At 40.6% G+C, this 71,753-nt stretch overlaps 3 protein-coding genes across 8 annotated transcripts; 1 reads left to right on the forward strand and 2 right to left on the reverse strand.

The window, feature by feature from the left end:
• Positions 1–2,373: 2,373 nt before the first annotated feature.
• Positions 2,374–18,635, reverse strand: acsl3b (acyl-CoA synthetase long chain family member 3b). 4 transcript variants are annotated; one of them, XM_036138121.1, is made up of 15 exons: positions 18,391–18,635; positions 14,844–15,315; positions 13,278–13,455; positions 13,076–13,185; positions 12,818–12,956; positions 9,517–9,661; positions 8,601–8,724; positions 8,352–8,423; positions 8,120–8,259; positions 6,588–6,760; positions 6,409–6,483; positions 6,135–6,326; positions 5,934–6,048; positions 5,688–5,845; positions 2,374–4,917 (listed from the first exon to the last, which is right to left on the reverse strand). In XM_036138121.1, exons 2-15 carry the CDS (start codon positions 15,192–15,194, stop codon positions 4,760–4,762), a joined length of 2,130 nt encoding a protein of 709 aa, XP_035994014.1. In that variant the 5' UTR covers positions 15,195–15,315; positions 18,391–18,635; the 3' UTR covers positions 2,374–4,759. The 4 variants fall into 4 exon arrangements, with proteins under 4 accessions (XP_035994014.1, XP_035994015.1, XP_021179253.2 ...); XM_036138122.1 differs by having other exon boundaries at positions 18,577–18,600; XM_021323578.2 differs by lacking the exon at positions 18,391–18,635 and adding an exon at positions 18,291–18,384.
• A 9,877-nt stretch (positions 18,636–28,512) lies between these two features.
• LOC110369384 (E3 ubiquitin-protein ligase RNF186) lies at positions 28,513–29,526 on the reverse strand. Its single transcript, XM_021323579.2, has one exon. The coding sequence runs from the start codon at positions 29,301–29,303 to the stop codon at positions 28,680–28,682; it is 624 nt and encodes a 207-aa protein (XP_021179254.2). The 5' UTR covers positions 29,304–29,526; the 3' UTR covers positions 28,513–28,679.
• Positions 29,527–41,338: 11,812 nt separating this feature from the next.
• pax3a (paired box 3a) lies at positions 41,339–64,538 on the forward strand. 3 transcript variants are annotated; one of them, XM_012876506.3, is made up of 9 exons: positions 41,341–41,738; positions 42,248–42,483; positions 43,292–43,421; positions 43,548–43,691; positions 54,003–54,202; positions 56,003–56,168; positions 56,281–56,501; positions 61,663–61,926; positions 62,877–64,538. In XM_012876506.3, exons 1-9 carry the CDS (start codon positions 41,654–41,656, stop codon positions 62,892–62,894), a joined length of 1,464 nt encoding a protein of 487 aa, XP_012731960.1. In that variant the 5' UTR covers positions 41,341–41,653; the 3' UTR covers positions 62,895–64,538. The 3 variants fall into 3 exon arrangements, with proteins under 3 accessions (XP_035994017.1, XP_012731960.1, XP_012731961.1); XM_012876507.3 differs by having other exon boundaries at positions 41,342–41,738; positions 56,284–56,501; XM_036138124.1 differs by lacking the exon at positions 62,877–64,538 and having other exon boundaries at positions 41,339–41,738; positions 61,736–61,909.
• Positions 64,539–71,753: the final 7,215 nt, after the last annotated feature.

The raw sequence follows: 71,753 nt of genomic DNA on the forward strand, positions 1-71,753 counted from the left end.
CACCTCTCTGGAGTTATGAAGCAGGCCAGCGTCAGCCCTGCTCATCCTTGGGTAAATGCCAATATGTCTCTGGCTAACCCAGGAGTGTGTGCGCGCAGAACATAGAGATAAAAGTTTTCTTTTTTTTTTTTGTTCCGCACTTCTGAGTCATAAGCAGACAGGAAGAGGGAGCCAAGCGAAGCAGCAGGAGGAGGGAGAAAAAAAAGATGGAGGAGCATGCCAGTGAGAAAAAAAAAAGGAAGACAGAAACAAAACATAAATAGAAAGCCCATTCTGCATTCATACAATATGGAAGACAACCTTCCTGCTTCTCTGTGTTGTTGTTGTTGTTGTTGTGGCAGAGCCATTCCTTCTCTGTGTATGTGTGCATCAGCATCAGTGGACTAATGAAGGGAGCATTATGCCTATGACTCACTCACTCATCCCAGAGGAATGGGGGGTGGGGGGGGTGAAACGGCAGAAAAGGGTTGGCAGGATCGCTTCACTGTGTGGTCTTGTGGACAGCCTTTTATTTTCCAATAACAGAGCCAAAAGATATCAGATGATTTCAAAAATAAAAAACAAAACTAGGAGTTGGCTGACAAGGGGATTTCAATAAAATAGAACGTCATAAAGAATGCATTTTATGATCATTAGCAGTAAATTCAATATAAAAAGGGGAACTCTTACATCTTTATCCTCGGAGAGACGTATTAGTGTTTATTTCTGTTAGTTTTGATGATTTGGCTTACAACTAATAAAACAAAAATAAAAATTACTTTCTCAGATGACAGTGTAATGATTAAAAAAAAATAAATAAAAAAACTTGTTTTATGGCCATGTTATGGCCTACCCAATTATGGCTTCAGTAGCTGGCTGTTCACAGAGTGCTCTATCACGGCAATGAAAAGTTGAGTGGAAGGAAAACATTTGGTGGAAAATGGTACACAACGGCGACTATCAAAGCTTCTTAATGAATTGTAAATAAAAAGCGGTTTCATGAGTTTTGGGGGAGATCCAAAAATGATCACTGGTGTTTCAAGAGCCACATCATGCAGACGCATCAAAGAAACGGCCAACAACTCGTATTCCCACTCGTATTGACCCGGAGGCATCACCAGAGGACTCTTACCTGGGCTAAGGAGAAAAGGGACTAGACTGTGGCTCAGCTGTTCAGTGTCCTGCATTTTATTTGCTAATGAGTGTGTCCTGATGTCTGAGGAAGAGTGGGGAGGCACAGGACCCAAGCTGCTTGCAGTCCGGAGTGAAGTTTCCACAGTGAGTGATGATTTGGGAGCCATGCTACCTGCTGTTGGTCCACTCTTTGTTTATCAAAGTCAGTAAAAGTCTTCCATTAGGACGAGAGGTGGGTAGTAACTGGTGGCATTTACTCAAGTTACATTTACATTTCTTGAACAAAATATACTTTTAGGAGTACCTTATATTTTTGTCTGTCCAATTACATAATTGTACAGACAATTTTAAATATTAAATCATCAGCTGTTATGATTAGTCACTCAGTACTTGAGTAGCACTCTTACTGAATACTTTTTTACCCTCAAGTAATTTTTTTTGGCTGACTACTTTTACTTGAGTAAAAATATGTTGACGTAGTGCTACTCTTACTGGAGTACAGATTTTCGCTACTCTACCCGCCTTGGATTAGCCCTCCATGCTTCCTTCAGCTAACAAGCTTGATGGAGAACCTGTTAGCGTTTCCCATCAGAACCTGGTACCTGCCCGCACCGCCCCGTGAAGAATCAGTGGAGTACAGCGAAGAGGAAGAAGGGAAACATCAGATCATCATAATGCCATAATCATTATAAAATGTATTTAGAAAAAAAAAAAACTCGATAGAACTTTATGTGTAATGCATCTTTAGAACATGTTTTGCCAAGTGAAAAGAATTACTGAAGTCAACGTTTGTTTATTGCATTTATAGTTTATTTTTAGTCAAATAAACCAGCAGTAATTAGTTAAATATGTGATCAGGTCCCGATAAACTGAAGTTCCTTGGCTAATCAATAGTTTAAAAAACTATGGGATAAATAAGTGAGAGGCAAGTCTGCTGTCTCACATAGCAACATTCTAGTCGGCATGTGTGCTGCTTCTTTTAACAAACGAGGTGGAAGCACCAACAGGTTCGTCATCGAACGTAAAAAACAAAAGAAGACATTTGAACGTGTGGAACTAAGAAATCTTTTGATTACTAGCTCTTCATGCAGGTTTCATGCAGCCTTTCACCAAAACCACGTCCGCTCAGACGGGCACACTGGCCTTCGTTGCCATAGAAACTATAGTTTCAGGGCGATTCCAGTCAAGCTGCTTATCCGTCAGACGTTCAACTAACCCTCAACAACGACGACAGAAAACAACACAGAAAAAACAAGGATCTACAATAAAAACTTGTTTATTTCCATTACATAATTGCCCAGGCCACATCACAAATAAATTAGAAAGGATACACTTGCAGTAGCTCAGCTTCATCACACAAAAACAAACAAGAGGAAAAATAAAAATAAAAATCAAAGAGACCCTCAAAACTGGTCAGTAACAAAGATCATTAAATACGTTTAGAGGAGCCTTTACAGTGGTGCAGTTATTGGTATTGTTTAATGCAGTTTTTATATCAGAGTCCCGCCTTACCAACCTTTTTTTACACAGCAAGTGAAAAACAAACGCCACCTGCTGCCTCGCCGGAGGGGGGGCGGTACTCTGTAGCACGTATACAGAGTGAGTGCTACAACAAAAAGCAGGGAGCGCTTCACATTCTCCTAAACCCCTGAATAAACCTCATGTTTTCTTTGTCAGAAGGCAACAAGCCGCTTCTAGCCGGCCAAAGAGGGAGAGAGAGAGAAAAGCAGCAAAGAGCAGAGTAAAGCGACTGACTTTTCACTGAAATGTCAGGGGGGAGAAAAAAAAAAAAAGCATTTTGCTCTGTTAGAATAATACGATGAAACCTTTATAAGCTAAAAGGGGTGGGGTTAAGACTTCCTGGCTGTACCTGTATCGATGCAGTATGCAACGAGACCCAGAAAGCAGAGTTTGCATTCAGAAAAAAAAAAATAATAAAATATCTTCCTGACAGCACAGCGCTGACAGAACCTTCTCATCTTCCGTGTATAAACAAATAAATACTGAAGGGAGAACGGCTCCTGCGGGATGGGACTAATCAAACGTCATCTATCTGAAAACCTACTGTATTCAAGCTGTATCTTACAGGAATTCAAAATGGCAGCTTACAGAGTCCATGTTTTATGTACATTACACATACAGTTATTATACACACAAACCAGTCTAAATATACAGAAATTTCAGTTCGAGTTTATCCTATGTACTCTAACCTGGAGCGTGTTCGTAAAGCATTTCTTCTTCAGTGGCTGGAATGGAGTGCGATTATTTTTTTATACCCCCCCCCCCTTTACTCGGGTGCTTTGGTACAGCCGTGCACCTTCCATCATGCAGTTTTTACTAACATTTTCAGCACAGGGTATATCTAAACTGCTCTATCAGTGTGTCTCTACCCTCCTCTTAAAGTCTACGACGAGACTAAAAGCCTTCACCCTAAACGAGGTTTAGTGACAAATATACCACCATAAAAAAAAAGAAAAAAAAAAAGCTGTCTGCTGTGCATTTTCTTCCTTCTCACACACTTGAGTATAAATATTGCACATTCAGTTTTGTATTTCATATTTATATTTAAAAACTGAGAAAAGTAACCTAAGAAAGTTGACCTATGGTTAATAAGATTAACATAGAACTTTTGCCAAAGAGTAACTCTAACGCTACTTTTAACCGTTCTACAGCAAGCTAAGTTCCCTTGGAGATATCCGTTCGCAGGATTAGTCAAGATTGGAGGAATCCGGGGGCAGATGTGGCAGATCGTTGAGGAGCAGATCCCAAACGCATGCAAAGTCTCAAAGGACAGCTTTTCGCCATCGATGCTGCGTTTGCTGGGAGCAGGGATAGAGGAGTCAAGTAAGTAAACATGCACTCAAATCAGCAAACTTTGGGATGCCAGATGAAAAAGAAAAATAAATACATAAAAAAAAAATGGGAGAAAACCTTAAAAAATACAAGGAGCACAAACAGATAGAAAATGCGACTTAATGCATACAAAAATGGAAAACCCCTCAGAATAGTACAGGTAACAAGAAGAAGAAAAAAAAAACGTGTTTTTCAATGTCAGTGTTAAATCTCTCATGGCTTTGCAACACTTATTCATCGCACACATGGACCCCGACGCCGACAAATCAAACACGAAAGAAACATTGCGACACATGTAGAAAAAAATAACCCAAAACAAACTAGCATTGAAAACAAGAAATGTCCCTGCGAACAAAAAAAAAAAGGTTTCTCAGAGTGTAAGAGGGACCGAGCAAACCTGCCGGATGTGAGCTGCGGGGGAGGAATGTTCCAGAAAGCGTGGCGAGGAGGACAGAAGCGACAAAGACACGGATGCGCAAACGTCTAGCATGACATTCTTTTCACTTTGAGTCATGCAAAGGTCCGTCTTCGTGGGCCAGTCAGGGCGACTCGGTGGGTTTGGAGCCCGGTTGGATCTGTTCTGTGGTCCCGTCTCTGCCTCTTGGTCTTGATTCGAAAGATGTGACCCTGAATCCAGACTTTTCTGCCTTATCTTATTGAAACTGGTTACGGTGAAGCTGAGGAGTGTTTGGAATTATATGTGTGTGTGTATCATCCGTGGAAATCCTCATGAGACGGCGGTCCGGGCGGCCCGTAAGCTCCGTGCGAATGTGTAGTTCGGAGTGTGTCTCTGTTATTTGCCACCGTACAGCCTCTCAATGTCTTCTTGGTAGTGTGTTTTGAGCTCCTTGCGTTTCAGTTTAAATGCGTCGGTGACCAGGCCGGTCTCCGGTGTCCATGGCTCGGCGCTCAGACGGATTTTTTTGGGAATCTCAAACCTCTCAAGTTTACCTAATAGGAAGAGAGCGGAATCACATGTCAGCCTGACAGATACAGTAATGGACTAAATATTTCATGTTATCACACCGTCTTCACACTGCAGCTTGACAGAGAGAACCAATAGCTATTTATTTATTTATTTTACACATTTTCCAAATCGAAATTCCATAGTTTTCCAGACTGAAATCAACAGAGGTTTTTGAGCTCAGGCTTGAAAAATAGAAACTGCAAAACCCGAACAGATTCATGGATTGGTAGCAAGGAGAGGTGAACGGAAGAGCAGAAACGTTGCCTGAAGGACAACGGAGGAAGATTGGTGTTGCTTGGGGTGGAGGGATGGAGAGACGGCAGGCGGACAGATGGATGTGTAAACAGGGGAAATGTTCGATTTGTGGATGGATGATGCAACGCTTTGTGCATCTTCAATTCTAAAAGCTCAGAAAAGCCCAGTGATCGTTAGGTCCAACACAATTTTAGAAACCCTAATCGTGTTGAATGATAACACAGAGAATGGTTAATGTTAATGGTTGTCTTTTATAATGTATTTTATATATGATTGTGCAATGTGAGCTACGTTTTAGGAAAATGTATTTTATAAAGGCCTGACTGGGGACTGGGGTTGCAAATTAGCCTATAGGCTAAAAACCTTTCATGCAACACATTTAAACATTTTGTAATGGCTCTGCCTATTACAATTATGAATGTAATAATGTGCGCTGCATTGTCCCTGACAAATAAACTAATATATATAAAAAAAAAAGAGAACAAATCACCATTTCTACCTGAGATGGCAGCCTCGGTGATGATGCGCAGCACCTCTCGCTCCATCTGGGCGTTGTTGCAGAGCTCTTCCCACGTGCCCTTTATCTGCATCTGCTCCGCCAGTCCCATCAGCAGTTTGTGGTTGGGAACCACGAAGCTGATCACGTATGACTCCTCGCTAAAAGAAAAGAGAACTTTTTCTTACTAAACGTTTTCTCACAGAGCAGTAACGATGACTAAGAGGAGAGGGGGGCGCAGGGTAGTACCTGTTGGCGTAGGCACAGATATTATCTATGAATGGGCAGTTCTTCAAAACAGCCTCTACTTTTCCGAGAGAGACGTATTCACCCGCCTGCAGCTTCACCAAGTCTTTTTTACGGTCTGTAGGGGGGAAGAAAAATTTTCACTTTTAAAAAGATTTCACTTTTTTATACTGCGTGAACAAACAGAGCAGTCTGCCTGTTTACCGATAATCTTCAGGCATCCGTCGGGATGAAACTCTCCTATGTCTCCCGTGCAGAACCACCGCTGGCCCCTCGCATCCACGAAGAAGTCCTCGTGGTTCTTGCCTTCGCTTTTGTAGTAACCCATTGTGACGTTCGGCCCTCCGATCAAGATCTCTCCCCTTGGGTTGGGTTTGTCGGTGCTGTGGTAACCCCCTAAAACCCCACAGCCCTCGTTAGTCGTCTTCTTCCACCTGTCTGGCCTCTGGACATTTCGCTTTGCTACGACTTTACTCACCCTCCTCCCAGTCCTTCAGAGTGATCTCTGAACAAACCAGCGGAGCGCCGACGCGTCCGGTACTGTAATCCCAAGCTGGAAAGAACAAAGACATAGGATCCATTGAATCTAAAACTTAAGACTCCCTCCTGTAATACGGGTAGAGAAACCCTCATCTCCTATTTCTCCGCTGCGCTTACCCTCACTGATGGTGCCGGCTCCACAAGTCTCCGTCAGGCCGTAGCCCTGTCCCACAGGGCAGCACATGCACACGTTCATGAAGCGCTGCGTGGCGGCCGACAGCGGAGCGCCACCAGAAAGCAGCACCCGAGTTTTACCTCCCAACAGAGACCGGATTTTGTGGAAAACTAACCTAAGGGGAGGGAGGGAGGAAAGGAAAAAATTACCATGAAGGTGATGATCGGTATAACTTTTGTGGGAAGTCACTCTTCTGTACTACCCAAAGCACTTTCACATTTTGTCGCGTTACAAAAAACAAACTTATGTGAAAAACCGACACAAAGTAGCTGTTGTCAGTGTGTAAAGAAAAAAACTAAAGCTGAGAAGTCAGACAGGAATTTGTATTCCTCCCACTGAGTCAGCACTTTGTTGAGCCATTTATCACTAAAAGTACAGCTGGAAGCCTCCTAATCCTTGCCAATCCTCCTTTGAAAAATAGTTTAAGCTCAGATTCGAAGCAGAGCGTCTCCAAACATCGGTCTTACAGTCCCGCCAGGGAGTCTCCATTGATTTGATAGGAAGATATGCAGCTGCCCACATCTGCTGCGGTTCTTTAACGACTTTACCAGAACATCCAAGGAGACGCACCAGGAAATAAGTTACTGGCTTGGTCATTTGTTATTTAGCCAATACTCACTGCAGACTCACCTGTTCGTTGTCAAATTATTTGTCATATAGCCCCAATGATACATTTATGATATATTGCGTAGCCTTAGCCACCACCATGTTTCATGGAGGAGGCCATATTGTTTAGTTTTGGTCCTATCTGAGCAGAACACCGTCCAAACGTTTTCTGTGTCAAACTTCAAACAGCACCAGGCCACCCGCTGCCTTTCCAACAGATGATTTCACGTCAGCTGTGAATCCCTGCAGCTCCTCCAGAGTTACCACAGGCCTGTTGACTGCTCTCCTTGCCTCACCGGTCATCATATTCTTTTAAAACCTAACCCTGTTTAAACTCCTCCACAGGTCTCCTTGTTCTAGCTGCTGTGTACCTTTGTCTTCAGGATAGTTTCTCCATGAATGTTCTCTAACAAACCTCTGAGAACAGCTGGAGTTACTAATTAGCTGATTTCTGAAGACAACTGGTCACAGCATTTTATTTAGCAGTATCAGCCAAAAGCAGAAACTACAGTTTCTGAATTTTAAGTGTCATTTTTCTTCCCGGTCACTACTTGTTGCTCTATCTCATCGGATCCCAATAAAACACATACCGGTAGTAGTTTGTGGTTGGAATGCGACAAAACGTGCCCATAATGTTCCTTGATGGTAAAGTTCAAGAATGAACAGATTTAAATAATTCACTCTATAGAAAATCCTTTTTAATATCTTTTGCTACAGCTTTGTTTAACCAAGGATTAGCGGAGGAAGAATGTTCTCCAAGTTGTGATTAGCGACTGGAGGTTATTGCCCGCGCATGTGTGAAAAAAGGACTCGCGTTTCGGCTCAGTGAGCGGCTCCGGTGTCTACAGGCGGGTGTAATGTGGATTACCTGTCACAGAGAGGCGTGCTGTAGCCCTTGGAGATCTGCTCTATCTTGTAATTATAAGCCAACACGAAGAGCGTCTTCTGAAATTTGCTCATCTCGTCCACTTTGGTCATGACGTTTTTGTAAATTCGATCCATGATCTCCTGCGCGCAGAGAGAGCAGAGGACAGCTCAGCTGTGACCAGAATCTTTCATCTGCTTTGATCCTTTTTTATGACCCGACTGACGGGACTTACTGGTACAGATGCCATGAGAGTCGGCTTCAGCACACTGGTATCCCCTTTGCTGCCCTTCTTGATCTTGGAGGACTGTGAAAATGAAACAACTCTTTATTGCACGGATCTCGGTCTGCCGCCTATAACGGGCCCAGAGCTCGCTGGGCCTTCACATCACCAAGACCCTGAAGGGTTTTAGCACCTGGGCAGTCCTTTTCTCATAGAGAGAGAGACTGGCACGAAGACGCGTTTATCCATTTACACACTGACCTGGTCAGCTAGAGTCTGAGGAGAGGAATAGCCAATGCGACAGCCATGGGAGATGCAGACCAGTTCAGCGCTGAGCTCTAAAACGTGGGCCAATGGTAGGTAGCCAATGTAGGTGTCTGTCTCACTGCCAGGATAAAAAAAACAAAAAAAAAATATGCACATTTACCGCCTACATATACAGAAGATAGGGCTGGGCGATATGGATTAAAAAATAAATCTCCGATTTTATCATACCAAATCCGATTAATCGATTTTTTTCCTCCTTTTTGTTTCATAAAAAGAAATTAATGAAATTATTTTAAAGCCTTGCTTTTATGTCAAGGATTTCGTCAGGGAGTTGACCTGAATTCAAAGTGCAACTAAAACCAAGCTGTGAAACATGCTTGTAAAACAAGATAGTAGCCGTGCCATTATAAACAATGAAAATATAACAAAACATTTGCTGCTAGTGGTATTACATACTGAGCTAAGAACAGGCTTCACTGCACTTGTGAACTTCAAACTAAGTTAAAAAAAAAAAGTAAATAAGTAAATGAAGTACCTCGTATTATGGTAAAAAACGTTTCCACTTAACAATATTTTGACAATATATTTGCCTAAACATATATTCAGCATCACATGCTGTTCTCTTCATGGAAACCAATGAGTGTATTGGCAAAATAAAATCCAGATTTTCCAAAAATGAAATCTTAAACAATTGTAAATTCGAATTAATTGATTAAATCGATTTATCGCCCAGCCCTAACAGAAGACCAGAGTAGCAGAAACATGAACAAGTACGTACGACTATCTCTAAGAAAGGCTTGGGAAATCATAGTGAAAGAGAAAGAGACACAACAGCTTTAAAAAGCTAGAACAGGCCAGAAGTGAGAGAGGAAGTGACAGAGACTAGGCGGCGAAACCGAGAACTGCTTACTTGAGGTTGGGGATCCGCTCGGCCATGCCTGCAATGCCAGCGATGAGGTTGCCATGGGAGATCATCACACCCTTGGGGATGCCCGTGGAGCCGCTGGTGTACATGATGACAGCGATGTCCGAGGGCTCCGGCTGTCTGCGGTCCACTAAAAGTGCACGGCACAGTGGGATGGTTGGGGTGGAAGTAAACGGCAAACCAACATTATTTTAGACTCAAGCTAATTGTGAAGAATAACGTGCAGCTCTTCCGTTTACAAGCTTCTAGCAATCAAATGGTGTGCAGATTTTTCTTTGGAGTTGTGCTACAGCAAAAAGTTTGCTTTTATCACTTATTCAATTTATCGTCAAGAAAAACAACTTACTGTCGTCTGTTCAAATTTACATTCCCGAAAGCTAGATAAACACACATAGTTGCAGATGCACAACAATGTTCCAGACTCTTTTAGACAAGTTGTTGAATTTTTTTAATAGGTAGTGGTACCACTCTTTGTGCTGCAGGTAGAGTAAATACAGATGTTCTTCATTTGCCATTATATAATTAAGAACTAAAAGCACTTAAAGAAAAACTAGCATCTAATTTTACAAAGCAGAAATTGCATTTCCCTTAATAGAAAGAAAGATTGCTTAAATTAATATAAATGATCAAAATAGAATACAGCTGGAAAGACCCTCTTCGGGTTTAATAAAAAATCTGAGATTTTTCCATTAAGAAAATGAAAATGTATTCCGTATCACCATGAACTGATAAAAACAAACAGACTAAGGCAAATTAACCTTCTCCAAGTGGGGTGAACACACAAGGACTTTTATTAAGAGGTAAAAATAAAAGCTACATTTTTTACTGGTAAACTGCAACACTTTGACGTCATGAAAGGGTGAACTCTGTTCTGCACAGACCATTTAAGCAAGGGACGGCTATTGGCATTAAGTTTTACTGTGGCCTCAAAGTCCACTGTAACACTGCTGGTCAGCTGGCTGAAAGAAGAATCCCATGTTTGTTTTTTCTCTTGCTAACAAGAAAGACAAATTGGGTGATTATGAACTATTCCTGGTTCTCTTACACCTTGACCTGCTGCTACTTTTCCACTGCGATGTTTCCTTTTTGTCGTTCTGCTCATGTACAGCACTTTGAATTGCCTTGTTACTGAAATGTGCTAAAAAACAAACTTGCTTTGCCTAGAGCTGCTGCAGCTTTGTATCAAAAAACAGCGGTTGCTGTCGCTGTGTAGATTAGGTGCTTAAAGAGCCACTTTGTCTCAACTGTGAGCAGAAATGACCGGGCTCTGCCTCACATCACTGCTCATTGGTGTTGTTTACTGCGCAGAGGCGGAGGCTAATGACCGTTCTACGTAGACTCGGTCATGGCCGCTCAGAGAAGGGCTGCTGCTCAGAGAGCAGAATTCATGAGGATTACTCAGACATGTATGAATCAAGCCAAATACCACTTTGGTCATGATTGTGATGAAGGAATATAATCATAACAGTTAAAAGCTCAAAAATGTTGATTTTGCCAGATATAGGCCCTTTAAAAAGCAGCTTCAGACTTAGAGTAGTTTGCTATTCCAGCCTATGCCTCTATGACTCAACAGATCATGCTCAGATCAGGCGACTTTTTCTTCCATATCAGACTGTGGAGAAAAAAATAAGAGCAATCCATAGAGACTTTTAACATTTGTTAGACTGCAGGTGGTCATGAGATTTTTTGAGTCAAACACTGGGGGAGCTAAAACATACATTTACATCTGTACTTTTAAAAATGGGGGAGCTGTTGCTCCACTTGCTCCCTTGTTTAGGCACCTATGCTCCTAGCAAGTTTACACTTTACAAAACTTAAGAGTCGGGAAGCTACGAGCTAACCTTGCCTGCGAGATGAATTCTTGCGGTATTTGTGCGTTCACAAACACACGAGAATCCATCTTGTACCGCTCTGGGTTCAACTGTTCGTGTCCGAACCAAAAACAGTTCAGACCAATCACGTTGCAGTGCTGTGGTTTAAGGCGGGACATACCGGTGCGACAAAAGCACAAGCTGCCAGGCTCACAGTGGAAGTAACATAAACATAGCAGCGCAGGAGGACGCACGTGTAGCTGCTGCTATCACATCCGTAATGTAAAAATCCACATTTTCATTTTGAAAGCAAGAAGTGCCTCGACTTGCTTACCTTCTTGTGATTTCTCATGATGCCTGATGCTCACGCTTTGATACCATCATTGGCTAAAAGCAACCTTTGGTAGGCGGGCACTAGGTGTCATTTCGCCCAATCAGCTCAGACAGTTTTGCTGAAGTTCCCTCCTTTCCCCAAACAGATTCGATAGGAGGAGTACCTGATTGATAAAGTGCAGAACTAGAGCGCTACACATTATCACTCTGGCCAGGTTAGCTACGAGCATCACTTCCATCAAGCAGCTGACTGCAGACTTTACCTGAGTAGATAGCTGTCCGACAGACTAGCTAATGTCAGCCTTTTCTATTTATATATATATAAAGAGCAACACAGCAAAAAAGCATGTTTTAATTCTATATTTTTCTAAAAGGTAGTGTTAATGACATTAATGTACCTGTTATAATCACCAGTGTGTATTTTTTTTAGCAGCAATTGTTGCTTTCCTGTCATGACCTGTTAGATCATGTTATGCAGTCTTGCTATCATTTTCTTTGCAAACGCAGTGACACCGTTGTACTTTTACTCAGGGTTCTCCTGCCGTGAGAATCTGACCCACGTTTAGCTTCATTGTGACGTGGATACAGTGAAATAAAACCTATACACTGCTTATATCGATGTGAAAACCACTTCCTGATCCATGAATGTATCAAAGAGCTGATCCATCCTTCCATACCTGTTTGATTCACGTTGTTCCAAATTGCTTTCAAGACTTTAAACTACTTCAATCATCCCAAAAAAAGTAAAAAACAAAGCAACTGGACTTGTTTTCCGTACGGAAAACGGAAAACAAGTCCAGTTGCTTTGTTTTTTACTTTTTTTTGGAATGACCATGACCTGGATGACTAAGAATCTTCACCAGCATACTTCAATCATCTAAATACACATTTTCCTCTCAAACGTAGCTGAAGTGAACCCAGAGCACCATCATGATTTTTCATCCCCTCATTTTCCTTTTAAGCTGCCCACTGTCGTCAGGGCGCTGTCTGGTAAGAGGTGATTTGATGACTCTTCCATGAACTGCACTTCATATTAATTACATTTCAGCAAGCTGCCGTTGTATTAGGCCAGCATCGGTGTATTTTGGGCATCCCTGATCGAATTAAAAACCCGCGTTTAATCAGCATCCACGGACACTCACGGTGAACAGGCTTGGAGCCCAGCTCCTTCACAGCCTCCATGTTGTAGATCGTGATACCTCTGGGCATGTCTGTCTGTCTCGTGGGCTTAACGTCCACAACGATGACATACTGCAGCCGCGGCACATCGCACAGAATGGCCTGGGAAGAAAAGGTCAACTTAGATGGCCGGGAGGAGGTCAAAAGGGGAATTATGCACCAGCAATTAGCTACCAAACAACCAGCAATTTAGCTACGTTGTTTGAGACAAAAAAAGGCACCTTAAGGCGGCTCTGAAGCAGGTCGTTGCTTGTGATGATGTGAGTGACCTCGGTCTCATTCAGCCCATGAGCGATGGCTTTGGGCCCGAGCGTGGCATACAGTGTCACGACTGTGAAAAAAAAAAAAATGTCACTTGCATTCAGTCTGGTGAGTTTTACTGTCGGCTCGCTAAATACCATCGACTGTCTCTGAGTCACTTACGTGGGAAATTGTACATGAAGCAGGCCTGCGCTGCTATGACCCACTCCGCTCTGGTCTCACAGAAGATGGCGATGTTGTGGTGAGGCTTCTGATTAAGAGCTGCCAGGCCGCTGCCAAAGCACTTTGCTGCATGGTAGGCTTCCTCATATGTGAGCCAGTGGTAGTTCCCAAGAATCACCTGCAGAAAGCGTGCAAGTTAGAGGCAGCAATCAGGATTATGCCGCACACGACGAATGAAAACAATGACGGTACCGGCTGGTGTTTAAACTCAAAGTACAGCTGTTTTATTTAATGGTTTTAAAGCAAGAGACAACCTGAAAAGAAAAACAATCCTAGAAAGATGTTATGTTCAGTGTGAGCAACCTCTAAAAAATGACGTCCACTGACACACAGACTCATAAGCTGTCAGTTAGCGCCCTCTACAGGGCACTTCCTGTCATTGCCGTTACCTCTATAGCTCATAAACCACTTCTGCTTCGGCTGCCTAACACACAAAAAGCAAAAATGAAAGCTGCTATTAATAACAAATTAATCCGTCAACTAATTTTTCTATTGTTTGATCCAACCAGAGCAATAGTGTTCTTTAAAAATAAAAAAACAACGCTATTATTTCAATTTTTTTTTTTTACATTTCAGTTTTTTTTTCCACCAGCCAGATTTGGCTTTTACTGCAAACACCATTAATGGATGAAATGCATGTTCAACATGCCAGCCACTGCACAGCTAATATAAACAAAGTCAAGTTCCTCATTTTTGCGTTTAAAACCAAAAAAGCGTGTTCAATACTCAGCATGTCGTAATTGTGGAATATGCTGAGGTTGAAGTAAAAAATAACAGCGAAAGAGAACCCATTTCAATTTCACTGCGCTTCCACAGGGAAATAACCAGTTTCTAAACTAATAATGGAGACTGATGCATTTTCATGCAACACGTAGGGATTTAAGCATCTCAGGATGTCTGAGGCTGTAAATACGGGGTTTGGACCCCGCAAAATCCCACTCTGGGTCCCTGAACAAGACCTTCAGCCCCAGACTGCTCACTGGGTGCTGTTAAAGCAGCCCACTGCTCCCTAAGTGATTGGTTAAATGCAGAACACAAATTTGATCATAATTTACAATTGCAACGACAAATACAGATTTGTTTTTCTTATATGGAGCTTGGGTCAGGATTTCTTTTAAGTTTAAATCAGCAATTAGTTATTCAGCGTAAAATGTAGCAGATCAACTTCTAAATTCACGTATTCAGGGAGGGGAAAAATTGAGCTGTGTGACTTTGTCTTTTCTGTCCATTATTCATCTAAAGGTCCCAGACAAGCCAAACCCATCTGTTTGGTACTTCAAACTTTTCTAAAGCCGACTCATTTATCCTTACGCCGCCCCAGGCATAGCCTGCATCCTGAGGGTTTTCTTCCCAGTGAAAAGTCACAAATGTTGGGATTGCTTTGTAATAAAAGGTTTAAGGTATTAAGAAAGCTAAATATCTATAAATCCGGCTGACGTATTATTGTCGTTGACCCCATCGATCATAAGAACTAACCCCTGTACGCTGTGGTTAAAGGTCTCTCACCTTTTTGAACACCTTGCCGTTTGGTTGGGGCTCATCCTCCTCACTCAGCACCTCTCTGGTACCCAGACAGTCCCTGTTTGGGAACCTCCTCGCTGCATACTCGAACATTTTGTCCAGTGTCTCGACTCCTGGGTGCACCAATGCCGCCAGCTTCTCTTGGCTATTGGTGGCCCTGTAGGGCCCGGACGGGTGTCCGCTGATGGAGCAGGCCTTGATCCGGCGGGATCGCTCCAAATTGCTTCCGGCCCCGGAAAAGAAGTACCAGGGTAGGAAGGTAATGACAGAGTAGACCCAGACGACAGAGCGGAACACCTGCAGGAGCAGGGGGTTTATGTCCTCCTTCAGCTTCATCTTTGGGGAGGAAGTCAGTGCCGGGGACCAGTCTGAGCCTTCTGACCGATGGCGAAGTGAGTCGGTCTGTACAAAGTACAGTGCCTAAGCAGCCGCTGGGTGTTTCATGCAGGAAGGCGACCTGCAAAGCAGAGAAGACGCAGGAAATTTTAGAGGTGTCCTACAGATTAAAATCGAGCTGATTTTTATAGATTGAATCACAGTAAATATGAGTAGCGGCATCCTGGTAAGTGAATCCCTGCGTGAATTTAGATCAAGTCTGCCTATTCTTAGGCGGCTTGTCGCTCAGCAGTTTTCCTTTTTAATCCGAACGCCTGGCAGCGCCTACAGGGAATCACTCTACAGCGAGATTTGACGCTGCGACTCCCACGGTCAAGATTCAGAAACAACACCCTGAGATATTTTCATCCAAACAAGTTGTCAAAAAAAAGAAAAAAAAAAAGGGAAAGAAGTTTCTCTCATTTTTAACTGAATGTAAATTCTTTGCGTTGTGGCTGACACAAGCAACTGCCCGGGAACTACAATGTAATCTAGAAACCATTCAGATCTTTGAGTCAGTTCCCGTTTTCGTACTCCCTGACCTCTCTAAGCGACTTGAATGATGCACTAAAAACAGATTCTGCACCAGTTTATGCTCCAGGTTCTCCGGCTGGCCCGACAAAACTCGTTGGATCGCCTCAGACCGCCTTCCTGAACGCTCGGCTATCTGCAGCGAATGCGTGAGGGGGCCCGATTGTGGCAGAGGAGGCTGCAGTGACTCATTCTGCAGCGAACAGGGAGAGGCGCCAAGGTCAGGGCGGAGGGTCCGCTAACGTGACAGCTCTGTAAAGAAACACCACAGGCTGAAGAGGTGGGCCGCTATCGACCGTTTAGAGGTGAACTTCCCTTAGAATGACGGGACCAAAGTGGTTACTGGGAAGCAGTGACCTGCTGTGCTGTGAGCTCACCTGGCCGAGCCCCGCGGCAGACCGCACATGCAAAGCTCTTTGCTTCGAGTAAAGAGGCGACTCTCCGTCAATAACGGGGGTTGTAACATCAGCATGTGGATTTTAACACTTTTTACATACCGCACGTGTGTGCCTCCGGCCATCCCACTGATCTATAAAGGCTCATATTTTCTACACGGAATCGCTCTGCTTCCTGAAGAACCCGTGAAAGTCATAGGTGTCGGTTTCAGTCCAACCCCGAACCGCCACTTTCACCCCTTCCACACGAACGGATGGTGTCTGTCAAGATAAACGTGTTTGCCAAGTTTGGCGACATCCTAAACGTGGGCACCAACGGACACGTTTCAACTGCGATTGAGAAAAATCAGACGGTGCGTCGCAGCGTGCACCGCCCCCCGGGCCGTCAAATCTGAAAAGGCACGGTTGGGAATACAGGTTCCGCCCGTTGTATGTTTGACTTTGGGGGGGGGGCACACACAAAAAGCAAAAACGCTCAGACACACCCTTTTTCCATGTTGGCTTTATAGCGACAATGTGAGAAAATTCTCTCTCACATAAGAGGCAGTTCTCTAGAGAGGGACGGTTATTGTGACTCACCAGGTATTCTCCTTTAGAAACGCTTCCGTTCTGAATCCTACCAAATGTGAGCCACAGTCACACCCCACACTGATCCCTCAATGATGAATAATTGTACTGGAAGTACAGGGAAACTGCATGGATCCAACTAAATAATTTAGCCGCTAAATTGTGTTGTTATTAGGACTTTTTGGATGATGATATTGATTGTGATTGATATTCTCCTCACTCTTCTCCATCACAGTGACCCCAGCACTCTTCCTGAGCTTAAAACGCCTTGGTCTCCAAGAGCCACGTCATGTTTGACAATAAAAGACTAACAAATATTGCTTCTAAGCTCTTTGCGACTAATGCAATTGCAAAGAACGCTTATGATTTGATATATTGCCCAGCCCTGCTTTCTTTGATTACTTTTTTCGATGCTTCAGCTTTCTGCGTTAGGGGAAGCACTTCATCATTATTCAATGTATTCATCTTACTTGTCAACGGACTCTTTACGATAAAGGACTTATGCAAGTGTAATACATAAAAAAAAAAAGACATTCTGTAAATTAGGGCACACTCAAAATAAACATGCCCTGGTTTACATGAACCAATACAGATGCGGCAATAATTCTGGCAGAGATCTGAATCTTTCAGCTCTGTACGGTGATCAGAGATCCATCCATCCATCCATCTGAGGTTCAGATACTTAAAAATCAGGACCCCCTCCCATCCCCTGTCAAATTAAAGTTAACTGTAAATCTGTATCAGGCAGGGAAGGCCTGATCGTTGGATCTCTAGCAAGTACACACGTTTTTAAATAGTACTGCAGTTTAAAGGACTCCTGAAAGTACAGGTGTCAGTTTAAAGGGGTCTTCCAGTCCTGCCAGTGGATAAAGAGGAGGATGGTTGTTGGGGCACTAGCTACGTGGGACAAATGGACACTAATGTGTTGAAAGAGCCAACCTTAACCACAAACAATTAGCTCCATTATGTAAACCTGGATTACTTGCTCCTTGCGCACACCTGCATGGCCTGTCACTGGAGCATCTGAGATTGAAACATAACACGAGCTGAGAGCATCACAAAAAAGAGCCATCAGCCAGTGTTTATATTCTAAACTCGAGGCATTTATTATATATTTTTACTGCCTTTCCCGGTAAACAATCACATCCTCGCACTTATAAACGTCCTGGTTAACATGTATTATCCGCCGAGCAGTCGACCCCACGCTGTTGTCACTGTTTATATCGGTGTCGTTATGGTTAAAACGTCGCTTTAAATATACGACGGATAAGATGGCGTTGCTGCCCGTGACAAACAGCGCGGCGTTATAAAATGAAAAAGACACGAGCGTTTCCCTGCCCATCTCTCTCCAAACGTCCTTTACGTTGCTTCCAAATCGCCGCGATTAGCAGCTAGCGGACCCGTCGCGAGGCGAGCTACCGGTTAGCTCCGCGCGGCTACACGTTGGAGCGGCTGCAGTGCCCGCTGCTGGTCAATTGAAACCAGCTCCTCCACCGGTGCTTATCTGGGATTTAAAAAGGAGACGAGCCATTCGAACCGTGTTGTAAGCCGACGTGAGGCATACCAGACGGGAGGTCCTGCGCTGTTGAGCGTCCAGGGGGGCTAACAGTCGCCCTCCCGTCCCCCAACATCTGCAAAGCGCTCACAGTGAAACACATTCTCACCTCTCTTCTCAACCGCTATGCGCCGAGCCGCTGCGCGGGGCCGTCTCCGTTAGTTTGGTCCTCGTAGCGGAAGCGCCGACACGAATATTTACATGGGCTGCTAACGCTGTATGTGTCGGCAATAAATAACAAGCGAGCGTGTCTTAAAATGATTATTTTAAAAAAAAAGGAAAATCTGTGAATTACCGGGCCACCGCTACGAGCCCGGAAGCTTTGGTTTGACGTCACGCCGTTTCTCCGATCGGGATTGGCGCTGTGGAGGTGGCGCGTGCTTGGGGAAGCGGCAACGTAACGGAGGTTACTCGCGGTCACCACTTGGCAGTTCCGTAAAAAAAATGGGATTCGCCGTTAAAAACCCTTTTCCTGAATTCGGATCATTTGCGTTAGTGCGCAAACAAGAGCCGGTTCTTTCGGTTCCCTAACTGCTTCGGCTTCGGCTTAGGCAAGTTTTGATATTCTATTTTGTACAATAATCATTATCATTACAGATCAATAAACTTTACAGTTATGTGATATAAAATTATAAATTAAAAGTAAGACATTTTCTTTTTGTATTTCCGTATACTTACAACTGAAGGCAGTTATTTACATTCTGTGTAAAATACATTTTCTTCTTACTGTCAGACAATGAAGCAGACTAAATCTTTCATGTTTTGAGTCGTTTAGGGTTGCTAAAATTATTTCTGTTTTGCTGCCCTTATAAAATGGATTTTGCAATAATTTTCATCGAATGAGTTGGTTGATACAGACTGCAATGCTTGTAAACATTCCTTTAAAACCCAGACGGGGATCTCATTTATTCATAAGGTGATAACAGCTTCCACACCTCTAAGACACTTTCTGCGTGACATGAAGTCACCTCCAAAAGTTTGGTCCACCCTATAGTACAGGTTCCAGATGTTTGAAGACCAGGCGCCACCTTCGTCTGTAAAAACAATTACAACGTGTAAACAGCGTGGTGATGTCTTTGTCCGTGTCCGTATTGTTCAGGAAGGAAAAGGGTTCTGAGTCAAAAAGATGACCTTGTCTCAGGATAAAATGTGCGTTTCAGCTCCGGAACAAAAGCATAAGATGTTGTGAAGATGCTGGCTAAGTCTAGCAAATAGTATGCGGTTATCCACTGTGAGAGAAGCCCTGCAAATACATGGTCTGAAGGGACCAACCTTTAGAAAATAATGTACATTACATTTTACTTTTAACTTCTTCTTGAGTGAAACTATTCTGAAGTAGAGTTACTCTAATGGGAGTATGGCTACTCCATCCAGTTCGAGTTTCTTCCCTGAATGAAGAAGAAGCCCATTTTACCCAAAATTCCACCCGATACACACCTGTGTTTCCATGACTGGATGATACTTCTTTACGCAAGCTTTAAGTTCTAACGTTGTTTTCTTTCTGCCAAGCCTGTTGTGCCACTTTGGGATCAAGTGAACATAAACAATAAACAGCAGATATCATCACTGGAAGTATTTTTGCACTGTTTGAAAATGCATGCGTAACCTACTGTAAGTATTGGTGTCAAAAAAGTTTTATGTTGTGAAAAACTGAGATTTGGAAACGTGTGTTTGTTCTGCTCCAATCTGTTATTTTGTAATGATGCGATTCATTTTGAATTATTTTTAATTTTATTACTCACAGCATGCATACATCATTTCAGCTTTCGTATGTATGATTGCATCAGTTTCACAAATTAGAATCAGATTAAAGAGTATCATGATACTAGTGAGCAAAAATAGAGTAAAGTAGCACGACGTTTGCTTGCGTACAATTCTTTGCTCCTCTACCCACCTCTGGGAAGAAGCCATTACTCCAATAACAAACGCAAAACACAGATTATAATTTGCAAATGTACTTGAGGATAAAAACCTTATTTATTTTACACACGTCCAGGAGTCTGCGGAAACTAACGTTTAAAAGTTTACATTAAAAGTTTATTCTATTTCAATATTAGACAGTGAGAAAAGAAGGTAATCTGTTTTTTTCCCTCCACAGTGTATGTAATTATCAGGTTTCAAGAGTGCACAGATAAGTATGTTCTATCTTAATTTTTTGTTTGTTTTCTCCTTTTCACTTTCTTTGATCACTTTGATTATTTCGTTAGGTATGATCAACAATGCTTAGTTTTTTCGTATTAAATACAGTGATCTAATGTCAGTGAATATAAAAAAGTTTCATGCCAACTTTCTGTTATTAACTGAGTGAGACTTATTTGTGAAGCGCTTTTCACAGACTGTCACAAAGCGCTGCACAAGAAGAGAAATAAACAAGCAGCATTCTAATTATTACAGACTCAGAAAAAACAAGTTAAGTAAAAGGCGTCAGCAGAGTCAGCTGAACAGGGTTTTAATGACAAACTGTTCCATGTAGCCTTGGTGCTACACTGAAATGCCCTTTCCCCCGCAGTTTTGATTCTTTAATGAGGAACAACTAACAAATGCTCAGCCTGTGGATCAAAGTCTTCGAGCAGCAGTGTGTTTAATGAGAAGGATAGATATTCTGGAGTTCTTTTCTGAGTTACTGTTCAGTACGATACTGCACCTTAAACACATCTCAAACTCTGCTTTGAAGCACTGTAAATAGTATAGAATGAGAGTTATAACAGCATGTTTTCCAGATCCAGTTAGCATTCTGGCAACAGCATTTTGAATAGCATGCAGGAGGCATCAAAGTATGATTTATCGTGCCCTCTAAACTGGGAGTTGCAATAATCTAAGTACAACCACATGAATGCACAGACGATATGGAAGTGGAAGAGGCTATTTGCGGCGTAGAAGAAACGCATGTCAAATGCAGTCTGAAGTCCAAAGAGGAAGTAAACTTTATACCAAGAAAATAAAGTCTAGATGTGGCTGGTAATGGCGCAGTGGAAATCACTCATTAGAAATCACGCTCCTATTTTTTCTTGGACTATCTGACACTAATTTGCAATCACGTTTGATTATTTGCAAGACATTAATGGAACGATTTCTTACAAAAAAGGATCTGGCTGTAATAACGAGGTGCTCCTCAACCTGCCTCTGTCGTTTACAAATGGTCCAAGTGAGCCAGACGGTTACACACTTACACAGCGTGTCCTTACACAGCGAAGCCCACACTGAAGACTCAGTGAGTGACAGCAGTGCCATTGACTATAATTGAGTACACATGCTGTCTTCATCACATCTACTTGCAAACTCACTCTGTGACTCTCCTCATGATGTGTGGAGGAGGAGGCGATGAAGAAGCGAGTCAACTTCAAATATTTAGTCTTACCTTCGCTATTATATTGGATTGCGCAGACTCAAAGAAGATATCTCACGTGGGGATTTGAATTTGTTTTGTAAAAGAGGCAACAGTCTGTAGGGCCACAGAGAAGAGTCTTATTTCAACAACCCATCGCTGCAAACCAATTACACTTATCAGGTAGGGTTACATCTGAGGTCAACTTTCAGGGCCTTTAAGTGTCCATAGAATGCCTTTCAGTGGATCCAAGAGTAAAACATTCAGAAATTCAAGGGTGCAGGGTCCAGGCAGAGTTTATATGTTCTGTTAGAGTACATTGCTGTGTTAAACTGTTATAAATGATTGTGCATTGTGTATGTAAGTCTAGTTGATCAACCAGTCATATGAAAAAAAAAACAACAATAATAATTTGATTTGCTCCAGGGATTGCATGGTGGTGGAATTGATTACATTGTTGTTTTGCAACAAGGAGATACTGGGTCCCAATTCAGCCTGGACTCTTTTTGCATAGAGTTTGCATGCTCTCCATGTGCATGTGTGGGTTCCCTTCGGGTACTTTGACTTCCTCCCACAGTCCAAAAAAACCCAAAACAAACAAAAAAACATGACAGTGGTCTGTAAAATTTCCCTATGATATGAATACCCGTGGGTATGCCATTTTGTCCTGTGTTGCCCTATGATGAACTGGGTAACCTCTCCAGGGTGTACCCCACCTCTGATCCAATGACTGCAGGAGCATGGGACGTCAAGTAGGTATAGATAATTAATGGATGGATGGATTAACTATCAGGCTGCAGTATATATTAGTTAACTTAGAAATGGTTTTGAAGGGGACACTGGTCAAAAATGTTCAGAACAATAGTTGGTGACTCAAGGCTTTTTGGAAGAAAAATAACTTATCAAGCCTGTTAGATAAATGATTCAAAATTGCATCACTGCACGTATGTAAGAAAGTAAAATTTATTTATATAGTCCCTTTCTCAGGCAACAGCCACAAGCTGCTTTTCAGTAAAATACAATTTGTCGGTATGAAAGCAGCCGAGCTGCGGCGAGGCCACACACAGGCACCATCTTGCCTTGATTGTGACAGTGATAGTTATGATAAAAGTGCACTTTCCACATATGTACATACAATCTTTTTAAAATAAACACTGCCTTGTTGAGTTAATACAGACCTTGAGGTGAGACATCAGAACTTACTCCTCCCCAGTGCAAAGGGATGATTCTGTAAACTTAACTCAGTCTTCTGTAATCAATTATAATAAATCTGGAAAATATGAACTAAAGTTCAGTCTGCCTGGAAGAATTTTCCTGAATAGGAGCTTAGGAGCACCACACCCACCGTGAAAGATGACAGTGGCAGCATCACGGTCTTGGGTTGCTTTTCTTCAGACTGACCTAAGGTTTTTGTCAAGTTGGATGAAATGCTGTGAGGAACCAAATGCCAGTCAGATTTGATTCAAAATCTTCAAGTGTCTGTTTTTTTTATTTTCATTGAATCCCAGTGAGTCCCAGTTTACATTCTAATAAAAAATGGCATCATAAGAATAAAATAAGACATTTGAATATAAGGTCTAGCCAGAGCCCTGGTGTCTTCACAATCTGATAGATTTGGAGCATTTTGCAAGGCACAGTGGGCAAATATTACCATGGCAGGATGTACATATTATATATATCACATTAAAGGTGGAACACATTTTAACTGATTTGTCTTTGGTTTATTTTTTTGGTCTCAAATATTTTGAATTTTAAGCATTTGTAAAGCTTACAAAAAGCAATGTATACATAAAGTTTTTAGGTTTTCAACAATGTCTTGATTAGTTGTATGAATACTGCCACGGATAATCCATGGAGCTATAGGAATGGGTTTGCTTTTGGGCAAAATTAACTTTAAAAATGTTCTTTGCCGTTTCTTTTACCAGCCTGAAAAGACTTCAACTAATTTGAGGCGATGACCCAGTTGGAGTTGTTCTGTTATTTACCGGGACATTGGAATAATACACAGTAGGGACGTGTGTTTTCACCGCATCCCAAAACGACATGCCTATAATAAAAAGGTGCAGGTATGGCAAGGACTTTTCTGAGGTTCTGATTGATGTACAATAATCAGTCAGGGAACTTAAACAATTTGACAAGGAGAAAAATCAGCTGCTCCATGTCTAATTCAGCTAGAGTTAAGTGTCTTCTGAAAATGGTTTATTGATTAAAAGAAATTGGAATTTTACTTGTGATCAATTTTACTTGTTAGTCTTCCAGCCCCCGTTCCCCCTGCCGTCTTGTTTTTACTCACAAGAGGGAGCCAGTTTGCATGCTTCTGGTAATGTATCCAGTTTGCTTCAACTTGACACAGGAAAAAGGCCCAACTGTGTTCACGCAAAACAGAGACAGACGACAGAGATAGAATGTCTTCTTTGACATCTTTAGGGCAACGAGATTAAAGTGGAGTGGCAAGATAAGCTGCGTCTGACACGTTTGACCTCGAACATTAAGGGCACGTCACTTTTCTCTGGAGGTTTTGCATGCTTTTTAGGCCATATGTCTTTGCAGACACATTTTGGCAACCCAATGCCCAGCTCCCCCTACACCACACACACACACACACACACACACACACACACACACACACACACACACACACACACACACACACACACACACACACACACACTCACACACCCTTTTCACCCCATAGACACACATGCTTGAACACATGCGCATGCACAAGCGTGTGATCACATGATGAGCCAAAGTACGTACGGAGAGGTGATAATCGCTTTCCTCGGGCGATGTCTTTGAGGTTCTGATAGGTCGCAAACCAACAGAGGGCAGATGTTACAAGTATAAGGAGCACTTTCATCTCCTCTGTGAAATATGTGTGTCCAATCTGATAATGAGACAGAGACACACTTCGCAAATACTTAAAGGCAATGTGCAGTAAGAGGAGGAAAAGTATCCCGCAACTGTCATTGCCTGATTCTTGACATTAAATCTGTGCACAGAGGTTTACTGCCACTCCCCTGGAACTTGCTTACAACACAAAGAGATTGAAGGAAAGTTTCAATCATTCATTCATTGAAAACGTTTTCCAAAACTGTATGAGGCAGAGAGTAGTGGACTGATCAAACAATCCATTTCATGTTTTCTCCTTTCTGTGTTTAATGAACTATTTACTTCTACTGATAATAGAAGGTATGTGATTCACCCCTCCTCTTTCTTATCATTTATCGTGTGAAAGGTAAACAAATATCTTTTTGAACCCCTGACTGAAGCCACTTAATGTCCAATTGGACTTATAGAGAGAGGAAAAAAGGGGTGCCAGGGGGGGTTCTGTGGGGATTAAGGAACAAAAGGATCCTTCTCTGTCATCAAAGGGGATCTACTCTCCGCTCATCCCCTTTTCCGTGGAGACAGCTTTTTATTTTTTGGGAGTGGAAGTGATGGCTGCAGGGAGGAGGAAGGGTGGGGAGATACCAGGAGAGTTTGATGGTAGGGGATGCAGATTTCAAAGTAATCTTTAACTTTAAGCCCTACAGTCCCCATGACGTGAGGCCCTTTGCCCTAGACACAGTGTTGCCTATATTGCTCCCAGTAGAAGTCTACTGCCCCTCCTTTCTTTTTTTTTTCCTCTCAAGCTTTTGTCATGGTGCCATTTAAGCAGCATTATTCACTGACCAAAAGAAGGAATTCTTTTGAGGGACCTAAAAGGGATGGATTTTAACTACGGAGACCACTGTCTCCTCTTAGAACAACACCGGGTGGATATAAACGCCTACTGTTTGACTGGGATTTTGGCACAATGGAGACATCAGCTTGATCATAAGTCTTTGAGCCTGGTCAGCTCACGTTGTTATTTGTGTTCACGTTTTTAGAAAATGTGAAATTATGGCAATTAATGTTCAGTTAACAACTAACTACAAATCATTATCCTTAAACAAACTTCAAAGTCTTCAGATGATCTAGAACACCACAGGAGGGCTTCAGCGCTCCTATTGTTTTATCACTTTACCTAACTATGTATTTAGGCTCCCCTACCCCATAGGTATTCCTTTTTCTTTTAAAGGCAGATGTCCCCTCAGGGTTACTGATCTTGGATCCCCTGCTGACCCGCCCCACCATAGGGAGTCACTGTAATAACACAGAGGTAGTTTTGAGGTAAACAGGTTTAAGTCAGCGGTATAAAAGGTGATTGTAAAAAATAATTGTGCCACAGCAAATAATAAATCAACTTGATCAGTACGATTCAAACTGGTTCTCATATAGGAAAGACTTTATTCTAACAATATTTCATAACGACTCTTAAATGATTGCTGGAGTTGTGCCTTTCTAACATTTCTGCCTGTAAGACTAAGAAAATAATTTGTTCAGAACAGTTAAGGTCAGAATTATTAATATTTTGTTGTCAAAGATTTCTATTGTGAAAACTAATCTTTCTAAACGCACTTTACAAAGAAAAATATAAAAATCCAATTCATACACAGAAATATAAAGGCAATTCATTCATGAAGAGAGATTCAAATTCAATCACATAAATATCACTTAGATTGTAGTTATACACCCTTGCAGTCAGGTTCAGTGTATAATACCCAATGATAAAAAAGAAAAAAAAGATTTGCTGTCTCAGAAAAATCCAGTGATTGCATTGAGCAATTAACTTTGCAACAATCCCTAATATGAGCATGTACAAACAACACAATGCAAAACTGAAAAAATAAATAAATACTGAAACCCCTGCCAGCATAAAAGTATTTAACATTCAACCATCAGGGGGCCGTCTTGAGTTTGTTTGTTTCTTCCAGCATTAACTTGAATTGGGCTCAGCAGATACCTATTTGAATTTTCCATAAATGTTCTTTTTTCACTTTTCCAGATTTTAGTTCAATCCAAGCTTTTCAGACAAATCAGTCTTTTTAGCCATTAGAAGTATGCTTATTTTTTTCTGCTGCAATGCCAGGCTATCTAGTAAAGCAAGCAGTTTTAATTAAATGTAAATCAGTTTGAACTAAAATGTCTCATCTACATCCTGATTTCATTTATCCTTTGATAAATCCAATGTCTATAGTGAAAGTAAAGCAATCCTACAGTATGATGCAACTTCTACAATGCATTTCAGTAGTTAGTCCATTACTTTATAGGGTTTCAGTTGTCATCAAACAAACTTCTGTGGTGTTGTCTTTAGTCTTTATCAGTCTCCCAGTAGGAATTTCATGTCATTCCAAGGTTTCTAAGATGCACTGTTTCCAGCTTCTGGTCTGCAGTGATTTGTTTGCATTTCCACTTCTGCAGTTTTTTTCTTGGCTCTTAACTACATTGCTTTGACATGTACTCACAACAAATTTCTAGGTTTATTCTTTAGCCTGCATGATGGGTGTTTTCAGCTAAACAATGGCTCAAAAACTGAGCCATTGTTGGAAGAGACCAGACACAGTCTCTTCATTTTCTCACGGGATGTCTTTTAAAACTCTACAGCATCCCAATAAGACTTCTCTGAACCCCTACCGAAGCTTTTTCTTAACAACTTTGTTTGGCACTCACAAATGAGTTAATTCTCTCAAGCGTGTAGTACCTGGTTCATAGTTAGCACAATCTGGTGTTAGCTATGCTCAACATTCACTCTAAAAAAAAAAAATAATAATAAAAAAAACCTGTCCATTAGGTCAATATAGATATGGAACATTTTATACAGAGCAAAATGTATTTTGAGTACTAGAGGTCATGAAGACAAATGTCATATTTTCTGTTTACTTATTTTTACTGTTTAACTTGTAATTTGTAGTGGTGTAATTTCTTGGCCTAAAGAAAAAAAAGGTTTAAAAAATTACCCTTCAAGGATAAAACGGATATGAAAAGAACTAATGGTTTGGTGAAAAGCACATTAATCTAAATATCACTTGTTTGGTAATCAAAATACTTTTTTGCAGGCTTAAAACTATAGTTTAATAACTTTACCTTGTTATATTTTTTCAGCCTAACCCAGTATCATGGGTCAAAAATATGTTCCAACCCTGTTTTGTTACATCAAGCCATGGTTGGATCAGTCTTATCTAGATGTGTTGTTAAGAAGATCCTGTATAGATTGTTTTTACAATTTTCATTTAGGTATTTGTAGTGTATTTTATCATATTTATCTCGTCAAGATGAATGTAAAAGGTACTGATCATTTTACCTCTTTGCCGTTTTGTACTTTTGCAATTTTGGTCCTTTTGCTTCTTCCCTTTCAGAGTTTTTTAAGCTTTTGTCATTTCTTACACAACTTGTTTTAGGTACAAAATGGAGCCGCCTTCTGAAGGAAGTTGTACCCATCAGGACAACGTCTTGGACCACCAGGACATGATGATGTTTTAAAACCAACGATTCAAAATGGTGCTGATACAGAATTTTTTTTATTGGATACATAGTGTCATTAGCCATTTGTGGTGTGTTGCACTACTTTCTTCCTACATCTATGCACAAATCTTAATTGTTCTTTGACGGCAGGAAATTCTAATAACCAAAATAAAACTTGTTCAAGGTGTTGCCTTCTAGATGACTTTTTGGGAGCACCCCCTGACACAGTGCAGCTCTGGACCAATCTGCATTGGAATGAAGTGGCTTGTTTAACGTGCATAATGAAGGAAGGGGACTTTTTTTTTTTTTTTTTTTTTTTTTTTCCAAAAGGAAGGGGACTTAATGGCAACACAAATGTAGGGATGGTGGTAATAACTGGTAACTTGAAGATCATCACCATTGTAATGGGAAAAAAAGAAGAATACCAATAGTTTATTTTCATAAAATACACCAATTTATTGATGTGCAAAGAGTAAATTAGCACTGACAGATAAAAAAAAATATTTTAGATGTTTTCCCTAAAAATATATATTTATATTTATAGAAATAGAAATGTAAGCCCAGTGATGCCAAGCAGAGTAAAACGGATTACTTTATTAAATGGTTGCAAATGTCCCAGCGATCTGTGGGTTATTCTATCTGTGTTTATTTCCCATGAAGTGACGAGTCCTTGAATTTTACCAGAACAGAGTGAGACACGTCTAAAAACCTACTTTTAAAGCCCAGTTCAGCCCCTGAAGATCACGTTACATGTGAGAGAGAACCAAGGTGCTCGCTTCCGTTTCTGCCCCGTACTTCAGCATGCACAGCAGCCAAGTGAGTATTACAGAGAGCAGAGCCAGGACGCTGGCGGCGAACAGACACGCCGGGCCGACGGGCGACGCTGCGTGGTTGAAGTTGTGTACGAAAATGAGGCCCAGAAACAACAGCACCACCATGGAGAAGAAGGAGAAGATGGCGCACACGCAGCCCGTGGCAAACGCTGCGTTCTTGCAGGTCTCGCAGCGTTGCTCCCCGCCGGCAGGAGATTCGGACGAGCCTGCTGCCTGCTGCTCTTCCTCGTTGGAGGAGCTCCGATGCTTTCCGAGCGGCAGAGCCTCGAACAGCGCGCTGTCGTTCGGGAGGTTTTGGACCTGGTAATCCCGCACCGGAGTCCGGCGGCGACAGACGGGACAGCCGATCCTCCATCCCCGACCCTCTCGGGAGTGCAGCGTTTCGAGGCACTCCCGGCAGAAGGTGTGGGAGCAGCTCAGCTGTTTGGGAACGCGGCGGTCCAGGTCGAAGTGGTTGTAGCAGATTTTGCACTCGAAGTCTTCTTCGTTAGACTGAGCACAACCAGAACAGTCTTGTTCATGGCCATTCTCCGCCATTTTTTTTAGCCCATATTATACCGCTTTGTTTGAACCGCATAGGTTAAGTTAATTATATACAAAAAATACCGGGTATCATAATAATAATAATAATAAGACAAAAAGTTTATTTTCTTGTAAGTTGCTTTATCGCAGTGAGTAAAGCTGACCTGTTCTTAGTCCAGCTCCGTCCGGTTCACTGACTTGTGTAACAGCCTTTTGACACAAAACACAACAGGGATATTGAAACTAATCGTGAAACAATGAGCCGATTAGCCGTAGGAGAAGGACAAAAAAAAAGAAAGAAAAAAGAGCTATAGATGTGTTTAGATTGATTTTCTGATCCGTTCTCTGTCACCTGGTAGGTGTCACAGCGTGCGTCATGTGCTCGATATGCCCCATTAAAGCATGTAATTAAAATTGGGCACCTGCTCTAACAGTGAAAAGAGCCCTGTCGGATGTGTCGCTTTGAATTTCAGCACCACAGTCAGCTGACAGCGCCCGGCGCTGGGCAATCAGCAGTGACATCTTCAGTTGCAGCTACGACGTCTTCCTAAGCATTCCCACATTTGTCACCTTAAAGGGGCCAAGCCACGTATTTTTAAAAAGAAAACACAACCCACCCCCTAATATATTCATCTTCAAATAAAACAATATACAGCAAGCGTTTGTTCTGATAGTGTTGAATTGTTCCTTTTTGAGCATGAAAAGAACTTTGCACTGGGCGCCATTAGCAAACATAAACATTGCTGTGCTGTGGCGCTACCAGAAAGCAAGATGTCAACAATTGATGCAGCTACTGGCAAGAGCCAGTAGATCATCCTGAAATACCTCGTGGTAAAGTGACAGCTTGGAGTACTCAAAGACCAAGCCGAGCTACAGGGTTAGGAGTGCTTAACCTCTTTCTTTTCACACCTCTGCTAAGCGTTGGTGACACACTCGGCTCCATTGCTTCTTCTTGGTGAATGCACAATACTCCCGGTCACGTGATCTTGTTATGTGCAAATATACACAAAAGCACTTCACTTATTAACAAATAGAGCAAACAAACAAAACAAAGTCAACCAACAGGCTGTGATCATTTAATCGGACAAACTTTGTATTCAACCAGAGTGAACAACTGTTGTAGAAATTTGTGACTAGGCCCTTTTAAATCAAAGAAAATTAATACTATTTGTACCTTTAAATTGAATATAAATTCACCAAAAATATTATATAATATAGTATAATATAACATAATATATATAATATAATGTTCCTAAAAAACTTAGTTACGGCCCTGCATCAAACATTTTAGTGCACACTGCTGATTCCTCCTCATTGTCAACTCTGTGAAGAATGCCCCAGAGGCTGCATGTTTTTCACTTTGCTGGGAAGACAGTATACATTCATGTCAGATGATTGAGGGAAATCAGTCTTCTAATTTTGAACAATAACTGTATTGTGGAGTGTGAGTAATTTTTTCTACTTTAAAGCTTGTAAAAACAACAAAAAAAAAAAAAAACTACTGTGCTTGAGCCTGACATATAATCGTCTGAGCAAACTCGCTATCCTTAGCATAGAGAAGCAACGTACCAAAGCAGTAGATCTGGATGGAGCTGTGTGAGACATTTTACTTCACAGCACAACAACCATCGCTTTAAGCTCTCCTAGAAGTGATGGCTGAAATCAGTCCTGTACAGTAACTTACAAACTTTTACTGTATTTGTATTCTGTATTTGTCTTCATTTTATTTTGGGGGTCAAATTTTTCACATTTATAACCCCAAAAAGGTTTTTGTTTTCTTAGGAGCAACGAAGATATAACAAATGATATTAGAGTGATTTTGTGGAGATTCTGTTGACTATTTACACAGAGTAAAGGACATTTTCACATATTTCACTGAGGAGATTCAGCATTGCCACTCTGCCTAGACCTCTTGTCCCTCTTTTGCGACCCCCCCCCCCAACATGTAAAAATTGTCAAGCTCCACCATGCCATTTGGCACAGAAAAACCCCTCGGTGATTCATGTATGGAGACCTCAGTGCTTGACACGGTTGTCACGGGTTCGAATAACAACCCATAGACCATTGCCGCGTGTAATTCCCCTTTCTCTCTTCACTCATTTCCTCTCTGGTAACTGTCAAATAAAGGCCACTAGAGCAACAAAATAAAAAATGAAACCTACATTTGTTGCATGCATTTGAATTGAGACCCCTAATTCTAATACCCCAAAGTAAAACCCATTTTAGTAGATATAATTCCCCTGTGTAGATTTCTATTTCAGCCTAAATGTAGCCATTCTGTGAAGGCGTCAGAGATTTATTAGAGAATGTTTACTATGTTTACAATGTTTACTGTGAACAAACAGCACCATTAAAACCAAGGAACACAAGGGACAGGCCAGGGATAAATTTAGGGAGTTATAAAACAATATCCCAAACTCAAACAGCTCTCAGGAATTTTCAAACCATCATCTGAAACAAGAAAGAGTTTGGCCTGAATGCAAACCCACCAAGACATGGCCGTCTATCTAAACTAAGAGGACGGCTAAGAAGAACACAATGCAGAGAAGCAACCAGCTTGCTGGTTGTGGTAGAATCTATTGATACAACTGCCACTGTAACTATCCAATAAAGGATGCTGAAACAGATCAAAGACCAAAAACTGACATTAAAGTTCCACCATGAATGGCGGCAGCGTCATGCTGTGGAAGTTATTTCTTTGGCATGAACAGGGAAGGTGGTCAGTGTTGATGTGAAGATGGGTGTAGCTAAACCCAGGGTGATCCTGGAGAAAACCTACTTGAGACTGGGACAGACGTTCGCCTTCCAGTAGGGCAAAACCCTTAAACATACAGCCAGAGCAACAACAAACAGTTTAGATCAATGACTATTCATGTGTTATACTAGCCCAGTCAAAGTAAATTCAAAGTAAAGTCAGCTGAGAATCTTTTTCAACACTTAAAAACTGATGATTTCAGATGCACTTCGTTGAATCTAACAAAGCTGGAGCTATTTTCCTTAGAAAATGGAACAAGTTCATTGAGACATAGAGACCAAAAGACTTGCAGCAGTAATTTATGCAGTAACTGCAACAAAATGTGGTCCTCCCAACTGTTGACCACAGTTAGCTGAACACAAATGTATGCCACACTTTTCATATTCTATCTTTTAACACAAAGTTGAAAATCATGCATCATTCTCCTTTATGTGTTTGTATACAACCACAAAAAAACAATACATTTCATTCAAGTTTTTGTTGTTGCATGACAAAATGTGAAAAAGTTCAAAGTATGTCAATACTTTTGGAAGACTCTCTTTGTCAGAATTTTTTTTAAACTCATACCCTGAACAATCATTTAGTTGTATGTTGCCAAAAGCTATTAACTAAGCTCTTAACATCTCCACAACTTTATCCTGGCATGACTGATGTGGTCCTCAGTCTTCATGATGCTGTTTATTCATTGAGGTTCTCTAACAAGACTATGACGCCTTCACAGAACAGCTGTATTTATACCAATTTTAAATCAGACACGAGTGGACTTGATCTACTAATAGGGGTATTTCTGAATGTACTTAGTTGCAATCACATTTATTTAAGTATACTGGATTTAAACTGGCATAATTTACATGCACACAACTCAAAGCCATAAAGTTTAAAACATTTTAAAACATCTTGGATATGCCACAAATTGTATTGTGAATACTTTTGCAAGGCATTGAACAAGCCCTGTATATATACAGCATATGTTATGGATGCAAGAATGCGTTACATATCTGCTAACTTGCTGTGCTTGGATAAAAAAAAAAACAATCAACCAATGAATTGGTAACAACCATGAGAAAGGGTCCCTGACAATGCCAAGAGTTTCAAATATAATTCCAGAAATTAATTCCTAGCATAGACCAGATTCCACGTTAACCAAATTACACTGCATAAGTGCAGATCATTTACTGAATTACTTTCTGGTTATGGTTTTTCTTGGAACGTTTAGGTCAGATTACTTTATAATGATGTGTAATAATTGATAATGAAATACTGTGCATGTATTAGTTCCTTATTTTTTATTTGAGATTTTTGCAAATTAAAATTTTCAGGTATTTGAACTAACCTTCACAGGAATTACTTTGCTCTGGGTAGACAGACAGACAGGCAGAAACGGCATTACTAAAATATTACGTTCCAAAGGGCCCTCTTGTGGCTGATTTTAGACATACATATAAAGTCATGTATTTTGAATTACCATTGTGCGGAGTTGGGGAATTTTATGCTGGTATTATTTAAAAAATTACATGAACTTAGTCACTACTGACATTTCTTCAGAGTAACTCAATTGATAATGTTCAAACACAATGGAAAGTCACAGGGCATGGTGGTCATAATGATATGTTTAATGCTAACTATAAAATTAAGTGTGATTATTTTTTGCATCTAAAAGTCTATTAAAGTAAAATTAGGTTTTATTTACCCTGACATACCAGACTTTCCGTGCTCTGCTTATACCCTTAACATTAACCTCATGAGAGCTGCTATACAGAAACAGGTGATGGAAATATCAGTTTCATTTGAGCTCTGTTATACAGATATTCAGACGTTGATGTAACTTTTCTTTACAAACTTGATATTCTTTTAAACAAAATAAACATTGTACATAATTTGATGTGATCCCATGTGATAAAATTGGAAGTGAACATGAAAAAAAAAAAAAAATTCACAAAAAAAACCCCCAAAAAAACAGTAATTGTCCCCAAATATTTAAACATCTCTAAACATAGCAAAAATACTATGAAAAGTTAGCCCATTTCAACTGGACGTGTCCCCTCAGTGCAGGACTATGGTGTCTAATGGTAGCACATCCCTTCACATCCCCCCCATTAAATGACTAAAAATGCTGAGGCATTTTCCAAATCATTTACACCCATGGTTGGTGCACTATGATTATTTTAGGGGATGAGGCATTAGCATTAATCATAAACTCTGACAAATCTTAATTTTTCACAACTTTAACATTATAAGACCTGATCATTTTTGTCTAAACATAGATTTTTTGATACCTAAAAATGACCAGTTTCTCTTCAAACACATTTTCTTTCTTCTGACAGATCTGTAAGTAAAGTTTACAACAGATCAAACATTTATGTTTGAAGAGAAACTATTTTTTCAGTCCTTATTCAAGTGTCTAAAAGCCTATGTTTGTACCAAAAATTCTCAGGTCTGAAGTGTAAATAAAATACACAGAAGGAAGAAAATACTTTGATCAGTGCAACTAAGAAATGAGCAGACACAGCTCTCGCAATGCAACGCAGATACTTTAAATTCAGCCTTAACCAAATATGTATTTGTATGTTGTATGGAACTTTTTTTTTCTTAAATCTCGTTTTAGCTTAGATATGAAAAGCTCATTTTATTTTAGTTCTAAATGTGCCTTATAGTTATTGGTATTCAAAAACATTTAATCTGAGGGCTGTTTGTGACATGTGAAATAAGGCAAACGTGTTATCTGCAAAAGAGTTTGGAATTTTCTTATTTTTGCTTAAAGTCCCACTGCATATAAAACCCTTCAAATTGCATATTATTGTGATAACTCCACTTGTGTCTTATAAACACAAGTGTTATAAACATGGTGTCCTGTTGTTATACCCATCAGTGAGCAAAAGACAGGCCTCCTAAGGGACACTAAATTTGTCTTGGATCAACAATGCAAATGCACCAACTGTGCATTGTGTGTGTGTGCATGTGTGTGTGTGTGTGTGTGTGTGTGTGTGTGTGTGTGTGTGTGTGTGTGTGCGCGTGTGTGTGTGTGTGTGTGTGTGTGTGTGCATGTGTGTGTGTGTGTGAAGGGTCAGGAAATCAACCTTGCTGTGTTATCACAGCATCAGGGAACGTGGCTGTTTCCCCCGGAAACACGGACAGAAGTAAAGGCGTGGGGTGATTTCAGTGAGATAAGAATCTCACTGGAGGTGTGACTGCATGTTCGTCATGAGACCACAAACTATTAGCTCTGCAGTTTTCAGTCGGCATCTGCTGGATTGTTAATTTTAACCCTGCATGCCCCTTGGCTGTGGCTCTATCAAATGCTCTGATGCTCTGTTTTGGTTCTTCTGCCTCACCTGGGTTCACCTTCACAAGCCTTTGTTAAGAGTTCAGCGTGAACCCCCACTGATATGTATTGAGGCCAGTTATAACTGATAAGATCAAACACATGAGAAAAACAGCAATTCTCTTGATAGCGCCTTGTTAAGGTAACATCAGTGAGAGAATGCATTTCTCTGTTCCAAACATGTGAACTTGTTGGGATGTTTATCTTAGCTGACGACCTGATCCTTCTTCTAATGTATACTTCTCCCCCATTACACCAAACCTGCTCCGTAGGTATTGTCATGCAAAGTAAGTTAAGATTGTTGTTTCTGAGCAGCTGCAGTTCAAAACCTGCATGTGAAGGCTGATGCACGAAAAGACAAATTGAAATTAGCTGCCCTTACATCATTTGTGTCATTCCTGAACTCAATTTTGAGCATCACTACTTATTGATCTAAATACAAACTTTCTCCACAATCTGTATTTGTTTTTGGCTTTAGGAATTATTACCAAAACCCTTTAGATTTCCTGGTGTAAAACTTCATCTGAAATCGACATAACCTACACTTGTCTAGCACATTGTTTTTACAATCTGTTGTATGATTTCAGTGTGCTCACAAATTTTAAAATCATACTCATCAGAAAAATGTAAGTTCATCCTTATTTAGAATATGTGTATTATAGTGAGTGGATTCCAGGGACTCTTTACAAACCGAAACAGCATGTCAAACTCTTCCAACCAGGGTGTCGCCGTCAGTCTTAATGACACATGAAACCAGAAACAAATAGAAAAATGATCTAAACAAAGTAGAAAAAACACAAAAACCCACAGTAATTAATCAAACCGCTAAACCATTATGCATGAGTGCTGAATGCAAACTTCAGTAAAAATGCATTATTAGGAGCCTCCCTGCTCAGCAGGGGCCTGATTATTAGAGGGCCAATAAAGGTTAAGCGCATGCTGCTTCACTGCCAGCTGTTTTTTTTTTTTTTCACGAACTGAAAGTCCTTACAAAGCAAATCTGCGGCAAAAAGTTACAGCCTGATCTTTTGCTTACGAATGTACAATACACGCAACAAAAAAAAGCAAATTTTTGGTGAATTTATGTATTGAAAGAAACCCCTTCTTAGAAAAATAATTTTTTGTATCTAATCTGCCACAATTCTCAGTACTCCCTACCATTTAAATAAATATAGCTTAAGCATTTTTTTTCAATACATATTTTACATTTTTAAGTTAAGAAAACTGTAATTAACTTCTAAATAACAATCCATGACCTTCAGTTTCTTTGGAGTGTAAAGATGACATGAATTAGAGGTCAATGTCCTTTAGCACCAGCTGGATCAGGACCTTAGTTAATCTTGCAACCTCCCACAGTCAGCAGGATGACAATGAGGTAAAAACTCTAAGGCCTCTGATGTTAGAGAACATCAGAGTGACAACTTTGCTCAACAAATCTCTATATTAGCCATGAGATGCTACCAACATACCAACTGGTTAATTGTGACCAATACCACAAGAAAGCCTTTTCTGTCTTACCATCATAAATATAAATGTGTGGAGTTATTCAACTCTTCTGACACCTTCACTGTACCGTTTGATATTTTCATCAACACGTTTTGGTGAGAAACGGAATATGTGGAAAAGCACATTGGGATGACTGCTATATGGAAAAGCACATTGGGATGACTGCTATAAGGTGAAGGAGCTGCATTGCTGTGAGACAGGATATTTCCAAAAGCCCTGGGAAACATTTTCAAATATGATGGCATCAGGAAAAATCAGGATATTTTATAAGAATCGGGTGGAAAAATGAAAATCGGTCATCATCCAGTGTTTCAGTGGGGTCATGATCAGTAAAATGTTGCCGTGACAAGGCAAATCTCCCCAATGAATCAATAACCAATCCCACCTTAGACTGAAATCCCACAAACGTCGGTAGGGTGAGCTGAAGAGAGGAGAGCATATGACAGGAGCTATTTAGAGGGCTGGGGATTTGGTTCTGCAGGATCCGAAACATATGGCCACATCAACACGGTAACAGTTCAAATGACACAAAATCAACTTTCTTCCATGACCAACTCAGTTCAGCGACCACAAAACCCGTGGGGTGAGCTAAAGATAACGGCTCCTGACCCAGAACTGGATGATCTAGAGTATTTGTGCGAAGAGGAAAGGTCAATTCGCTCTGGATGCTCCGACACTGTGAAGAAAAACATGTCCTGTAGGCAAAAGGTGGCAGAGAAAGAATGAACAGCTGGGGTACCATTAGTTGTTCCACTGGTGATTTTGTTTTTTAGAAAATGACCTCAGTTCCCCCCAAATACATTTATACAAATAAAAATGGGCTTTATCTTTTTTCTTTCTTTCTTTCTTTCTTTCTTTCTTTCTTTCTTTCTTTCTTTCTTTCTTTCTTTCTTTCTTTCTTTCTTTCTTTCTTTCTTTCTTTCTTTCTTTCTTTCTTTCTTTCTTTCTTTCCATGTTATCTACTTGTTGTAAATCAAACGAGAGAACGCAGAGTAAGAAGTCCACCCAGCAGATGCAAACTTTTCCAATGTCTGATTCTGAAAATGTGGGTTAACTTTTCACTTAATGAAGACATGGAAAAATAATGTGTGTTATTGATGTGACTGATTCAGAATTATAGCCTCTGGATCCCCTGGTTGATTCACGCTGCAACATGCTAAGTCTTTTTTTTTTTTTTTTTTTTTTTTTTGGCTTGTTTCTTACGCAGCTTGTCCACCAGCGCTGCACATTTCTGACCCAGCTCGCCTCTCTAATTGATTTGACACGGTAGATCCGATATCCTTTTCATGATAGTCAAACTTTACCATGATAACTCTCTATGGCCCCTATTCTTGCTTTTATAGATGTATAATGTTTCCACTTTTTTGTGCGTCCACTCCATCTTTTTTTTTTTTTTTTTACTGCCCAGTGTCTTGGGAGTGAAAGTGCAATGAGAGAAAGTACGAATTAAAATCTCATTTTAAAACCCCATGAGCCACACAAACGGCGAGATGATCATTTGTTTCACTTTACATATATATCTGCCTTGGCTTGTTTGATGACCTGCGTTTTATTATGATTTTTTTTTAAAAATCTTTTTGCTTATAGTTAAGAGTCTTTTGGTGGATATTCTAAAATACACACATTTTGCTTAGGATGGTCCTGGGGAGATTATGACCAAGTCATTCATGGAATGCAGAGCTAGTGAATGCAACATGGGACAAAGCTATTCCTTGGGGGACCAATAAGAAAGAAAGAGGAAAAAACGTATCGGTCTATTAAACACGCCTAATTATTGCAATTATCACATCTCTAAAAGCTTCAGAAAAGTCAAGTGATCCCTCATGTGGTCCAGCGTGTCAGCAGCGCGACATTTTGCACGGATGTGTTCCACGGCCGGGTGCGCCAACCGCGGCTCAGCTGCAGCGCCCTTTGTTAAATCAGCGCGACCGCTGGGAGAAACCACGCGGGGCTTTTCTGACGTGGACTGAGGTGGACCTCGTGGATGAGAAGCGGATCCTCTTCTCCACGCTCAGCGGTATCCGCACCTTAAATCTCTGCAATCACCTCCATTGTATTTGAGGGTTGGCTTGCGCTCATCAGGTGGTTTACCTGTGCGCAGCGAATAAAGATGGTCCGCGCTGTCCGCAGAGCTCAATTTTCATTTTCAACATTGCGTGTTTTTTAAAATTATTGTTATTAAAGAAGAAATCAATGCACTCACATTAGTTTTTCTGCAACATCCTCAAACCGATGCATCTCGCACATAACATCTCCATTAACTTTAATTTTGAAAGACGAAATTTAAAACTTTTACACAAGTCAAGAGGAAAATACGTAATCTATAAATGTATGTATTGTTAAATTAATTAATTAAAACGTAATATTTTAAAATTAGAGACAGAGCAAGACATAAAACATGTCTGTGTGTGCGCGTGTGTGAGAGACTTCACCAACCAATCTTATCTGCAAAAAAACTTCCTTGAGGTCTTGCATGCATCTGTAAGCACATTTTAAGGTTTACGGTGGCATCTATTTGTTTAAATTCAACCCGCAAATTGTACCTGCTAATTTCTTAGAAGATATACTCTAGTTCACGCGGCACAGTAAAATCGGCCTGGCAACACATTTGTTTCATGATATTTTAGATCAAATTAAGGTCGCTTCAATTATGATGATCACCAAGCAATCAGGAGGCATAACTAAACTAATCTGCCGCTTAGGGACCCCCAAACCATCAAGGTTCTTTTTGGTGACACAAAACAACAACAAGAAAACACTTGAATTCTCACACAATGAATATATATATATATATATATATATATATATATATATATATATATATATATATATATATATATATATATATATATATATATATTACCATTGATAAGTTATGAAAATTCAATTTTCACTAAAATATATTTGTTGGTGAAATAACTCTTTTACCAAAAAAACTACAACAATTTGAAATTAACTGGAATGAAGAGCTACTGTCAGATTGGATAAGGACTCCCTACAAAGATAGTTATATATATAAATTAATTATGGGATGTCCACTGACATCCACATCTGGATGTCAGAAAAGTGCATCTCATCCATCCATCCATCCATCCATCCATCCATCCATCCATCCATCCATCCATCCATCCATCCATCCATCCATCCATCCATCCATCCATCCATCCATCCATCCATCCATCCATCCATCCATTCTTGGCACTGACAGCAGTCAGTTACAATCAAAAGTCTGCTACAAACTGCAAATACAAAGATGTATTGTAAATATTTTTCCATAAGAGCAAACACAAAGTTAACAGTTTGATCCATACTGTTGATCCATATTGTTTTGTTCAGTATCATCTCAATTTTCCTCACAACCCAAATAAATAATTTAATAAATAAAGGAAAAGGAAAAAGTGATGCTTCTCTAACTAAAATATACATATATTGCAATGTATATGTCACAAGAATAGACATTTGAAACACCACTGTGATATGTTGCTTGATATTTGGATTTTTTATGCAGATGAATAATAAGTTTTATAAAATTTGCCCTTAACATAGTCCCACTCAGTCTGATAAATATTTTTATTTTGAGGAAAGCCTGTTTTTAACATGTGCAGAAATGGATGTTAAATACTTTTGTTTATTTATTTTATTAGCTGTTGCTCCTCCCCCCCCCATCTTTGTATATTTTTATCTTGTTAAGACTTCAAATATGCGTGATTTGGTTTTGCGCTAATGATTAATACAAAGTATTATTTAATAATAAGAAAGCCTACATACACGGTATGAAAACCACTTTAATGTATCTTAGATGTTTCCAATATATTACTTTAAAAAAAGCATACTAAATATAATCTTTTGAATGAAACATACCAATTCTACCAATTAGTACACAACAGTTGTACTTGAATACCTTTACACATATTGTTTGTTTGTTTTCAACTCGAATACATCATACTGCATGTTTTTTTTTGTCAGTATACCGGTGAAACAATGGGGGAAAGCTAAATACATCTTCATTGGATTAAAGTGAATTTATTTTCGTCCATAAAATGCATGTGGGATTTTAGTTTCTTGTTCCTATACAGCTTATGTTTAGTGTAGGATTGATAATCGTTAAAGTGAAGGACACAAATGTGCAGCCTAGATGTTTTCCTATAGGGAATCAGACCTTATGGTGTCTCAGCTTCTTAAAGGACTGTCCCATTTGTCGGCAGAACATTTCACCCACCACCTGGATTAGGTGCCAAGGGATCGGAGCGGACGCATCATCGGGTTCTCGGTGATATAAATTTGTTTGCCTAATCAAACCCATCTACTGTTTAATGCACGGACTCTCGTGACAAGTTGACCTCGTGAGGTCAATCCAACCACAACTTCAGCTCCTTCTGTCCAATCACAGAGCTCCTCCTACTTCCTGATGTCCCGTCCCTTAACCAATCAGTGCGCCCAGCTGGGAGTCAGAGGGGAAAGCGTCCGTAGATAAAAATCTTTGACCAGCATCCATCCACTCAGAGCATCTTTCTTATCCTCCGAGGACCGTCCCGAAAGCCGGAGTATCGATTCCAAACTCTTCCCGATCCCCGGTCCGACCGCTGGGGAAACGACAGGCATCGTCTGTGGGGCCCGGATACACTTTTCTCCTCCATCTGGGGCAACCTGTTAACCCAAAGAATCCAGACGCCGGCAAAGGGTAGATGAAACAAAAGTGACAAGAGGCGAATCCTTTCTGGATTATAAGCAGCATCAGCATCCGAGGCAGCTTTGCTCCAAGCGACAGAGATCGGAGGCGATATGACGGCGCTGGCAGGAGGTTTACCGAGAATGATGAGACCGGCTCCTCACCAGAACTACGCGCGCGGAGGATACTCGCTGGAAGGTAAGAGGTCACCACCAGTTGCGGGTGGACGTGACACAAACTTTGAGAAGAAAAAAAAAAAAACTTCTGCAAAGTGTGATCAATTCGATTTCTTAGAATATTCACTCTTGAAAAATGCTCACGCCTTTCAATAAAATCAAAATTTTAGCGAATTCAGAAATTCAGAAAAAATAACAGTGCCACTTTTTTCGAAAAAAAAAAAAAAACGATAAAGATTTGAAATGATAAATCACATTAATTATGTAATTCACAACTAATTTTGTTTCAGTTACGTTTCTTAAGGTTCCGTGATGCAGCTATTCTTTTCTTAGTAAAGCAGAAATTAAAACTTTTTTTTTTTTAGGAAAAGTTGTCAATTTTTTAACGTTGAAGTTTACAGCCTAACTGTTTTTTTTAATAAATATATCAAGACAAATTATTTAAAAAGCTTAACCTGCCATATTAGACGTTAGATTACGCGTCATTTGGGAACATACAGTATTCAGCTGATGAAAGCGCTCCCTGTCCAGTTTCCACTCCGTTAGGACAGGGCCGGGTCAACCAGCTCGGAGGAGTTTTCATTAACGGCAGACCTCTCCCCAATCACATCCGCCACAAAATCGTGGAGATGGCCCACCACGGGGTCCGGCCGTGCGTCATCTCCCGGCAGCTGAGGGTGTCCCATGGCTGCGTCTCTAAAATCCTCTGCCGCTACCAGGAGACGGGTTCCATCAGGCCGGGGGCTATCGGAGGCAGCAAACCAAAGGTAAGGCGCACAGAACTGAGTTTCTTTTAATCCAAAGAAAGAACCTGTTCTTATTTACCGTAGTTTCTACACTCCTGAGCTCTGGTACCACTCCCTGAAAACCTCAAATGTTCAGAAACTGTCATTATTTGCATTATGTCGTCTCAATGATTTAGCAATTGTTTTTATTATTCTTGTCCTTGTTTTAAAATATTTTTTAATGGTTGTTTCTTATTTACATATAAAGGACTTTGAATCACATTGTAGAAAAAAAAAATGGTTATACACAAAAAGTTTGCTTTGACGTTTATATCTGTTCCCCCTCTTGTTTTTCTCCACTTTTTTTTTTTTTTTTTTTAGTTTTGTTATAATTCTTTTTTAACGATTAATCCGTTCCTGCAATTATTTCCAAGCTTTATAATGTTTGGAAATAAAACAGTTGATCAGTTTCCCAATATATTAGGAGTTATGTCAAACCAGAACGGTCTCTGCTGTTGTCGAAACATACAATACCAAAGTCTGTCCAAACCTTAATTTATATTGCTATTTTTTTTCTCTTTGAATAAAATGAAGATATAGGCTCCGCAGAAGTTACATTCATCTACTATTATATTGAAATTGTATAATTTGCTTAGAACAAAGCAAGGTAGACGTGTCCTTCTTTCATTCTGTGTTTATAAAATAACATCCTGGATCCCATCAAAGCTCTGTGGATGGTTATGGGGTGTAACTGTAAATTTACGGCGTGACGTGACGTTTTGCTTTCTTCCCAGTCGTATATTAAAACTTTACATCCGTCATGACTTTTCCTTTTCATCTTTCTATAAAGCAAAGTGCTTGTCCAGAAGTGGACAAGAAGATCGAGGAGTACAAGCGAGAAAATCCCGGCATGTTTAGCTGGGAAATCAGGGACAAACTACTGAAGGACGGAATCTGTGACAGGAACAACGTCCCCTCAGGTAGACTTGAAGATTGATTGCAAATTCTATTTATTTTTTTCCGTGAGTGTTTTGGGCTGCATAACCAGTATTTATAGTATCTATGAAGACTCCACTAAAGTTGTCCCTCTGGTCACTGTTCCTCAGTGAGCGCCATCAGCCGCGTCATGCGTTCTAAGTTTGGCGGAGTTGGTGAGGACGAGGAGGAAGAGGATGAGATGGTGAAGAGGACGCTGGAGGACAGCGAACCCCGGACAAAACACAGCATCGATGGCATCCTGGGAGACAGATGTAAGTACGACGTTTTGCATTCTGACAAGTCATCTAAGATATTGGCAAAATAAACAGAAGACTGATCTGGTTTCAATTACTTTACCATTACATATTCATGCTTAAATACGGTGTCAATGTGTAGTGCTAGTTTATATTATTATTATTATTAATAATAATAATAATAAATATAGTTTGATTATAGTTATAGTTTCTAGAATACTCTATGCAAGCGCATTTCAAGTGTAAAGCGGTTTATGCGCTAATGCCGCATACAAACAACAAAAACTACACAGAAGAGCTTTAAAAAAATCCTTTGTCTAACTTCCAAGCCTGAGAAAGTTTTTTTTTTCCTTGCCCTTAATCGGACACTTGAGGATGAACTTCATCGAACAAAGCGCGGAGAGTCCATTGAGTCTCACACCTCAGTTTGACGTGCACAAAAGCCAAACTGCAGCGCGGAGCGCGGTGTCGTACAAAAAGATGCCAGGCTTTTTTTTTTAAATAATGAGGAGAAAAAAGGGAGAGGGGGAAAATACGGTGACAAAAAAAAAAGGGGGCGAGAGGAGACATTATGAGCACGCAATGAGCGATGAATTATTCACGGAACCACTGCGCCCCGATTGCACAAAGAAATGCACCGTTTCGAGCCTTCTGTCACTGTTAAGAGTTTGCTTTTTTATTTTAAAGAAGTCGAGCCTTTTAGACAAACACCTGTTGATTTATAACCTGTTGGCGACGCAGCAGGTTTGTTCAAAAGGAAAACCCGGACATAACACATGCAATATAGTTAATTATTAATAGCGACATGTCCCGAGAAGTTGCTGTGCGCCTGTTTGTGCTTTAAATACCTCGTTGTAAAGTTGTTTAAAGTATTCTAAGAAAACCAAATTTAGGTCTAAATTTGTGGGGGGAAACTCAAATCAGACCTCCACCAAACTGATCGGCGGTCGTCATTTTTACGCAGCCTTTTGTTTTTGCGCAGCGCCCTTGACGCCTTCAGGGATCGCGCACAGGGAAACTGTTCTCCTCACTAGATTAAATCCAAACCCTTTATTTCTCTCCACTTTCATCTCAGGCTAAAGTCCGCCCCCTTTTCCTTTTGGCCCTGGGCGCCCACATTTAATACGGGGTCTGTGTTGGGACACTTCCCACCCCTTCTATAGCCTGTAGCCGTGGCGGGACAAATCCACTGACTTGGTAAAAACGCAGAATATATCATTCTGAATAGAGATAGAGTAATCAACGATAGGTGGACTAATTTTGGTCTATGAGGAATGTGCTTTATATATATCAAAATGAAGAATATTTAGTGTTTGTTAATTTTTGTTTTAGAGAATCTAAAATAACTCAGTAACAGCCTAACTTCAAGCACTTTCCCTAATCCAGATCAGCCCTATCTCAGTCTTGTGTCTCTTTGGGGAAAGCAGTAGTTGTTTTCTCTCTTTTATAGCACTTCATTAGAATGTGAAAAGGGTGGTTTGGGGACCGAGAGAGGGTCTTCTGGCCAAATATTGATTAAGTAGGTGTTTGCAGAGGCCATTGTTGTGGTGGGGAGAGGCCTGTTGCTCTCTGCCCCTTTCTCCTTTACCACTATTGTTGGCTTTCCATTAAGTGCTAAGATCAAAGCTGACTCATTTAGATTTATTTGTCTGGGAAAAGGAGAGCTGAGGTTTGTGGGATAAAGTACATTGTGACATCAGCAAGTTGCTGAAACATTGTTGGAAAAGGCATTTTAGCAGTAATTAGCATGATTTTTTTTAAAAATCCAAATATTCTTTTTGAGAAATTAAGGACTTATTTTCTGTTTATCACTTTCATTAATGAAACATTTATTCATTTACATATAGTTTTTATTTTATTATTTAATCACACATCGTGTCAAAGCTGTTGTTCTTGCTATGAAGGTGCTTGATTTAATTGATGACATCCTCTATTTATTAGTGTTAGCACATTAGCCTTTAGCCTCATTTAACTAACTAAAGTAACCAAAGTCATGAAAGACAGCCACTCTTGCAGGATCTTTTATGACAGGACGGATGGAAGAGGGGGTGAAAGACAGAAAGAAGAAGGAGGGGGGGAAAGAAAGCTCAGAAATACAAACAGTCAAAGGGATAACTTTTCTTTAAAAGGGAGTCCTGCCGAGCCAGAGTGAATGAGCCCAGTTCTTTCAAATGTGCCATGGTGAACGCAGTCAACATGTAATAATTGGTCTCATTGAGGTGCATTCCAACAATCTGCTGCCATTCTCCTGCCTCCATTGTGCCGGGGCAGGCAAGTAGCCAGAGGGACAGGAGGAATCAAGTGCTGACAAAACATGAAAGATTTAGCTGCTTTTGTCACAGGAGCTGAGTGGGACTTTGTTTGTGTAAATAAACTGGGACTATATAGGCTCCCTGGGATCTTGGCATGGGTTTTAGGATGAGGGATATTATGTGAAAGTGAGAAGGACTGGAGAGTTAATGTCTGCGCGTATGCCCAGTTTCGAAGCTATTTAAAATGTGTGTAACCTGCGGTTCAAAAACCAGTATAGAAGAAATATGACTTTATATCTATATTATCTATACCATCTTTGAGATGATATAACTTAAACACTATATATGAGCAGATGAATAACTTTTACACAAAGTAAATGTGTTTTTAAAGTACAGTGGTAATATCCTTTAACTGTAAACAGAAAGATGTACTGTATGTGGAGTTTTTTTTTTTTTTTTTTTAGATTGTGAGACCGAAGGCTCAAACGCAGCCAGAGGAATGTCTGCTGCAGCAACATTTCCTTTTTCCTCTGAGGGCTGGATAGAGCAGAAATTTATATGAGGGCTTTATTTTCCTTTTTTGTGCTGATAGTGTTTACATTGCCTGTTTATTGTGTTTGGCTACTTGGAAAAAAAAACATAATTCAGAAATTCAGAAAGATTTGTTGTAACACACGAATACTGAAGTAGAAAGGAATAATGTATGTTTTTCAGAATTATTGCGTTGTACAGAACTATCTTTTATCTGCAGTAACAGCCAAGCAACATGCCTGTGCAAATTCTCAGTTATCCGGGTCATCGCAAGAGCAAACAGGCTTAAATCGGAGGCAATCAGACTTTCGTTCAGTTCTTTCTGAAAACGTTTCGACACCTGTCCAGGAGTCTTTGTCAATTCTGGTGACTCACACTTGAGCAACCTGCTGTTGGTGCACTGCTGTTTTTAAAAAATCTTTTATGTCTCTACCAGCTTTGCGCATCTCGAGATTTTTTTTTGCTCATTCTTTGCAAAGACACCAAACTGGATCAGAATGGACGTGAAACAGCAATATTTTAAGTCATACAGCAAAATTGCCAATTTGGTTTTGGTCTGGACTTTAAATCTCAAACACATGATTAGGCCTTGATCACAAACATCCTATATAGCTCTGGCGGCATGTTTAGGGGCATCGTCCTGCTGAGAGACAAACTTCTTCTCTAATCGGAAGTCTTTATCAGCCTCTAAATTATTTTCATCAAGGCATTTCACGTTTTTGGTTTGATTGGTCTTCCAATCAGCTCTTACCAACTTCTGAGTCCCTGTTGACGAAGAACATGCCACAGCATGATGCTGCCACCACCATGTGTTGCCGTGGGTATGGGGTATTTTGAGTGATGTGCAGTGGTAGTTCTGTTTGACACATATGCCTTGTGAGCAAAAAAGTAAAATTTCATTCTCATCTGACCAGACCTTCTTCCTTTGGTTCGCCTCCTATGTTGTTTTTGGTAAACATTAAATCTATTTACTTATTAGGGCAGTTGGTCATGCTGGATATTTATTTCTGAGCATCAGAGTAAAAGAGGCTGAATGCAAATGCAAGCCCAACTTTTTTGACTTTTTATAGAAGAATGTAAAACTGTATTTCTTTCTACTTCACAGTTATGCGCTACTTTGTTTTGGTCTTTTAAATAAAATACAAACAAAATACATTGAAGTTTGTGAATGGGATGTGAAAAAAAAATGTGAAGACAAAAACAAAATCAGAGGGAATGAATACTTTTAAAAGGCACCAAAGATGGATAGATGACCCTCTTAAATATAAGCAGTCGAAACTTTCACCTTTTACGTTGGCATGATTCTCAAGACTCTCTTTCTTCCGAAAGAAAGGAAAAAATCCACACTAGCTGATCTGCAACTGAATACAAACTCTATGCTTCATTAAAGCCTCTTTCTCTGTTGGCACCCACATTGTGATCCCCCCAATATTAATTCAAAGGACAATTAATGAATGCAGGCCAACTTTGAAGTAATGGGCCGGGGTCCTGCCCCAAGCCAGCCCCTTGGCGCTGATGTACTCCTTGCATTCTCCCTGAATAACCCCAGAGACACTACGAAGTGACTGAAAAGAGAAGTAGCAAGCAATAGAAGGTCAAGAAGAGGAGCCCCGGCAGAAAAAAAGAGCCTTCTATTTCCTCCAAGTATTAGCCAAGCAAAACTCTGTGATGGGGAGGATAAAGGGGCGTGAGGAGAAAAGGGTCGGGGGCATGGGGACTTTGCAAAGAGTTGCACAATGGGATGGTTAATTGAGTAAAGCCAGACAGCGTTGTCAGTCACTTAACTTTGTTCAGGCTCAGGTTTTGTGGAGCTCTTTCGTCTTGCAGATTGCACGTTATGGACACGCCGGCAGAACTTTGTTGCTGATTGATTGATTACTTTTTTTTTCTCCTTACGTTAGGGTGTGGTAAGAACCCCGCATTTGTGCTAAGTCGGAGATAAAATTCCTAGAAAAAATAAATATACTGAGTTTGTGTGGTCAAAAGCGAAAGCGAGCAAGCTGCAGGGTATTTTTTTCCTTCTCGGCTGAGTGCTCCTGAAGTTTTGTTGAAGAGCCATCGGTGAGGCTGTTTTCACTGCGGCGCTGTGTGGTGGCTGTGAAAAGGTCAGGGGCCAGATTAGGGTCACTTGACTGTTACAACTATCAGCCCCCAGGAACTGGAGGTTAGGATAATGTTTGGAAAAAATGTCAACTCGAAAACACGCGCAAGGGTTTCAAAGACAGGGTCCTGCGCTGACTTGCACTTTAATATCTTACAACACCTTCCGAGATTTTTTTTTTTTAAAAACACAGAAGTGCTTTCTTGAAATAAGCTGCTTGGTTTGGTTGTCATCTTTGCTAGTTAGTCTCCGTTTGACTGGAACGTGCAATGGACTAGCCTTTTTTTTTTTTGCTTGCAGCCCAGTATGGGCTCCGCTAGGGGCTTTGTCTCCACACGAAGGGTGGAAATGCCACCGTGAAAACTGTCACCTAACTTCACCGCAGTGGAACGGAATAATAACCATCACACACTGGGCCCAAATAATAGCCACGCAGGGCTCTTCGTGGCTTCTTGTCGCTGCTGCGGCGTTGGACAGAGAGACATCTTTCAGCTTCATATCGCCAGCTCCTTCTTTGTCCGTGAAGTGCCAACCTCCTGTGCTCTTTCACTTAATTTTGTTTTGTGTCCATCACATCATCATCTCACTCTCTCTTTTTTTATTATTTCCACACACCACCCCACCCCTTCCCCAGGCAGCTGCAGGTTTCTACGGGCTCTTTAGCAAGTCAAGTGAGCAGCCCACTCTCTCCCATTTTTTCCCCTTAAACTGTTAACCCCAGCTGAGTCCATAAGCTGTCAGTTTACCATTCTCTCCCCCCTGAGTGCATCTGCTTGCTTTGGCTCTATGCGGCACGCAGCTATTTTATTCAGTGGCCCCTCGCACCGCGCTCCCTGGCCTGAAAGGGCCAGATCTACTTCCCTCAGCAAATAGCGAGTTCATTTGTCTCTTATGCCCTTTGTTTTGCGTTGCGAACACATGTCACCAGCTCAATTACCTTCTCTATTAAAAGCCCCAGGAGGATGGGCCAGCCAGCCCCTACTAAGATAAGGCCATAAACTGCCCCATATGTTTTGGTTTCTCCCTCCATATGCGATTCTTCATTTTTTTTTAATCCTTTGTCACACCTTCCATTTCTTTTATTTTGAACCACGGGTGTGAATTTCTCTGCACACGTGAGCGAAGATGTGGCCATGCGCAGCTTTGCGTGTTTACTTATATTCAAGTTTCCTGAAGGGTGAGGCGAGGGAGGGTGGGAGAGGGGTGGATGTCCGCCAAGCTGAGCCTGTGCAGTAAACAAGATCAGCCTTTATCCTCATGGCAGGAATCCTCTCTGGCTTTTTCGGGGTAGGATTTTTTTTATTTATTTGCATCTTAGATGCACTCCTGGTATTGGTGAAGCTAATAGGACTGGAAGTTTGCCAGGTTTTCATCATTTTTGTCTGTATCTGTCTCTCACTTTGTTTTCAGTAAAGAAGCATATTTGATTTTGTTCACCGTTAAATAAACTTTTTGCATTAACTTGTTAAACTCCATTCTACTTCCTACATATATCCTTTTTTTGCGGGTTAATGCAAGGGATTTGTTTAACAGATTTACACTTCAAATAACCTTATTTATCTCTCTCTTTTTTTTTTTTTTTTTACAAAATTTCTTTTCTTTAATGTTTACATAGAAAGGATAATTCAGATTCATTAAAAACAGCTTGCTCCTGATGTAGTAGCCACATTGGCTTTTTTCCCATCTGCTAGTCATTATCAGGGTGATGCTAAACCAAAATTATATCAAAACATAGAATCCCATGATCTGTTAAACAGGAAAATAGTCAATAAAAAATTTAAAACACATAACAAGTGTGGAACAGCCTACATACAATCACAGATTTCTATCAGCCAGTCACTCAAACTTCAACACTTTTTCTTGTACAGACATGTGTAACATGTGTAACTCGCTAGAAATTATTAAACTAAATAGACAAAAATCAATAAATGGAAGAGAAATTATACACCATAAATTATACACATAGACCTGTTGAGAGAAATAAAACAACAGCCAGCTAAACAATAAATAGTAAACACAGGATACAAAAATCTTTGAAAATTAAAACTAAGATTAAAGTTCAACTAAAAGCCTCACTAAGTTAATCCATTTTTAGTTTGCTATTAAAAAGAATCAACACTCTGAGCTTGGGTCCACAGGAAAGCTGTTCTTTAGGCCATGGCTGTCGCAGTAAGTTTCACTTCTCACTTCGGGTGCTAGCAGAAGATCTTTTCCACGGGGTCTTAACAGTTGGGCCTGTATGATGAAAGCAAATCTTTTCCCCTGATACGAAGAGTTTATTGCCAGAGCTCCAAGTTGCTCTGGAACTTTCTGCGTCGGAGGGACTTTGCTTGATCTTCAGTTTTGTCCTGATTGCGCTGAAGAACATTTTGTGAATTGATATTTAAAATGTAGTTTAAAAAAAGTCACCAATTGTCCTCGGGTATTAAGGAGACACAGAAATAAGGAGCTGTGTGTTAACAGCATAATAGTGAAAATGAGTGTTGCTCCTTCTACACTGCCCTTTATAACATATAAAAGGTAAAATGGGGTAGAGGTTAAAACCAAGTGTTGTGGGGTTAAGTTGTAACACTTAGATGAGTAAAATCCTACAGTTGCAAAAAGTTTTCAGTTAATAGGATATGATTTAAACCACGTTTGGAGATTGGTTACCAACCACTGTAAAATATAATTTCCCTTAGTCCTTTGGGTCCCAGTACTCTAAGTATTGGCGGCCGTGTCAGAAAAAGCTGACCGCTCAAAGCCACTTATCCTGTGTGGGATTTTAAAATCTCCTCCGCTCACAGACAGGGGTTGAGTATTCCCAGCTCCTCTGTTGCTTTATCTGCTGCATCAAATTTGATTTGAGCGTTTAAGCAACGCCGATGCTTCCCTTTATATGGCCAGTGTCATCTCCTCCATCGCCATTGTTGTGTGGAATGTGTGGGAACAAGTCTGCTTCATCAGCGTGGCTTAAATCATTCTGAGGCAGTGTTAGAACCGGGTTTGATAGTGCTGGAGATGTGGATGTATAGCGATGGGTGAATCCAGGAAAAGAGACAAGTGATGTGAATGGCTGAGGTGAAAGAGACAGGTCCCATTTCTTAACAATCGCTGCCTCCCCTTCATAACGCCGTAGCCGTGCACCCTCCACCCCCAGCATCTTCTTCAGGTGCCTTCAACTTTCCTTCTCCTCTCCATGTCAACCCCTTTGACTTCCCATCCCCCAGCTTTGTGCCCCTCAGGCCATGGAAGGAGGGGATATAGGGGTGCTCCCCTGCTGTGCCCCTCCACAGTCCCAGTGGCCCTTCTCTGGACCCTTTTGTGCCCCTTTTTTCTCCTCCTACTCCTCATTCCCCTACTCCAGCCCCCAACTTACCCTTCAACCCCCCAGCTCCCCTGCTGGGCAGGTGACAGGCCCCTGAATGAGGGCCCGGGCGTCCCTGATGGCTCCTACAGATGGAGCGTGGTAATCGGTCCAATAGAGCCCTGCCACAGGCTTTTCCCCACTGCGATACAAAGGCTCGGCCACATCACTCCCCAAAAATAAAGGAAAAAGGGGGTGAAGAAGAAGACAGAAAAAGACAAAGAGCAAGGGGAGGATGACAAAAGCTTCGCTGTCTTTTGCCATTAAGAGAGAGTCCAGGATGGAGTACTTTCTTTAGAGTTACAAATAATAAAAACAGGAAGGGAAAAAGAGGAAATGGCAAAAATAAAGGGGGGGGGGGGTGTACTCCTGCAGTTTTCTACAGGAGTGTATTTTTCTTCACACCTATTAGACCTTAAACTTAGTTAAATAAGGCAACCTGCATCCAAAACTCATACAACTCATTCCAGGAGGATCCTCAGTGAGTGTGCTAGTATGGCGCCTCGATCTGGTTTAGATCTAATAATGAGCTCGTCTCAGAGTCAGTTTCTTTTTCTTTTTTTTTTCTTTGCCAGCAGGCCTTTGAGTAGCAGCATTCCCTCAGGCCAAATCCATGTGTAATGCCTGGTCAGATACACGCTGGCAACCGGTGCAAACATTTCCTGCCTTCCTGGCAGAGGCTCCAGAGGCAAGGGGAGATTGCCGACCCCTCCTGGAAGCCCCCTATCAGTGTCTGACTCGGCACTTTTGAAATTAAAGCCTATAAATCTAGAGGGATAAGGAAGAGTGAGGCGTCTGAGGCAGACTAGCCTTTCACTTGGATACACTGGCCCATTTGGTTTTGAGTGTCTGTCTGTTTATTGTAGCAAAAAGGTGGGGTGTACCCTCTTGATGCGGTCTTTTTAGGGTCGACTATGTAGCTGATTTCAACTCTCTGATTTTCACGTCACTGGAGGCCGGAAAAAAATCCAGAAAATGAAACGGGGTCAGATTGCTGATGATGGACACTGGAAAGCTGTCGGACTAGCTCTTAGGACTTCAATGCTTCATTAATAGATTGGAGCCTTTACACAAATATAGAAAACATCTTTTCTCTACATAGATTCCCAACGTTCACTGATTCCCCTCATCTGCTGACTTACAATGCTAAAGCTCCTTCCCTGTTAGCTCAGTCAGTTCCTTCTGTCCCGACAAAGCAGATTAAGAAGCACCTGCATAGGGCTGCCTTCCCTGTGCTTCTGAATATCAGCCTAACACACAGCATGGCTAACACTAGGAGAGACACAGTGTCCCAGGCAATAGATGCCCCAGAGGGATCTTGTCCTCTTTAATCCATGTTCAAGCAGGCTTTTGCTTTTGATCCCATGGGAACCACCGAGGAGTTAGGAGGACCCAATCTAAAGAGGCTCTGTGCAATGTGCTGTGTAGCAGCTGATATGCTATGTCAAACTATTAATTTACATAATTAGAAACAGTCTCTGTCAGACTCTGAATCCTAATCTGTCAAACAACAGTTCTGAATGATGCATTGTTTCCTACCTTTGAGGCATATTTATCCCAAATTTAAAGAAGGAAGGAAGCTTTTGTATATTTCACATAATTAACAATATCTAAATAAATATTTCCCTTTGTAGTCCCACGGGGGATAATTTTGTCTCTGCGTTTAACCAATCACTGAGTGCATCAGTGGTTAACAAGCTGACATTTATATTTGCGTTCAAGATTTCTAAAATGCAATCATTCTGTTGAATAAAATAAAGTTTAGAATTCAGTGTTTCATTTATTTGGTTTTGTAAAAGCAATATAGGAATGTACAGACTTTAACACCTATTATATGTCTTTTGAGTTTGACAGTTTTAACATTCAAGATGGCAATAAGAGCGTTTTGGGGGTTATCTTTAAAATGTCTGTCAAGGATCTTTTGAAGAGCCTCAGAGGAATAAAGTTATCTGCGCGTTCTCATCACTGCAACTGCAACCAGCACAATAGCTTGTCTTAGATCCGGCGATTGTCCAAGTATCGACCGCAAAAGGCTTTTGCTGTGTGTGCAGGTTCTCAAAATCATAAACCAACGGTGTGCTTACGCTTTTGAATTCCAGCGAGCCACTCGGACGAGGCCTCTGACGTGGATTCTGAGCCAGGCCTGCCTTTAAAGAGGAAGCAGCGGCGGAGTCGGACGACCTTCACAGCGGAGCAGCTGGAGGAGTTGGAGAGGGCCTTTGAACGTACACACTACCCAGACATCTACACGCGAGAGGAGCTGGCTCAGAGGGCCAAGCTGACAGAAGCTCGGGTTCAGGTTAGAAACATGAGCACACATCCAAGTCTAAATCTTGACAGCGCGGGGATCTGTTTCTCTCTGAGACATGTGGGTGTTAAGTTGTCTTGGGATGTTGCTACACATTCTTTACAGACTTTGGACATGTTATATCCCCAAAACACCCCCGAACTCCCCCCCCAACGCCCCCCACCCACTCCAGCACCCGCCCTGTTGCTGCCCACAGAGATACTCACAGTACTCGCTATACACAAAAACAGCTTTCTATTTTTGTCAACATTTTGCCAAAAGGGGGCTATGTAAAGATCTACAAATAGATCCTCAATTTAGATAGCTTCTTGATACAGCCTTTAATAGCCATAACAGCCCTCTGGCGTTACATGAACTCTGTGACTTGAAGTAGCACAGATGTTAAGATCTCTATCAGCATAGGTCCCTGCAAGGGGACAGAGAGGCCTTGCACAGATATATTTTCGATGACCCGGAACAAAGCACACTTGTTCTTGGATCTCCATATTTTGCCCTGTTCCCCAAAACAAACTAGTAAGAGTAACATGTGGGATTTTACATGAAAGGCCAAAAACACAGTAGTGCACGATTGCAAAGTAGAAGGAAAAAAAATCGGAAAAGTCTGGCATTGATGTAATAGGTATTTAACCCTCTTAGTCAACATTTTGTAGACCCACCTATTGCTACAATTACAGCTGTCAGTCTTTTTTTTTTTTTAGGCGGGGGGGGGGTCTCTCCCAGCTTAGCACATCTAGAGACTGAAATTTTTAGATCTAAACCATTCTACTGTAGCTCTGGGTGTGCATTTAGATTCAATGTCTCCTGAAAGATGAACCTTGGCCTTATTTTTTTTTGCAGCCTCTAACAAGTTTTCTTCCAGGACTTTTTTGTTTTTAGCTTAATGCATATTCCAATCAACTCTAACCAGCTTCCGTGTTCCTGGTGAAGAAAAGGCATGCCAGAGGCGGATGCTGCCACCGCTATGAATTCCAGCTGGGATGGGGGTTGAATGGTCATTTGCACCATCGTTTTGGTCTGGGTTGTAAAAGTTTAATTTTTGTCTCATCTGACATAAGCACCTTCTTCCACATATGCTGTGTCTCTTTGTAGAGTACATGACAGATATAGTTATCCTGCTAACAAATTCTTCTATCTAAGAAATTTGTCTCTGCAGCTCCCACAGAGTCACAGTAGGCATCTTGGTTGCTTCTCTGATTAATGATCTCATTACTTAGCCTTACTCCCTTATTGGATGGTGGGTTGAACAATGCTTCATGACATATTGAAACCTTAGGATGTTGTTTTATGACCTAACCATGGTATAAACCTCTCCACAACTTCATTCCAAGATCCATCTGATGTATTCCTTGATCTTTCTGATGTTGTTTATAGACTAGTGTCCTCTGACAAACCTTGGGGTTGTCCTAGAATCTGCACATGCGAGTTGATATTAATGTCTCTTGAAGTCATTGGTTGCACTTGATTTTATGAGAGGGTATCAGATTAAAAGGGGGCTGAATGCAAATGTATGTCAGACTATCCAGATTTTTATTTGTAAAAAAAATAAAAAATTTAAACCATTTATCCATTTCCTTTTACCTCACAATCAGTTGCTATTTCTGGTGATATATCATAGAAAATACCATAACTAGAACTGTGAGAAGACAAAAAGCTAAAAGGTTCTAAGGGGGAAGGACGTTTTTTGTACACTGAATATATGAAAAGTGGCCATTAATTCCTACATCAGTGAAGAAACCAATATATTTGCCAACAAATACATTTCTCTCATGGTCTGTTATATTTTTCTCTCAGGTATGGTTCAGCAACAGAAGAGCTCGGTGGAGGAAACAAGCAGGAGCCAACCAGCTGATGGCTTTTAACCACCTCATACCAGGTGGTTTCCCACCATCAGCCATGCCTGGCCTGCAGCCTTATCAGCTCTCAGACAGTCCGTACCCTCCAACCTCTATAGCCCAAGGTGGGCCTTAGTAAACACACATTTGTTTTATCGCTAAACCGTTGGAACTAATAACAAATCTCATAAATAAAGGCAATTTCAACGACACAATTAATTCCTGTTTTATGCTCAGCAGCCTCTGATCAGCCGAGTACAGTCCATCGGCCTCAGCCGCTGCCACCCAACTCCATGCACCAGAGCGCGCTCAGCTCATCAGCCTCCCAAGACGGAGGCTCAGGATACTGCCTTTCTTCCGGAAGACACAACTTCTCAGGATACACGGACAGCTTTGTGTCCCCAACAGGACACACCAACACTGTTAACCCCAGCATCAGCAACACCATCTCACCGCAGGTCAGTCACAATGGATCAAATCAAATACATTTCTGATCAGCTCACGGCTATGCAAATTGTACATATCGAAACAATAAAGTGCTTCTCAAGGATGATTCAGCACATAAATGTAAAATCATTGAACGAGAACCACACAAATGTAAACACTTAAAAACGAGAAAATAAGTGTCACAACATAGAACATTGTGGCAGTTGCCCGGAAATGGTATGTCTTGAGGAAGGCAGCTATAAACTCATAGCAGCAGCAGAATCTGACGCTTAATAACACGTTGAGGATGGTGCACAGGAACTTACCTTATATTTAAAAAGCACCAAATTCATTTGAACCGCCTGCACAAGGAGTGTGACACAGAACTCTCCTTGGATATGTAAGTCAGGCCAGTTTGGTTCTGCAATCCCAGCTGCATGTTTTGGTCTGTGATCTCGTAAGATCCAGCTGGTACATGAAAAAATTCGTGTTTGTGTGTTGGAAATATTATCTGAAAGGGGCTTTAGTCTACGAATGCACCCCTGTGGACTCCTATAAGTGCTAGCACTCACACGCCACCATACATTTAGCATATCAGTAAACAGAAGGCTTCACAAAGTGGACCATATTGTCAAATATTAACACACACAAACACGTATTTCTCCGTATGACCTGTAGTAGGAGGTGTCACTGTCGTGAGACTAATGAAGCCTTGTCAGGATGTGGAACTCTGTAGCTTTTCATCGTTTTGTTTATCCCCACAGTTAGTTTGATGAATTTAAAATGTGGCAAACGTCCGTCACCGGAGAGACGGAAACAGAGTGGAAACGGGGAAGGATCTATGGATGTCAGATGATGACACAAATCAAAACTGAAAAGACAATTATGGTTGATTACACAGTCATCAGTGTCCATCAGTGGCACCCTACAAGCACGGGAGATGGACTAACAGGCGTAAAACGAGCTTTTAGCTGCCACAAAGCGTGGCCAGCCCTCGTGCTTTGCATGCTGGGTACTAATTCCCCATGAGGGAGGATATCTAACTCCTGTTTGGCACTGATAAAAAAATTGAAAAATATGTCAGGCAGGTTTGTTGCCTTTTGTTGTTGATGCCTGAGGATGTAAATATTGTTTGGGAAGAGGGAGCTGAAGGCATCTTGTGAAGTGAAAGTATAATTGACTGCTTTCATGTGTAATTTCCAATTATATTTTTCTCCTCAAAAACTGACCACATGTGCTGATAAAACATTTCCTGCGTTTTATGAAAGGTAAAAATGACAGATTGCAAAATACAAGTGTGGATTCTTGTAAACTGCCAACCTCAATAAACGGTTAAACTGTACATCAGACAATTACTTTGTTGAAGCATGGCTGGTCTGCTAGTGGGAAGCTGCCTCCTGTAACTGGCTGTGGTAAGAGTTCAAATACCTGCAGGGTCAAAGAGCTACTTCAGCTCCAATAAAGAGGCCAAAGGTGCCCTGGCACTGTGCATGGTTTCAGCATTAACCTTTGCAGGCAGCTGGTACAGAATGGAAATCTCATCTGTCAAATTGCACCGCTCTCCTTTAAGGTTTTTCTCAGTCTGGGAATGCAATCACTGAGTGTTCCAGTGTCCTAATTGATTGGAATGAAGTAATCTAGCTCCTCCTAACAAAGTGTATAATTTATGCAAATGAATCACTTTGTTGGCTAATTTGTTTTAATTTGTGTATTCATTGCAGCTGTTTGAATGTATATTACGAATCAGTTTTCTCTATTTCGTACGATGATTTAATTAAGTTTCAGATTTTAACTTAATAAGAGAGAGGAAATGGAAAATAAATTCAGTGACATTGAAAGTAAAGGACCTCTTTGCCCTTGGAAAAAGTTTACTGCTTCGGTTTTTGTGAAATTGCCTCGGCTTTATGGATTTTGCACACAATCCTTGTAGAAATTACACCCCTTGTGCTATCTCAACTCCAGATTTATCTCTAAACGCTGCTCAATTCTACCCATTATCCCGTATACATGAGAGGATTCCGCTAACTCCTGATATGGTCACATCACAGCGCCGCACGTCCTGCCTTAGACGAGGTTTGCTTTAGATCAGCGATATTCTCATCTCAGCAGTTAGCTCTCCGCCGAGACCAAGCAGACAGGCCGATGCCTTTCTGCATCTCTGGCGTCGCAGCTCTGATCTGGTGCATACCTAAGCAATCCTTTCTCACCAAGGAAGCAAGAAGCCAGGATTTGCACCCCCCTGGGACCTAATCCCCGGAACAACCTCAAAACAGACAGACTGCTGCTGTTTCAGTCGCTTGAAGAAAGCGCATGTAGTCCTGAGCATGCAGGTCAGACACACTCTGGACACATACTAGTGAACTATTAATGCTTTAAAGTTATATTCTCTAAGTAAACATCAACAGACAGGACTTAATCTCAAAATACTACTAGAGAGCTTTTGAAAACTACAAGTTTAATTTAACAGTTTATTATTTACAAATTATTCCTCTACATTGAACAAAAATTATCCATCTTGTATATCCTTCTAGCCAAATTGCGTTCATATGGTATGCTTTATTGCTATTGCCAGGGATCACTGCGAATAAATGTGTGTAATCCACATTAAAGACATATGAGTTTACTTTTGTCAATCCGCACAAACATTTTCTGATCAGATGGAAACGGGTTGGAAAAACTCATGTTTTCACATCGTTCTTCATCATTTGTTCAGCAAGAAGCTACTTGCGTTTTGGTTTTGGCTGTTGCTCCATTTAATTCAACACGGATTGCATAAAAAAAAAAACTTTTTCAGAACTTTGCTTCTCACGCAAACCCTTTTGCAGCTGTTCACGATGGATCACTGATACCCCGGCAGCCCTGACATCAGAAAAAAAAAAGACATGCCGCACATGCATGTGCACATACATAACTCACTGTTCTAGGTAGCTTTAGCACACCAACACACCTTACTCCTGCTTCGCCTGTACCCTTTGGCCTCCTTTATGAGGACATGGTGATTTTGGAGATAGACAGTAAAAGTAATGTGATACAAGCTATTTTTATGTATGCATACAAAGGAGCTTTGCTTTCTGTAAATTCAGGTTACAAGGTATCACTCTCGTGCATTTTACAAATTTTTATGGCCCTGGACCAATTTCCACCAGGTGTTTGTTTGACTTCTGCATTTTAACAAAATCCTTTTTACGGTATACAGGAACAAGTATTCTTTCCCCTCAAACTTTTTTTTTTACTTTCAGTCATGTTATAACAACCAATTTCAGCCTCTTGTAACTCAAAGTGACTCAAGCTTTTGAATGTTTTTTTAGAAACAAAAACTGGAGATATGTGACATGCATTTCTTCTCAGTCTCCTGGAGTCAATACAATTCCTTTCTTATTTGCAAAATAAGATTGTCTCTGTGAGCAGCACTTTTCAAATCTTGCCACAGATTATCTGTTAAATTTAAATCTGGCCTTTGATTGGGCCATTTAAAGACAAAAACGCTTTGATTTGCACCTTTCTATTGGTAAGAGACCAGACTTAAATGAAAAATGGAAAAAGTTCTATTAAATAATGCAAACAATGGTTAACAAAACTTCAATACAAAATAACTCAAATGGTAAATAGCATGGATTTGGGCCCAACTCAACTAAAGTGAACTAAACAGTAACAAAAACGCAAACAAAACTGACCTCCAGACAAAGAACAAAGGTTGCTTAAATAGAGGTGAAATAACCTAAACTTTCCACCTGAGGGAGGAACAGCATAACAGAAGAACAACAAACCAAAAATATAAACACAAAATTTAACATAAACAAACAAAGCGAAATCATCTTTAACTTAGCACAAATATGTGAATATCAAAATAAAATAACTAAGGTCAACAAAAAAAAGTCCCCCCCCCCCTCCTCAGTCTTTTGGAGTAGTGGTATGTTCCTGGTTTCCCCCTCCAGCTGATTTGTATTTGCTGAACCTAAAAAAAAAATAAAAAAATAAAAAAATAAAAAAAAACAAGTGTAAGTAAACCATTCAGACAGATATTAACTAAAGTGCCCCTATTAGAAAATATATGTCTAAATCAAATAATGTGAGCTTAATGTATAGTGTAATCTGGAACCAATAAATGTAAGTTATGAAAAAAAACAACAGTAACACTCGGTGGTGGTGGTAGAAGTATCCACCGCACCATTGTAGCTCAGGCTGTAACTTTTGTGTCATAATCCTACTACGAGGTGAGCCTTTACCCCCAGTCTCAAGTCCTTAGGAGCATCTAAAAGGGTTTTGTCCATGATTGTTCACCCATCATTTAATCATCCCTGGCCAGTTTTCTCATCTCAGCATTCCCATAGCATGATGCTGCTACCACCATGTATCACTGTTGCCATTGTGAACTAAGGGTAGTGGGAAGTCAGTTTTCTTCAGCACGCAGTGGTTTTTATTGCAGGGCAAAAAGTCTGATTTTGGAAAAATCTTACAATAACAATTCTTTCAGATGTTTGTTGCAGACTATGTAATGCTCTGCTCTTCCCACCGGTCAGTTTAGGCAGATGGACATGTCTTAGTAGTTTTGATGTTGCATTATACTCCTTTTCCATAACTACAATGGATTTTGAAATCCTCAATTCTTGGGATATTGTTTCATAACCTAACTCTGCTATGCATTTCGAAACAGTTTAATCACTGACCTGTCAGCTGAGTTTCTTGGTCTTCAAGAAACCTGAAGCAAAACCTCTTAGGGCGTCACCGAAAAGCTGGATTTACACTGAAATAAAATGATGCCCTACTTTGTGCTGGTGTATCGCATGGAGTCTCAATGAAAAACATTTAAGTTTGGGGTTTTATCGTTATATAATATTTCTGCAATGCACTATATGCTAGTGTTTTTTTTCCCAATATGCTTCCAAAATCCTGACAGAACGTGATATGACAGGAAAAATGGTGCAACTCCTAAGCCAGAGTCAGTTTGCCTGGCAGGATGACGAGAACATTTCTGAGGAGAGCTGCTATTTTTCACAGTGAACAAAAAGACATCCTTAACCTACAAGTGAATAATGGAAAATATATAAACAAATAGCAGCACAAAGTTTACAAAAGAGAAAATATAAATAAATAAATGCATGTAGCTTTAAACACCAGAACATTTCAGTGATGTTATTTTGAGTGAAATTTGCATCTGTTCTGACGAACCGGTCTTTCTGTGTCTCCTCCCAGGTGATGGGCCTGCTGAACCCCAGTGGAGTGCCGCATCAGTCCCAGAGTGACTTTGCCCTCTCTCCTCTCACAGGAGGCCTTGAGCCTAATGGAGCCATGGCTGCTAGCTGTCATGGCTCTCAGCGCTTGGAGGCCCTTCCAAGCCTAAGCAGCATGCCCGCCCTACCAAGCACACAATCCTACTGCCCAACTTCCTACACCTCCCCAGCATACGCCGTCGACCACCATCCTAGCTACCAGTACGGACAGTACAGTCAGAGCAAGGTAGCGTACATTTGTTTTTACAAGCTGTTCCAATCATATTGGCTGCTATTGAGAGGAGACATCATCTGCAACACCATCCCCTGGCTGTTGATTTACCCTAACTTTTCGAGCCCACAGTTAATTGCAGAGACCGTTCTGATTAGCGAGCGTCTCAAATCTCCATGCGCTGCAGTGGAATTACGTTGGGGTTTGGGGATCACTAGTGGCCGGGTTACTTCAGTTTACGTTACCATCATTATGGCGGCCCAGTCTCTATCTCAGTACACGCGTTTTTACTGACTTTTCTTTCATGACCCTGTGTGATGAGCTTGCCCATCAACTCCACGGTGCAGCTCACCTAGCCATGTAATGACCCCTGTGTAACAAGGATAGCTGCCCAAATAAAAGGAGCCACATTCCCAAAGCATGTTTGACAGGAGGGAGGGGGGGCTGCGTGGGCTGGAGGGTGGGGGGGCTGATCTGAGGTACACCACCACATGTTGACCGGCTCGTCAGTGGCAACATCTTGATGTCATTAATTTAGTCAGGGACCTGAGAGAAAGCCACATGGGCTGGGGGTGGGGAGGTGGGGTGTTCTGGTGAAATGTGTACATGTCTGTACGTGAGCAAAGGTATGTGTGTATGAAAGCATGGCGAGTGGGCTCTTTAACAGGGGGGCGATTATAGCCCTTGGCAGCCCAGGATTAGAACCATGTGGCCCGATGGAGGTCAGGTTTGGGACTGTCATTGATCAGTGAAGCCGTGCGGGGATCCATGCTAAAATTGATCAATCCCTCAACCTTCAGGTTTTTTTTCCTGGTCTTTTTACCTGACCCCCCCCCCTCCTCCCCCCACACACAGATTTTTCTCAATGCTCTATAGTAAACTCTATAAACTTTCTTCTCAGCTTTTCGGTTACGTTAGGATATAAGGCTGAAAAGCTTTAACCTTCTGTTTTCTCTCCTTCATAGGTGCCTTTCATTATATGAAGCCCCAACATGGCCCAAGCAGGAAGCTCATATGGATACGCTGACATTCCTACCCGGAGATCACCACCACCCACTTCCTTCGCCAACTTCTCCAACCCTGGGGACAGCAAGATCAGCAGCGGGGGAGGTGAAAGGGTTTACTTGGTTTTCCTTCGGCAAGAAGCAGAGATACCCTGGATGGTGGCGTCGCGATGGAAAACGAAGAAGTTTGATTGTAATGACTGAGGACTGTAGGCGCAGTCATGCATATGAAGTTGGACATAAAAAATGTGGCTGCGTTGAGAAATCAAGCCAGAAAGCATGAGCTGAAGCACTGGCACCGGTGCAACCCAAAGAAAGTGCAATACATTCATACCTCATGTGCTGTAAATGAACATAGATCGAGGGTTTCCTGTTTAATCCTCCATGAACTGCTCCCTTTTTTTGGTGGTATACAATTTTGGGTGTGCGCATTCATCCATCAGGGGAACGTATCAAGCAATGGATAGTAGAGAATGTAGTCATACAGTCTTTTTCTTTTGCCAAAAAAAATATCTAAATAAAACTCTCAACCAGTGAATACAATATTCAGCTCTACTGTTAATTTTTGTTGTTGCTTTGCATGTTTATTTAGTTGTTACCAGGAACTTGTCAATTTTTAGTTGCCTTCCTTATTTATTAAATGTTGGTTAACTGTTTTTTTTACAGTCACTTTTTTAACAAGTGCTCCACTGTGCTTAAGTCTTACAAAAAGTTCATTATTCCTTTTCTTTTGTATGATTTTTGTATTTACAATTGTGTCATTTTTTTGTAACAGGTTTTGTGTAAAGTATAGCACTATTACTATTTATAATAAACAATGTACAAATTGCAGAAAGTTTACATTTTTTACCTGCTTTCATTTTTTGATAGTAAATGATTTAAAATTTAATGTTAAATTTCTACAATCAGCAAGCTTAAATTTTATTCAATTAATTTCAATGGTGTTCTTGTCCAGTCAACAATTATTTTGGCCATCTCAAAAAAAGCAAAACAAAACAAAAGAAAAAAAGAAAAAAAAAAAAGAAAAGAAAAAAACACAGACCTTTAAAAAACGATCTCGCAAACATTCCCTACATTACTGTATGATTCTTATCTTTATTGATTTGCAATCCTGAAAAACAACATCCTGTAAAAATTAATCTTTAGGTCTCTTGTAAAACAGCAGGTTTCTATGAAGTAAAAGAAGTTAGGGCAAGATAAGCTATTTAAAATCTTTTCTGAGAAATAATGTGACGTGTGTCCTCTCTTTCAACTGAACATCAACAACAAACACATCTGTTAAGGTGGAATACAATTTTTTTGTGCTCTTCTTTAATTTGTACAATGAGATTTTGTTGGCTTCAGCTAAAGGATACAAATGGACAAATGTAAGAAAATATCTGATGGAACAGGCAAACTTGATCTAGAGTCACTAAAATGTATTTTAATTACCCTACAAGCCTGAATGCTAAAATTGAAATAAAAGGTGTTTAAACACAATGTTGCAATAGGGGTGTACACACTTATGCAACCAGGTAGTTGCAGTGTTTTAATTTTTTTTGTGTATTTTCTTCATGATTTTGTTTTTCAGTTACATTTTACAGGATATGTGTCATATTAAAATAAAATAAAAACAAAGACTTGAAAATATTTGTCATGTAATATCAAGTCACAAAAACCTGGCTTTCTAACAAGAGATAAATCAGGAGTGGAAAATATTGATGAATAATTATTGGTAAACAATATTTAAGTATCATCCATTATTGCTAATTAATAATTAGTTGTATAAATTTATGTGCATACATGTTATTGAAAACAGTAATTAGGTCACATACATTGTTATTTGTCACTAGTTTCCATTAAAGTAATCACCCTCCTATTAACTGTGTGTATGTGTGTTTGCGTTTGTTAATCAGGCAGGGCTTTACATATATTACAGATAATTAAACAGATTTTGACTGGGATTGACCACTTAATACCACAACTATTAGTAAACCATACCTGAAAAAGAATAATACGCAATAGAAATTTGTTTTTTATTTAAATATTGAATATTTTCAAACTGCAAACACTGCATTTGTGTAATTATGTATACTCTGATTTTTTTCCACACAAATATTGTGCAAGATCATTGATAAACTAGAAACAACAACATTTAACTGAGATTTTTTTTCCCTTCTAATAATTCACAATTATTTTTATTTAGTGCTATTAAAAATGTATCATATGAAACTACTTAACGAAATATCAAAACAGAATTATAAAAGAATGATATATTTTTGTGTTTATATTACAGCACATATATTATAAGTTGCTTTAAAATAAGAAACAAAAACTTAGCTGTTTTAAGATATGTAATCCACAGATAATTTTCACTGTAAAATTTTGACATTTGTTTTATTTTAGCCTCAATTTGCTGATATTGATTTAAGTAATTTGACCCAACTAATTTGGAACAACTGAGGTTGAAAAGTTATCCAGCTGGATACATATAAAATTTGGGGGTGTGAGAATAAATTGTTATTAAAACAATCACAAAATGTTAATTTTTAATGCCTCAAGTGGTTAAGGTCAAGGAAGGTGCCTACATGAAATTTTAAGAATTTTTATATATTGCAATTTATTATAATCAGACAGAAAACAAGCGAAATAAAAGGAAACAGAATAAACTCAGAGAGACTTCTGTTGGATTTCCAATCATGTTTCGCAAGAGTGGTTCTAGGTGTCGAGGAGGCCCATTCTTTTCTGCCTCACACACACTCTTCTGCAGCACTAAATCATAAATATATCCTCTTTCATAAACACTCCTTTTGGACAAATTCCTGCTCCCCGGTGGCTCCTTCACACCCCGTAATGACTATAGCAGAGCGGCTGTAAATTATATAAGCTGGGCAGCCCTCAGACACACTGGGACATCAGTCACTGACATGGCTGCACAGAGCTCAGACGGCTTTGGGCTCCAACTGCCTAACAGAGATGAAAAACACTGCTCACCCAGTGGGTAGAGTGCCCAGAAGGTTAAACAAATCACAAGCACATTTTTATCATTCCCCCACTGTTTTTTTTTCTTCCCTTCATGCTTTCTCTCTGAGTTTTAGGAATCAGGTGTGCAGCTGTCGGTGTCATTCCCGCCACGAGCCTAAAACGGACATTTATGGGTCTTTTTTATGTTACGGTGCGTTCCTAACGTATTTTAAATTTGCGTTTAAGCTTGTTTGTTTGCATTTGCTTAGGATCGGTTTGCTTGTTGAGCCAGATGAGCTCAAGGTGAGAATAAATTTCACCATATTTTTTTACACTACGAAAGTTTTTTTTGTTTTTTGTTTTTCTCTTACAAGTGCGCTCAACTTGTAAGAGTAAAAAAAAAAAGCCAAAGGGGTTGCTTTGGAACAAAGTGTCAGTCAAGCAGCTACACACTGGAGACAACTTAACCTCTGACCCCAGCGCTCTTTGAAATGAGTAGACTACTTGACCGGAGCTGACAACAATCCAAGCGTCTCTGCAGCTTCCAACCCCCAAATTAAAAGTGAAAGGAAGGAGGACAAAGAGGATGGGCTAAAAAAAAATATAAAGTATCCACATAAGAAAAGTAGTAAAGCATAGATATATAGGGTCAGAACATTTGGTCAAAGGGAACTGGTATTAGTTATGTCTTACCAAACTACAGATGTCTATGTGTCCGCGTCTCTAAAAGTTTGCATGCTGCAAAACAGAAAAAAAGGTGGACTTTATCTCGGAAATGTCGCCTTATCTAGCCACTTAAAGAGTCGGTGGCTCACAGCATGCCTTTCCTAAAGCGGTGCGTGCCTCCCTCCTGTGCACCCCTGCCATTTGCTGTCCATTTTCAGCTGCCCGTGTTCATTTCTCTCCATATTTTCAAGTTTTATTTTGCTTCTTTCGATATTTTCTTCTTATTTAAATATGACGAGCACAAACCGGACCCTCCTGCTGGTTCTCCTTAGCCGGTGCAGGCAATTTCTGGAGAACACGACTCTTGACGTCCATGATGCGGAAATGAACACGACCTTTTCCAACACCACAGTGAGTCCTCCTTACGACACTAATCCAGCGATCTCCACCTCCAGAGAGACTTACGACAATGCTTACTTCTATATACTTTTTGTAATGCTCTTTTACTCCGTCCTTGCCATGGCTCTTTTTAAGTGCTTCATAGGTAGCGATGAAGAGAAAAAAGACCCCTATGAAGAGTTCATAGGGACAAGGCGCCCATCAACACAAACATTCAACACAGGCCACATGGCAGAGAAGTTTTACTTTGAAGAGGAGAGCAGCCTGTGAGCCAAAGGCTTTCTAAGGAAAAGCAGAGGAGGGGTATGGGTGCATATGGGGAATGTTTTGACAGTCACCAAGCCAGAAAAACGTCAGGCAAGACCTGCTAGGGATTTTGCGAGACTCTCTGTAACTTCATTTTCCACTTTCCTCCACCTACCCCCTTCTTTTCTCCAACTGACAATCAGAAACGTACCGCAAGTATGGCTAGTCGGGAGGCTTGAGGGGAGATGTCCGCCTCTGATCATCTGAGGGAGGGATGGAAACATGCAGAAGTGTGGGTCAATGGCGGGCCGGAATCTCCTCCTGTGAGGCCCAATCAGGATCAATAACAACGGGGCCCTCGACATGCACACACTGTGGGGAGGAAGGATATATGAACACCCTCTGTGAATGCATATGTGTGTGTGTGTGTGTGTGTTGCTAAAGAATTAGAGCATAAAAAGTATAAGTTAACCTGCTATATAACTTTCAACTGAACACATGCAGTACATTCCTAAAGTGTTAAACTTTTTGAACTTTAATGTTTTATTGCGTAACAATCTTCCCATTTCTATGTATTTTATTTGGATTTATATGACACACCCAACAGACACCAGTGCATGATTGTAAAGTGGAGGGAAAATTATACTGTCTGCGGCGTTCAGCTTTATTTTACAAATACAATTCCTAAAAGTGTGGTGTACATGTTCATTACACCACTGAATCAAAACTTTGTAGAACCACATTTTCCAGCAATTAAGGCAGTGAGTCTTTGGCAGCAAATTCTACCAGCATTGTGTATTTAAGGTTTCTTCCTGTGAAACAGATCACGATCCGATAGACTGGATGCAGGGCATATCTGAAAACATCAATCGTCAAATCTTGCAACTTTTTTTTTTAATTGTTCTTAGGCCTGCACTTTGACTAGGCCTTTCAAACATAGTATTATAGTGTACACAATGTATTTTTGGCAGTATGTGTTGGCTTCTTGTCCTACTGGTGCATGAACCTCTGCCATGTTCTTAAATTGTTTACAGCTTTTTCCAGGTTTGCTCTGTATTTAGCTCCATCTATTCCCTCTATCCTCCATATATCTACTATGGAAAAGCAGTCTGCTTTGTTCCGGTTGATGCAGAGTTAGTTTTATTGCCACATATAACATTTTGTACTCAAGACAAAAGTTAAGTATTGTCTTAGCTGACCAGAGAATCTTCTTCCACGTGTTTGTAGTGTCCGCTGCATGATTTTTTTGTGCCTTCGTTTAAGGCCACATTTATGGAGTTTAAGACCAGTTGTGATCCTCCAAACAGATTCTTCCACCTGAACTGTGGATCTCTGCAATTCATCTAGACTGACCATTTTCAGATGATGGATTAAACAGTCCCTTATGAAATACCTAACATTGTCGTTATAAAATTTGTTTAAACTACACACAGATGGACTCAAATGGTTGCATTGGATTTTATTTAGGGGTATCAGATTAAAAGGGACTCAACACACATGCAAGCCACACTATGCCGATTTGTCTAATTGAAAACCAAGGGCTCTTTTCCTTCTGCTTGGTAATAATACAGTACTTTGTGTGGGTCTATCCGACAAAACACTTTGTGGGAATAATGTCAACAAATAAGAAAATATTTCATGGGTTTGTATATTTTTGAAGTTCTGTGTAAAACAAAGATAATACTCGGAGAGAAAAACTTTTAAATTAGGCTTTTAGAAAAACCCAGAGATACGAAAATTTTTCATCTCACCCTGACAATAAACATTGATCTTATGGTTTTTCTATAATTTTTCACCAATGTGCTCAGTAGACAGCTCCAAAATATAATACCATCTCAGCCTTACATTGGCTGTAATTAAAGGCAAAGCTCAGCAGTAGTCAGGACTGGGAAACATTCCTTTGCTATTACATTGTAACCGATCTGTAGTTGGTTGATGCACAGTTATAGATCGCTCCAACCCCACAGTGACCCCATCAGAGGTAACTTTACAAAGCTTTAGTGAAATGTGAACCCAGAACTCCCTCTGCTGAATTAACTTAAATTGAGCAGCGGGTTGTTGTGGGGAGGATTTCTCTAAAGAACACACGCTTCTTATTTGTGTAATAAATTGCAAAAGTTACCAAGGCAGAGAGAGGGTGGATGCTTCAGATTAGCGGTCGGCTGGACACACAGGCAGTGCTTCAGTCTCTCTCAGATGCACAAAACCCTGGTGTGATTTGCACAATTAAATCTCCTGGGGGGTTAGAGGTGGACCTGGACGGACAATACTGCTCTAATTTGAACTATCCGCTCCTGCCGGTCCCTGAGGCTGCGTGGGCCTGTTTTTGCTTCACCCCTCATAATTAAATTTTTGCCTCATCCTCCTCCTGTGAGGTGCAGGGGTCAGCATGTGTTTGCACAGGCAACCCCCCCACCACTGCAAACCAACTATTTCTTTTGATCAAATATACCCTAAAAAATGGCAACACTGGTCAAATCTCTGGTCACAAATTGTTCACAAAGTCAAATTGATTAGAAGTGAGCTGCAGACGCTCTTCTATCTCTTTTTCTAAAGGATTTAAGGAGGATTTAAGAACCAGCCAGGGCATTTGACATAGTAATGCAAACGTGCAACTGGTAATGGGTGTTGATTTTTTTCTTTACTAGTCACTTACAATAAATGAAACATCCATTGTAAGTGCTTTATTTAATGTAGGCGGTTTGTGTAAGTTAATGCGTCTGTTAGTTGATTATTATTTTGGACGTTTGAATAAATTTGTTCTTTATCACATACTTTACGTTTAATTAAAGAATTTATTCTTTATGTGATTATGGCGCTACTGTCTTAATACTGCTGGAAAGTAAAGATATGCTGCCATCTGCTGGTCAAAATGTAACACTGGTAAAGTTTGTGCAGGTTTTAGAGGTCATCAATGCAATACTATTAGATGCTAACTTACATATAAAAAGTTTAGACAGCCAGCAAAAGGTCATCCTGCAGCAGATTAAAGAGACTAAGGAGCTTTTGTTTTGTTTTACAAAAGCTCGGGCCTATCAGTTAACAACAGACTTGGGTGTCCTATGTTTGGTGCTTGTTTAATTGCAAATCAAGTTTACAATTCATGAAGCTAGATCCAAATTGATGAAATGGTCGAACCGTTCACCAAGACATAGATGACGATGAACAAAATCCTTCTTTTGTACCCAGAGCTATATCATTCGCCGTGGACTGTTTTCAGCCTTTAGTTCTGCAGCTTTTTTAACATCCCCATAAACAATAAAGAAGAGAAAGACTTTTCCAAAGGGTTTCTTTTTTTGCTAATATAAAAAAACCTGTAAAATTGTGACCGGATGAATAAATGAAGCTTTTACGATAAAGCTTCGCTTTTTGAAGTTTTCTTGTATCTGTGACTTAGGTTATTGGAAGGACTGTTGCACGTCATTGATAAATACTGTATATTGTAGGAGAAAAATGTAGAAGTTAAAATGTAGCCAAACTGTGTTACAATGACCTACATTATGTTACTTGATAATCATTTTAAAGTTACGGAACTACAGACGTTTTCAATAAAATTAGATTATTACCAGTTACTTTTACCTGGAGTAGCTCCCATATGTTAATGTATCTTAGTCATACACACGGTCTCGAATATCCAGAACATGGATATTGACACTGGAGACACGAAAACTGCACATCAGCTCTACTATCTGCTGATTGCCAAGGTCAATGTTGGCGTATTTGCTGTGCGAGATAATGAATAGGATATGACTGTCTTTGTTTCGTCTCACAGCAAGGCTGCGGTCAGGCATTAGTAAGAGGCGAGAACGAGGGCCAGACAGAGACAGGGCAGACGGAGTCTGCAGCTGGACTGTTGGGTGTGATTACTTCCATTTATGCAATCTCTGCTCTGTTCCTCAATAAAGTGCTGGAACTTGACCACTTCATTGCTTCCTTATTCAATAAATCTTGGAGGTCAGTTATAGTTTGACTTTCCTACCACAGGGGCCTGCCCCTATCTTACTCTGCTTTAGTTTTCATTTAAGCCCACAGGGTCTCTGCACCCTACGAGACGTGCTTGGTGTCAGTTCAGAGCCTGCCTTGCACTATGAGCTCCTAGTATCCTGCAGTCACAAAGTTTTACAATCACTTATTGGTTACTTTTATTTATGCATTTTTGTATATTCTTGTTTTTCTTTTCATTTTACGGCTGTTTTGGGGGATGGCTTCAAGACTCGCAGCATGCACAGTCCTTATATTCTGAGACGTCTTTCTGTGATGTTGTCAGAAGCTTCTCTCTTTTCAAACACAATTAGCGTGGCCATTTCTGTAGAATTTTTTTTGTCATCTTGATCCGATAAGCAACTAAATCAGACACACACATGGCTTTGGCAAACTTTGACTATTAGTTCCTGTAAGACGGAGGGTAAAAAGAGCAGGAACGTAAAAGCAAACAGATGTCAAGGCTTCAATTGTGCATCAATATTTCAACTTTGTCCAGAGATGGCAAGTGGAGAGGGACAAAATTCACACAGACACACAGGCTCAGACAAAAGTGTAATATAAATGGGTTTGGGAGGGGATTTATAACGGATAGTCAATGAA

This window comes from Fundulus heteroclitus, chromosome 6, assembly GCF_011125445.2.
Source record: "Fundulus heteroclitus isolate FHET01 chromosome 6, MU-UCD_Fhet_4.1, whole genome shotgun sequence".
Classification (NCBI taxonomy): Eukaryota; Metazoa; Chordata; class Actinopteri; order Cyprinodontiformes; family Fundulidae; genus Fundulus; species Fundulus heteroclitus.

What these genes read in the sequence shown, in the direction of transcription:
- acsl3b (XM_036138121.1), bottom strand. Translation starts at nt 15,194, where the DNA reads ATGAAGCTGAAGGAGGACATAAACCCCCTGCTCCTGCAGGTGTTCCGC. An exon ending in AGCCGGCACCATCAGTGAGG is followed by an intron (nt 6,484 to 6,587) that starts GTAAGCGCAGCG and finishes TGTTCTTTCCAG; the next exon opens with CTTGGGATTACAGTACCGGA. An exon ending in ATCTGTGCCTACGCCAACAG is followed by an intron (nt 5,846 to 5,933) that starts GTACTACCCTGC and finishes CTTTTCTTTTAG; the next exon opens with CGAGGAGTCATACGTGATCA.
- LOC110369384 (XM_021323579.2), bottom strand. Translation starts at nt 29,303, where the DNA reads ATGGCGGAGAATGGCCATGAACAAGACTGTTCTGGTTGTGCTCAGTCT.
- pax3a (XM_012876506.3), top strand. Translation starts at nt 41,654, where the DNA reads ATGACGGCGCTGGCAGGAGGTTTACCGAGAATGATGAGACCGGCTCCT. An exon ending in TCCAACCTCTATAGCCCAAG is followed by an intron (nt 56,169 to 56,280) that starts GTGGGCCTTAGT and finishes TTTTATGCTCAG; the next exon opens with CAGCCTCTGATCAGCCGAGT. An exon ending in GCAACACCATCTCACCGCAG is followed by an intron (nt 56,502 to 61,662) that starts GTCAGTCACAAT and finishes GTCTCCTCCCAG; the next exon opens with GTGATGGGCCTGCTGAACCC.